The following is a 64,889-nucleotide window of genomic DNA, read 5'->3' on the forward strand; positions in this document are numbered from 1 at the left end:
CCTTCTGGGTCTGCGGCAGCATCTGAGCTAAGGTAATGCTCTTCCCAGGCAACTGCCCAAAGCCTGGCCATTCCTGCCCGACACAGGACTCCTCTCCAGTCTCTGCACTGCAGCTGATCTGGCCACAACTTCTGTCTCAAAGCTCTGCTGCCGGCTGAAGTCCCTCCTGCCAATCCATCCACCTTCCTTCCCCCTCTGCCCACCGGTGTCAGACCTGCATCTCGGTCCGAAGGCTTTCCAGGCCGAACCCTGCTCTTCCTTCCCTCTTTATCTTGTATCTTTTGTACTTCTAACCACATTATGGCCTGGGTCTCCTGAAAGACCTGAACTGGTATAAGGGTCTTGGCTATTTTTTGATGCCTTGCTCTATTAAATTTAAGAATCAGATTGCCAAGTTCCAAAATGAAAACAAAAATACTTTGTTGGGATTGACAGGAATAACATTGGATGGGTTTATCCATGGTAGAACTGACATCTTGAAAACACAGTCTTTGTATGAACGTGATTTCTCTTGCCACTTATTTAGGTTTTCTTTAAACCTTCTTTCAGGGGTGCTTGGGTGGCTCAGACATTAGGTGTCTGCCTTTGGCTCAGCGGATAACCCCAGGGTCCTGGGATCGAGCCCCACATCAGGCTCCCTATTCCGCGGGAAACCGGCTTCTCCCTCTTACTCCCCCTGCTTGTGTTCCCTCTCTCACTATGTCTCTGTCAAATAAATAAATAAAATCTTAAAAAAATAAGGCTTCTTTCAATACATGGGACGCCTGGGTGGTTCAGTTGTTAAGTGACCGCCTTCGGCTCAGGTCGTGATCGCAGGGTTCTGGGATCGAGTCCCACATTGGACTCCTTGCTCAGCTTTGAAGCCTGCTCTCCCTCTGCCTGCTGTTCGCCCTGCTTGTGCCTGCTCTCTTGTTCTGACAAATAAATAAAATCTTTAAAAAAAGAAAAAAAGCTTTCAGTACAGTATTGTCATTTTCTCAGTACCTTGTGAATTTCTGTGAGATTTCTAGAGCTCTCATATTTCTAGTTATGACTGAAATTGTATATTTTTAAACTCAAATTTTCTGATTCTGCTGCTGCTATTTAGAAAAAATCTTAAAATTTTTTTTGAGAGAGAGAGAGGATGCTCAATGGGGAAGGTGGTTAGGAAGTGATGGGGAGAGTGAATCCTGAGCAGACTCCTTGCCCAGTGTTGAGACCGACGTTGGGCCCAATCTCACAACCCTGAGATCATGGTCTGAGCTGAAACCAAGAGTTGGATACTCAACCAAATGAGCTATGTAGGTGCCCAGAAAAATTTAATGTTTTAAGTAGCAAATTTGCTAAACTATTAATTCTAATGGGTTTATAGGCGATTTTAGGTTTCCATGTTCTGTAACTGTACAACCTTAGAAGTTTCCTCTTCCTTGCCTTGCTGTGCTGACACCTTCCGTACAATGTTAAGTATGTATGACAGCAGGCATTCTGGTTTTGTTGAGTTTAAAGAGAATCCTTCTATTTCACTATTTAATAATGTTTACTATGGGATTTTTGCAGAAAGCTTTTATCCACTCAAGGAAATGATCTTCTATTCTATGGTAAGAGTATCATGAGAACATGTTTTTTTTGTTTTTTTTTTAAAGATTTTATTTGTTTTTTTTTTTTATTTGACAGAGATCACAAGTAGACAGAGAGGCAGGCAGAGAGAGGGAAGCAGGCTCCCTGCTGAGCAGAGAGCCCCATGCAGGACTCGATCCCAGGACCCTGAGATCATGACCTGAGCCGAAGGCAGCGGCTTAACCCACTGAGCCACCCAGGCGCCCGAGAACATGTTTTTTATTAAAACCTTTTCTGTGTCTAAAATAATGTTTTTTACTTTTAATCTGTGAAACTTACATTGATATATTACCGTGAAGATACTGAACCCTATCAAACACTTTTTCTACATCATTTGAGATCTTGTTTTTCCTTTAATCCGGTTTATGTGGTAAATTATACTGATTGATTTTCAAATGCTAAACCAATCTGTGTTCTGGAGATAAATCCAACTTGGTCATGACGTATTTGATTTGTTTCAGTGACTGGTTTGTTGTGCTTGGTATTTCTGCATACATGTCTTCAGTAAGGCTTTAATTTCCCCCTCATATGTCTCCGTCCAGTTTTGGCACCAAAGTGCTGGTACCCTGGTTAAATGAATTGGCATCTGACCCTAACCCTCTTTTTCTATTCTATAAAAGAGTTCATGTAAAAGTGATACCATTCTCCCTTCAAATGCTTGATAAAACTCATTGGAGAAACCATCAAAGCCCAGAGTTTCCTAAGGTCTTAGATCTCTGATCCAGTTTCTTTAGTAGTTATAGACTATTCAGGCTTTTATAATGTCTCCTGTGCAGCCTTTAATAAAATGTACTTTTCTATTAATTTGCCCACTTTACCACTTAACAAAAATCATGAACACAAAATAATTACTAATAACTTTTTTTTAAAGATTTTATTTATTTGTCAGAAGAGGGAGAGAGAGCGAGCACAGGCAGACAGAATGGCAGGGAGAGGCAGAGGAGAAGCAGGCTCCCTGCCAAGCAAGGAGCCCAATGTGGGACTCGATCCCAGGATGCTGGGATCATGACCTGAGCCGAAGGCAGCTGCTTAACCAACTGAGCCACCCAGGCGTCCCAATAACTTCTCTTTTGAAGGTCAGTAGGATCTGCAGGCGTGTCCTCCCCCTTTTCCGTTTCTGATATTGGTTATTTGTGCCTGGCCAGAAAGTCATCAATTTTATTAGCCATTTCAAAGAAACAACCATTGCCTTTTTGATGCTTATTGCATTTCCCATTTTATTAATTCCTGCTTTTATTATTACATTTCTTCTACACGGCAAAGGGGATTTTAATTTGGTATTCATTTTCTTCAAGTAAATGCTTACTTAGCTCATTTTTTAAGACTTTCTTCTGATCTAATATAAGAATTTAAGGCTGTAAAAATTTCCCCTTAAGTATTGTCTGTGGAGAACTTACTCTGTCAATTCAATCCTGTGAGCTCTGTTGACAGATTTATGGCCCAGTACAAGGTCACTAAAAAATGTTATGTTTTCTGCACTTGGTGGGTGGTTACGTTTGTCGACTGCTCAGTCTTCCATATGCTTACTGCTTTTGTTTGCTCCTTGTACCAAACACTCGGGGGTTAAAATCTCTACCCAGGATTCTGAATGGATTCCTTTACTCTTCCGTAAACTTCGTACTATCCAGGTGAACTGAAAGATTTATCAGTTTTGTTTCACATGTTTGCTAGTACTGGAAGTACCATTGACTGGGAGAGTTCAAATTACTAATTCAAATCTTGTAATGATTATGGTATTTTTCAGTTTTTCTTCTTTTTTTTTTAGAGCCTTGTTAAGAGGTGTCCATTGTTTTCAAATTTATTGATATAAAATTGTTAATATGCTAAAGAGTCTCCTCTAGTCATAGTTCTGTTCTCTTATTCCTTCCTAAAAACTGAGCTCTTGCTCATTTGATTATTGTTCCTGTTTTGTTTTCTATTTCATTCATTTCTACTGTTTTCTCCTGTGTCCTGTGAGTTTATCCAGTTTTTCTAATTTAAGCTGTACGTTAGTAGTTTCTAATTATGATATGACCCTCTTTGATCTACCGATTAAGAAATTTAAACATTTTTTTCTATTTGGAGACGTCTAGTCATCCTATTGTTGTTAACTTCTGACAATTCCATTATAATCAAGAAAAATACTCTTCATGATATGGATTCTTTGAAATTTGATGTCTTCTCACAGCACAAGATCACTTTTTAATAGATATCTTTTTTACGTTTAAAATGTGCATTATTTTGCATCAGAGTTCTATATATGTTCACTACATCAAGTCTGATTTTGTGTTCATATTCTGTCTTCAACGGACTTTAAAAAAATTTTTTTTATTTAGGGACACCTGGGTGGCTCAGTCGGTTAAACATCTGCCTTCAGCTTAGGTCATGCTCCTGGGGTCCTGGGATTGAGTCCCACATTGGGCTCCCTGCTCAGCAGGGAGTCTGCTTCTCCCTCTGCCTCTCTCTCCCAACTGAAGATCTGTATGTATGTGACAGAGAGAGAGTACAAGCAGGGGGAGCAGTAGACACCTTAACCAACTGAGCCACCCAGGTGCCCCTTCATCTGTGTTTTTTTTTTTTAATTTAAAGATTTAATTTATTTGACAGAGATCACAAGTAGGCAGAGGGGCAGGCAGAGGGTGGGGGGGGGGAGCAGGCTCCCTGCTGAGCAGAGAGCAGGATTCGGGGCTTGATCCCAGGACCCTGAGATCATGACCTGAGCTGAAGGCAGAGGCTCAACCCACTGAGCCACCCAGGCGCCCTTCAACCGGTTTTAATTGCTTGATCTCCCAGGTGTAGTAAAACCTCCACCGTGATGGGGCTTTGCCAATTTCTCCTTGTAGTTCTATACATTTTGCTGTATAGTTTTAGAAGTTATCTTACTGAAGACATATAAACTTTAAGGATAAATCAAACCTTCGATCTTCATTAAAACAAAATGTTACTGTAGAGTCCACTTGTGCAGCTACAGAGCTTCCTTTGATCTAAGGTCTTTATCATTTGGCTCAGCATTTCAGTATCTTTTAGATGCATTTCTTTAAAAAGCATATTGCAGATTGTTAAAAATCTGATCTAATGACCAAGATTTTTTGTAGAAACACTCAATCCATTTACAATTGGATTTATCTCTACCAACTATTTGGTGCTGATTTGTACTATCCATTTTCCTTCTGTGTGTACTGATTTGTGTCTTGTTTTCCCTTTGCCTCCTCAACAGATACTACCGCAGTGCATACTGCTTTGTTTCTTCTAGGGGCAGCTCTTCATCTTGTCAAGTTCATTCGGGTCTAAAATGGGTCCCTATTGTTACTCTCCTTCACAGTAACACCAGATATTAGATTGATATTTCAATTACCAACTTCACACGCATTAGGCTTACAAGCAACAAGATTAAACTTGGACTTTTCCCTCCCACAAATTTGACATTCCTTACATTATCAATAGTTCTTTAGATTTACTAAAGTGCTTACTATTTTCTTTGCTATTACTTCTTAAATCTCAGACCTGTGAAATTCCTCCTCCTTGAAGTTTATCTTTTAGAAGTTCCTTTAGTGAAGCATTTTGGCAGAAAATTCTGTTTTTGTTCTTCTGAAAATGTCTTGTCTTTCACCTTCATTCTCAGATAATCCATAAAGCATAGTGTCTGCATCAAAATTTCCTGGATGGTATTAATAATAAACATTTGATAGCTGAAGGCTGAAAACTGTATACAGAGGAAGCAATAAGGTAAGCATGATCTTAATTTTGTATTGCATTTATCAGATGAATGTCTGGAATACCTTTCTTATGCAATTTTCTTTCTTTCTTTTTATTTTTTAACTTATGCAATTTTCTTTCACTAGATTCTCACAATGATTCCAAGAAGTTCGCTCCCTTTTCCACAGGTAAATGGAACACTCTAAGATTTGTAAATCCTCACTCCATTATTCTGGTTCTAACCAGCACCCCCATATTGGCTATCTGCATAACAGAATGTGCCATTTCTTTCCCTATAATTCTCATTCTTCTTATAAGTATTAAATTTTCTGTAGTGTTCAAGAAATCCCATTGGTATAACTTTTAGTTTAAAAGAATTTTTTATTAACCAGGATTCTTAATTCCTTCCAACATGTCAGATAACAAATCTTTTTAAGATAACTAATTCTTTGGTCTGACACATTAATATATAATTGATAATTTAAGTTAATATAAAAGTTCATTATTTTTTAATCATGTTCCCGAAGAATAAGTTATAAATCTGTGAATAACAGTCCATTAAGTTAATACTTCATTTATATAGAGGAGAAATGGAAACAAGGATAGAATTCTGCTAAGAACTGCTTAGTTTTTCATACATGCGTGTAATGCATATACCCAGAGCTAGAACAGGGAAGGTATTGGAATTTTCGAATAGCTAAAGAGAGACAGAACTTAGAGTAGGGATTTTCAAGTCTTCAAATAAAGAGATTTTTTAATCTAATTTTTTTAAAGATTTTATTATTTAAGAGAGAGAGTGCGCGCATGTGCACATGCCCATGGCGGGTGGAAGTGGAATGGGGAGCAGGGTCCCCACTCAGCAGGGAACCCAACGCAGCGGCGGGTGGGAGTAGAGGTGGAGGAGACCCCTGGAACTCCGCGATCACGACCTGAGCTCAAGACAGACGCTCAACCTACTGAGCCACCCAGGGGCTCCAAGAAATTCTTAGTTTTACTGATCACACAATTATCCAGGGGAAATGAACATGTTCCTCCACCATACAAATATTTGTAAGTTACTTACATGTAACTTGTAATAAAAACCACAAAACTACAAAGTGAAAAAGGATGAACTAGGGATAAAACAGGGCATATTCTTAAATATTTTCAAGTTTATTAGTGGCAAAATCAGATCTGTTGAGGGCATACGGGTGTGAGATGTGAATGACAGAAATGGGACCCAGTGAAACTTGACTGGGTCGCCGCTGGGACCACTACCAGTTTAAATTTTACAGTGTGGCTGAAGGGCAAATACTGGGCCTAGGAGGACTGACTGTCTGACAGCTTTTTATGGTCTCCTGAGAGTTCTCCCTCGACCCACAACAGAAGTAGCTCCTACACCACGACTTGACCTTCATTAGGAGCAGTCCCGGAGGCCCCCTGCGGTGCAGCGAGCGGGAAGGACAGAAGGCAGGATGCAGTGTGCGGCCGCACGGACTGCTGCTGTAAGCAGTGGGAGCCAATCCTACCAGGGCCACTCTGAGAGAAGAACTTCAGTGTCCTCTCACCGGAGGGGTAAGGAAGCTGGCGTGTTCACACACCAAACCCTGCCCTTCACTGGCGAAGGCCTGCCGGCCTGGACCACATGCAGCCCAGAAGCTCGGGCAGCCAGCAGGCACCTCCAGAAGGCCGAGGGTTTTGGAAACTGCAGATGAGCTAGAGGCGGCGCAGGGTCCACGGGGATGACACAGACAGCAGAGGCCACCTCTGTTGTCCCTGCATCGAGAAGAATATTAACTTCAACCTTAATTTCTTTGCAGGATCCTTTCTAAGCCCTTAAAAAGAATCTTTGTCAGGTTAATCTACAGTCGGTTTTTAACTAAATTGGTCACATATAAATGAACACACCCACAAAAACATCACAGTCAATTCTTTCCACTTTCCAACAGGATACTTCAGAGAGGAATGTGACAGATGACCACCTGATACACAGATCGATGAGTGCTCCAGCGTCAATCTGAATATCACATATCGATACAATTTCACCTTTTCTTTGATTAAAATACAAGTTGAGATTTTCTTCCTCTCCATAATACATCACCTTGTGTACCCCTCGAGGTGCATGCTCCCCATTCTGGCCATTCCTTGGCCAGAGTACACAGAGCCCTGTCCAGCTCTCAGCTGGAAATAATGACTCATTGCATGGTATGGCTGGGCTATTGTAAATGGCTAAGAACATACTAGTTACAGTTCTACTACAGTTTTAGCCTTTATCACTTAATGAGGAGATGAAAATGTCAAAAACAATCTTCACAGAATTCTTTGAATGGGTATATTATTTCCCTGTGTTAAAAAAAATTGTACAGAGACCCAACCAGAATGCAACTTCATCTTGGACTCATTCTAACTCCGATCAAAATGCTCTGGCTTTCCATAGTCTTTGGTGTAAAAGGCAGAAGGGCAGGCTCCTTGTTTTCATCCCCTTTGCAGAAATAACAGCTCTACAGAAACATTTTCCAAAGTCACAGCTTCCGAAAGGAGTTACATAGAAGTCAGAAATGCATTTAAACTTTCCTAAACAATTAAGTACTTAACTAAATTCCAGAAATGCGACACAAAGTTAGAAAAAAGTTCATTTTATTCAGGCCGCAATGTGTAGATTATTTAGTCTTAAAACAAACTAAATATACAGTTTAATTATTATCAGCACTTTGATTTATCTTCAACATCCCAAGAACAGAATAAAGTTTTCCTGTACTAGTTTAAGAAATCCATTCTGGGGGGGGCGGAATCCATTCTGTGTAGAAACATTTATATTAATTCTCACAGAGTTTAAAACTTTATTACTGAGTCATTTTAGCCCATTAAAGACTTTTTAGATTTTGCATGATATCCTGAAAAACACTACTGTATGACACGTATCAACAAAACTCAACGCCACTTTCTCCAATAATAAAAATGTGCTTTTTTGAACTGTTACTTTTTAAATGACGTGAAACTAAAGAAAACCGGTTGCTGGTTTTAAAATCCTCTTGTTTGGAGAAAAATATCCTATGCTTCACTACTCGTTGCCATGCCTTACAGAGATAGGGTCTGTAGTCCACATCTGCTTCACCTGGACGGTTAAAGGCAGGCGGAGGCCCTTCTGTCCAGTGTGAGGTTTTCTGCATTAGACTTTGTGTTGTTGCAAAAAGAACTAAGCGATACTCACTCACGAGTTTCTCTAAGAACTGAGCGCATTTCTTCAGGGTGCACTCCTGCAAGTTAACGCTGTCTCCTCCATTGGCGCGGTCTATCCAGTAAAAGGCGGACAGGCTATCCAAGATCAAAAGGCAGAGGGAAGGGTGGCTACAAATCGTGGTTTCTAGGGAGTACAGCGTGAGGAGCAGCTGGGTGCTGTTAACGCAGCTCACCAAAAACAACCTTCCCAGGCACTGTTTGACCATTTCTTCACAACTCTGGGACAGTCTATGCTCGAGAATTGTAACCAGCCGGAGCATATCAAAGCGGTAATCTGTGTCAATAAATAAGACTTCTACTTCCAGTCCCCCTTCGGATTTTGGAAGTATACATCGTGCTGTTAAATGATAAAGCATTTCGGTTTTTCCTGTTCCCTCTGGACCATGAAATTCAAGAATATCACCTGTGTAAAATGTAAAAATGTCAGTCAAAATGCAGCAGCACAGTAACGGTAGGCTACAAAATGAAAAGTCTGCAACAGTGTGTAAAAAGACGTTTACTGGAATGTGAAAGAAAAATTCTAAATCCACTTGTGAAAATGGATCATATAAGCAAATACAAGGAAGGAAGGAAATTAAATCATTAAATTTCACCTCTGAGAAAGGAGCTGGCTATTAATTAGCATCAAGAAAACGTGAAAAACAGAATGACAAGGTGGAAAGGCACCCAAGGAAGTCTCCTGGGGAGGGGTCCACATGCACTCACACTGAAACTGAGAAGCAAGAATAAAGTGCTAAAAGAAGCTACTGACCACTACGGTACACAGCACTCTGCTACTTGATTATCCAACATACATCCTTCCCCTTTCCTTAAGTATAAAACCTCTATTTGGGCGGGGTGCCGGGAGTGGGAGGGGGGCGGGGAGAAGGCAGTGCACTGAGCTAAAAAAAACTATTTTTTTCAGGGACACCTGGGTGGCTCAGTTGGTTAAGCCGCTGCCTTCGGCTCAGGTCATGATTCCAAGGTTCTGGGATCAAGTCCCACATCGGGCTCCTTGCTCAGCAGGAAGCCTGCTTCTCCCGCTGCCTCGGCCTGCCTCTCTGCCTGCTTGTGTGTACTCTCTCTATCTCTGGCAAATAAATAAAATCTTAAAAAAAAAAAAACAACTATTTTTCTCAGTATCCCTTGCAAGGAGGAGTCAGCAGGGATCACCAGAGCCAGGGAGAGACATGAGTCTGACTCTGTTGGGGATTTCTAAGTTTTGCTTTCCTGATTCGGGTGCCACTTCTGCTGTGCCACACCCCGCTCCGCAGGGGAAGCAACCTTCCTGAGGCAGTGAGTGAAAAGGGACACCCGAAGTAGGGTGGGCCCTAAGAATCGTGGAGCAGGAAGACAAGAGGTGCCCAGGACTTTGATGACATGGTGGAACCCCACACCAGCTAGGCAGGGCCTGTGTCTATACCACTTGTGAGGTGAGGAAAATAAGCCTCTATCAGGTAAGCCACTGAGTTGGACTTCTGTCACACGCAGCTGAAATGATCCCTAACTAGGGTTTTTTGGTGCAACTGGCATTATGGGCGGAACAATTCTCGACACTGCAGTTTCATATGTTCAGCTCTTGGGCCTAAATGCCAGTAACAGCCCTCCAAATTTCCAAAATGCTATCGGTTATTCTCCACTATATAAATTTCTTGAAGCTGTGCCCTGCTGGAATGACATCCAGCAGTAAATTATTTTCCCAGCATTATAGGCTGAAGTAAACTACTCTGAACTTCAAAGACTCCAAATATTTTTCTATATAGGTTTCTATACAGGAGAACGCAAATTAAATACCTGGGGAAACTGTCCTACCTCCAGAGCTCTTCAAAACCCACTCCTAACACTGGCCTTCCAGTCCTTGCTAGTTTGTTCCCATTTAATTTATGGCTGAACCACATGACTGGAAACAGAATGGAGATTCTCAGGCCCCAAACAAATTACTAGTGTGGGAGTCCAGTTCCTTTACTTCCTGTTATTACTAACAAACCACTGTAAATTGGAACATTCACAAAGAATGTAAAAAAACGAGCATGTTACCACTATAACATATTTAAGGTACTATGAAACTTCAACCAGTTTCTACCATAATCTTACATGCAATTAAAATTTTAAATAAAAATGATTCCCCGTACCCCTCCCCCCAAAGATTCTAGTCTCAAGAAGTGAAACTATTTTCACAATAACAATTGTTCACTGATACTCTTGCTGGAAGTTAACACAGTAACTAAGTAACTATTCAGGCCAGATGTTCAGTTTACTCTCTCCTACTACTGACTAAGAAGCTAAGCTGAAATCCTCCCCTTACCCACAAGTCAGTCTTTTACTTCCCTGTATTACAGAGAGTGAACTACATGCATTCGATGAAACATCAATGTAGAACAGATATTAATGGTAGAGAAGGAAAGCTGAAAACACAGTTTAGTAAGACTAATCTCAAAACAGTGTGTAGGATGCACAGAGAACACAGTGGGGAAACCAACCAGCAGCCGGCACCAGACCCTCCCTCCCTTCCCCAGAAAAGGCGGCCATGAGGCTCATCCACAGCAACCAGCTTTTCTACGGTGCTTTATGGGTGAATGGGGACAGCCTGATGATAGCTCATTTGACCCTAATAACGACACTCTGAGCGAAGAACGCAAACTTGATCATCATGGCAGTTATCATGCTACGTAATTTTTAAACCATTTTTTAGTTTTACTTAATCTCTACACCCAAGATGGGGCTCAAACTACAACCCTAAGATGAAGAGCCGCACACCCCACAGACCAAGCCAGCCAGGCGCCCCTCAAGCTATACGATTTCCAGCTATTTCGTCGTATTTCCTACGTGCTACTTTAAGGTTGGGACTCTACTATTCTATTTCCAGCACAGAGTACCTTTTGAATGTACTTCATTAGGTTACCTTCTTTTTGAGAACTTCTTGAGAGACATCTGAAAAATGAAAATGTAAGTCCCTATCTGCTGAGGGCTTAAGGCTCCAGAGTGAGCTCTGGAACATGGCATTTTGAAAGGAAGCAAAAGTCGGCAGGGAACCCCAGGAGGAGTGTGGCACTGGTCACCAGAGTCCTGCAGATGTAAAGGCCCAGGACCAAGGCTGGAAACGAGAGACCAACACAGGAGACAAGCAGGAACAGGAGTTCTGTTCCAGAGTGCCCTATGCAAGCCCAGCCCCCTGGCCCAGTGAGTGTGGACACTTCGTCTCTGTCAGGTCTTCGTGCCTGCCCATGTTCAGGAGTAAGGTAGTGACGTATGTAAAGGTTCTTCTCAGAGACAGGGCTGGAAGTACCCACACATCAAACACATAAGGAAAGCAGGAATTTTTAATTCACATAATCACATAAATATCCTAACAAGAATTTAGCTTTCAAAATGCTATGTTAGGTAGGTGTCACAAAATAAAAATGTCCTACAACCCTTAGGGATTTGAGATTCAAGACAGTCATAAGAGCATAGACATAATGATCTGAGAATAAGCTACCAAGCAACAGAGAACAGAAAGCTCAACCTGGTGGGTGAGAGTGAACAAAAAATGAGGAATAGAGGCCAAAACCACAACTCTCGGGATACATCCAGGTTAGAGGAGTCGGCATGAAGACATAAATCATGAATATAAAAATTAGAGGAGGAAAATGACACAGAGCACAAAAGATTTCAAGAAAATGAAAGAGTACTAAATAACATTAAATGAAGCACAAAATCTCTAAAAGTAAAAAAGCGGCAGAGGAAAGTTTGGGAACAGATCCCTGAACTAGTCCTGGATAGCTACCTTGCACCAGTAAATGTGTAGTTTGCAAAAGCACATTTAATATATGTATTATTTTATGAAGCAAACTTCAGAATCAGATGCTCAGGAAAGAGATGGGAGGGCTCTCCAGGGAGCACTGAGCATTCTTCCAAGGATTAGGCTGCAGGGAAGGCAGGGGGCACACAAAGAATTAGAGGGAAAATATGATGGTTTACATTCATTTAAAAAGTAATATTCAACAGCAGTTTCATGAGGCTGAAGTCAAATGAAGACAACCAAAGGTAGGAGAAAGGCAACATATTCTGAAGTAAAAGGGAAGCAACTCCACTGGCCAGAGGGTAAGTGGGAGCCGTCTGTGGGTATTTCTGGAATCCTCAGAATAGGAAAAAAATGAAAATCTAGCCAAGTATTTTCTTGGAGAGAAGGTGGTGCTCATAAACATCTTTCAGCGTAACTCAACAGAGTAAGTCTTTGAAAGCACTTGTTACACGGTTTAACAAGGTTGGCTAAATGCATACATTACTAAGAAACAGATGACGTTAAGTATATGGATTCCTTAGATTCTTGGTTTGACAAGATTGAGATGAGGAAAAGCTTAAGGTGAAATCCTTGGTTAGGAGATTATTAAGGGGTATATAAAAACACTCTTCCTTTTACAGATTAATAGCAAAGCAGTAAAAAGGTCATTTGTAACAACTGGGGAAATAAAATGTGCAAACTTACAAATTACACATAAATATTATCATCACGGTCGCAGATTCCCTATAAATATGTTTAATGATGAAGTCAGTTTTGTTGATTTTATAAACATTTACTGTCTAATCATCACATCAAAAATCATATTCAAGCATGATGTTCTATAGAGGGGCATAGTCCTTTTAGCTGTTTTTGAAGTCCCTATCTCAAATGTTTCTGAGACCTGTTGGAAAAGAAATCATACCCTTGTCCATTCAAAGTATTGCGTATGACAACTTGGGAGTTAAAAAAAAAAAACCCACAAAAAAAACAAAAACAAAAACAAAAAAACCCAAACCTCTCACCGCTACACACACACACACACACACACACACACACACACACACACACGAGAACACCTCTACAGTTTGGCACTTGACAAATTAAGCTAAATCAGAAAATCTGGATGGTTTGGCCTTGATAGTTGCTCTCACAAATAGAATGCTGTAAGGGATCTGGGTAACAGATTGTCAGACTGAGTTTATGAATCTGAAGATCCTTCAAAATAAGGATAAAAAAGAAAAGCCAAAAAAGACACCATCTTGGTACCAACCTACTAACTGTATAACAATATGTTGAATTTGCAGATTACAATCATACGGAAGAGGTAATCGGTATGCACTACTGTATATGGTATAGTACATAGTACTGAGTAACTACTATGAAAAAGCATTTAGAAATGTTTACAATGGAGTAGAGCTTTCTATAATCCCTAACTGTGAACTTCCCCATACAGTTTCTGATAAACTGTTGTTGACAAACAATCCGTGTAATGCCAGTCTTAAGTCTGCTACTGCTCCAGCGGGCACTCATCTAACTAGTTTTACAGCTAAAATACCTACAGTATTTATAAAATATTGAAATTAAGATGGTGTTAATCCAAACTAAGTAAACTTTTTTGTTAGTGACTGAGCACTATGGTGTTTTTCAAGTTTCTACAAATACAACATCTAAGTGGATAAGCGGTGCTCTGACCCATGTTTTCCTGTCAGTTTTATAAGGTCCAACTTTACAATATCCTTTCTGATAGAGTAGAAAGTTCAATCTTTTGTCTAACACGTTTGGTCAAAAGTTGTCTTTATTATTGATAGTTTAGAAAATTGTTTGCTAACAGATCTGCTCTATAAAAAAATAGTAAAGGGAATATTCTAGGCTGAATGAAAGGATAGCAGATAGTTACTTGAACCCAAGAGTTAATAAAAACCACAAGTAAATGCAACTACATAAATATGAAAGACAGTATATGTTTTATATTTGTAATTTTTTTCACTTATCTGACTTAAATGAACTGAATAATATTTTTTTACTTATTTCTTTGTTATAATACATATTAATTTCTTTTTTTTTTAATATTTTATTTATTTGACAGAGAGAAATCGATCACAAATAGGCAGAGAGGTAGGCAGAGAGAAAGGAGGAAGCAGGCTCCCCACTGAGCAGAGAGCCTGATGCCAGGCAGATCCCAGAACCCTGAGATCATGACCTGAGCCAAAGGCAGAGGCTTAACCTACTAAGCCACCCAGGCACCCCAATACATTTTTTTGATTTATTTATTTATTTATTTGAGAGAGAGAGAGAGAGAGAGAGAGATCACAAGTAGGCAGAGAGGCAGGCAGAGAGAGAGGGAGGAGGAAGCAGGCTCCCCGCTGAGCAGAGAGCCCGACGTGGGACTCGATCCCAGGACCCTGAGATCATGACCTGAGCCGAAGGCAGCGGCTTAAACCACTGAGCCACTCATGCGCCCGCCCCAATACATTTTAATTTCTTTGCTGTAATGGCTTTTTAATTTCTTGCATTAAGTCACAATTTTAGAAGTGTTTATAGATCTACGATGCATAGATATATCTTATAACAGCACAAAGGAAGACGGAAGAAATGGAGCTATCCAGTAGCAAAGTATTTATAAAATATGGAAATTAAGATGGTATTAATCCAAATCAGATTATTTTAAATTAAGATATTAATTGTGATCCTCAGAGCAACCATCAGGAAAATAACTCAAGGTTGCCTGGGTGGCTCAGTCAGTTAAGTGCCTGCCTTCAGCTCAGGTCATGATCCCAGGATCCTAGGATCAAGTCCCAAGTCCCACATCAGGCTCCCTGCTCCTATGTGGAACCTGCTGAACCTGCTTTTCCCATTCCCTCTGCTACTCCCCCTTGGCGGGGCGGGGGGGGGGGTGGGGGGACAGGGACACACAACTTTAAAAAGTGAAAGTAATGACCAGGAATAAAAATGGTACACTAGGAGCACCTGGGTGGCTCAATTGGTTAACTCTTGCCTCTTGATTTCTGTTGCGGTCATGATCTCAGTGTTGTGAGATCAAGCCCATGTCTGGTGGGACTCTGTGCTGGGTGTGCAGTCTGCTTAAGATTCTCTTTCCCTCTCCTTCTGCACACCCCCCAAAATGGTACATTAGAAAATATTTAATACAAAAGAAGAGAGTAAAGAAGGAATAGAGAAAGAAAAAAGATATGTCTATATAAAAAGCAAAATGACAGTCATAAACCCTATCTTATCAGTAATTCATTAACTGTAAGTGGACTAAACAGTCCAAACAAAAGGCAGAGATTGGCAGAATGGAATAAAACACAGGATTCAACTATGGCTATCTACGACAGGCACACTTTACCAAGTCACAGACAGACTGATAACAAAACAATAGAAAAAGATATGCCATGCAAATAGTAACCAAAAGAGAGCTGATGTGGCTGTACTTTTACCAGAAAAATATACTTTGAGACAACTGTTACTAGAAACGAGGGGCATTTTTGTTTTCCATTGTGCTAAAAGATGGCATAAAAGTTACCATTTCTAAGTGTACAGTTCAGTAGTGTTAAGTTCAGTCACACTGTTGTACAACATCTCCAGAACTTCCATCATGCAAAACTGAAACTCTATCCCCATTAAACAACTCCCCTTCTCCTCTTTTTCCTCAGTGCCAGGTAACTATCATTCCTGTTTCTATGAATTTGACTGCTTTAGATACCTCATGCAGGTGAAATCACAATATTCTCTTTTTGTGACTAGTTCATTTTACTTAGCATGTCCCCATGTTTATCCATGTAGTAGCATGACAGGATTTCCTTCCTTTTCAAGACTAAATAATATTTCCTCGTTTGCATATACCACATTTTGCTTATGCATTCATCTGTCAATGCACATCTGGGTTGGTCCCATCTCTTAGCTATTATGAGTAATGCCATTATGAACATAGGACTGCAAATATCTCTTCAATACTCTGCTTTCACTTCTTCTGGAGATCTACCCAGAAGTGGAATTGTTGGATCATATATATGGCAGTTCCTCTTTTTTTTTTTTTTTTTTTTTAAAGATTTATTGTGAGAGAGAGAAGAGTGAGCACAGTGGGGGTAGGGCCAGAAGGAGAAGGAGAGAAAGAAACTTAAGCAGACTCTGCACCAAACCAAGAGTCCAACCTGGAGCATGGCCTGTGCTAAAATCAGGAGTTGTTTGCTTAACTAACTGTACCATTCAGGTGCCCCAATCATATAGCAGCTCTATTTTTGATTTTTTGAGGAACCTTCACACTGTTTTTCATACTACCACCATTTTACAATCACATTAACAGTGCAGAATTTTTCTACAACCTCAACAACACTTGTTATTGTGTTTTTTACCGTTACCGTCCTAATGGGTGTGAGGTGACAAAGAAGGACACTTTATAAAGATAAATGAATCAATCCATCAATAAGGTAAAATTATAAACCTGAAAGTGCCCAACAGTGCACAAAGCCCCAGAATATATGAAGCAAAACAGAGAAATAAAGGGAGAAATACACAATTCAATAGTAATCATTGAAAAGTTCAATACCCATTTTCAATACTGGATAGAACAATTAGGCAGAAGACCAAGAACAGGAGACTTAACGCTAATAATCAACCAGAATTATTACAAAACATCACGAAAACACTCAATTCAACTATAGCAGAAAATACATTCTTCTCAAGGGCACATGGAACACATTCTTCAAGATAGATCATATGGTCAGCAATAAAACAAACCTCAATCACTTAAAAAGACTGAATCAGAGAAGTATGTTCTCTGATCGGAAAAGAATGAAAACAGAAATCAGTAATGACAACAAAGTGATAAATCTTCTTGACCTTGACTGGATTAGCCGATGGCCTAGCTATGATACCAAAAGCATGAGCAATAAAAGACAAAACAGATAAATTGTACTTCATCAAAATTAGTAACTCTGTGCCTCAAGGCACCATCAAGACAAGAAGACAACACACAGTGGGAGAAAGTATTTCCAAACCGTATTGGATAAGGGACTTGTATCTAGATTATATAAAGGACTCTTACTACTCAACAACAAAAAATCCATTTTTTAAAAACAGCAAAAGATATGACAATTCTCCAAATTACACATAGAAATTGCCATTAAGCACAAGCAAAGATGCTTAATATCATTAGCCACCAGGGAATGGAAGTCAAAACCACAAGGAGATATCATTTCATGGAAAGCTAGAATCAAAGACAGACGATGACAGTTGTTTGCAGGATGTGGGAAAACTGGTACTATTCTAGGCCTCGCTCCTGGTGGCAAGTGAAATGGGCTTTCACTGAGGCCCAACAGTCCCACAGCGCCACCAAAGGTTAAACCCAGTCACAGCATGAAGCGAACAGTCCCTCTCGTAGGTATTACCCATGAGAACCGAACACATGAATCACAGAAAAGCTCGTACATAAATCATCCCAGCAGCATAATCCATAACAACAAAAAGCAGAAATCCAAATGTCCATCGACTGATGAACGGGGAAAGCGTGGTATATCCATTCAACAACAACCAGAACTACTGAGCCGTGCCACAGTATAAAAGCTGGAAATGTTATGCAAAGGAGCAGAAGCCAGTCACAGAAGACCACATATTGTATGATTACATGAAATATGCAGACAAGACTGGTCTAGAGAGTCATCAAGTACAACAGTCACCACCCAGGGCTGAGGGATGTAGGAGCAAATGGAAGTGACTGCTAAGAGGCACGGCTTTCCTTCTGGGGCGATGAAAATGTTCTAAAATCTATTGTGATGACAGCTGCATACATGTAAATGCAAGTCATGAAGCTGCACGCTTAAATGGGCGAATTACACCTCCACAGAGCTCTTCCACTAACGAGGGGAAACAATGCAGCACAGTATACTCGTCTGTAAGTCTTCCCTAGTATAAAAGTGCTGGGGGAACAAGCGGCCAGGTCTTTTCCCTTCCATAGAAGTAGTAACAGACAACGGCGTACTTAAGGACTTACCTGTGACTCTCAAACTTCTAAAGAATTAAAAAATAAATAAATTTATAGTGACAAAACTCCAACTACTGTGTTGAGATAAGAGAGGTCAATATTTATTCTGAAGATTTTACCAAAGAAGAACCAAATTTTAACTCCTCTGACACAGATAATGAAGACTTAAAAGTGTTCTAGCATGATCTATTTCTCACTTTTTAATTTTGCAGGTTAATCCATATAGCTGTTTGCTACAAGTATGTACATATAAATAAATATATGTTAGAAAAAAACCCTGTTTTATAAGACTTAATGTGTAACATTGTGTTTTGGTTTGAGATTTTTACCAAGTACAGATGAATCTTCATCAGCAAACAGACATGGTTCTATTTCTTTCAAGGAACTTCTACCTTCAAGTCGGGCAAGAAGCTAGCAAAAGAAAAAAAAAGAAAAACTCATTACTTAAAAATATAAAATCTTAGACATCTACATTTACACCATTTTCCAAAGGTCTATAAAAAAGACCCATTTAATTTTGAGGATTTAGAGGAAATTATGAAATAGGAAATACAAGTTAGGAGGAAAATTGTGTTCATTCATTCAGAAAACACTTCCTCATTTGTTTACATATCAAATACTGATGGTATAAAATGAGCCCCAGGAAGACTCTGGACACCAAGTTCAGGGGAGCTTCTGCAGTTAGCAGACTGTCACACATTGTTGCTGGGAGAACTGAGCACCTCCACAATTCCACCAAGAGACGACTGGAAGGTCTGCATTTGGAATTCTCCCTAGACTTTGACACCTCCTCCTGTGGCTGTCTTTAAGACTGCATCCTTTCCCTGCAGTAAACTGTAACCATGAACACACAACCACTTTCAGTGAGTTCTGTGAGTCCTTCTAGGGGATTGCTATACCTCAAGGTGTCCCCCGGGGTCCCCACGCCCCCCAACTTGCAAACAGTGTCAGAGCTGAGTGTAGTCTTAGGGATCCAGAACTTGGGAAAGTCTGCTCCTGGGGATGTCCCCAATTTCACACACAGATGAAGGACTAATGCTCCAAAATTAAATACAATCTTTTTTTTTTCCCTCTAGGAAAAGCACTTGTGCTGATTATTTGAGTTGGATGCTTTTTTCATAGCCTACCCTTTATTTTGAAAGAACAACTAAAAGAAACTTTGATTATACAGACTTTGGTATTTGGCAGACATTTTATTAAAACGAAGAAAGTAAGCTTGTCACTTCAAGAAAACTGCGGGTTAAAGCCTCTGCTTTCGGCTCAGGTCATGATCCCAGGGTCCTGGGATCGAGGCCCGCATCGGGCTCTCTGCTCTGCAGGGAGCCTGCTTCCTCCTCTCTCTCTGCCTGCCTCTCTGCTACTTGTGATCTCTGTCTGTCAAATAAATAAATAAAAATCTTTAAAAAAAAAAAAAAAGAAAAAGAAAAAAAAAAAAAAGAAAAAAAGAAAACTGACAATATTTGTTGCCAATGGTAACATTTGAATTTTAGAAAACTCACCCTCCACTGTGACCCTGACAGCTTCCAGAAACTTAAGATCCTTTATGGGGAAGACATCAATGTTTTAATCAATGTGATTTTAAAAAATAATTATTTAACAAACACGCCAATTCTTAAAAGATCTGTGTAATTCAGCGAACCATTATTTCCAAATGACCAATGCATGTTAAACCAGTCCTGGGTAAAAGATTCACTCCAAGTGTAAGACCAATAAATCAATGGTTTTAACGTATTTAAAAAAAAAAAAAAAAATCACGGGACACCTGGGTGGCTCAGTGGGTTAAGCCACTGCCTTCTGCTCAGGTCATGATCTCAGGGTCCTGGAATCGAGCCCCACATCCAGCTCTCTGCTCAGCAGGGAGCCTGCTTCCCCGCCCCCTGCCTGCCTCTATGCCTACTTGTGATCTCTCTCTGTCAAATAAATAAATAAAATCTTAACAAAAAAAATCACTAACATAATTTTATATTCTACATTGCAATTAACTTTTAGGAAACTAGTATCTTGTCACGTTTTGGTACAGAATCAAAGAAGTAAACCCACAATTATCTAAAAAGACCTTCAAATACTCCTTTTTCCAACTATACATCGGCAGTACTTTATGTTGTTCTGGTTGAAGTACAACAACATTATAAGAGTCTTAACATACTTCAACCAGAACAACATAAAGTCATAGACTGGACACAGAAGAGAGGAGACCCCAGTCAAATTCTATTCAACCGGACACTAAAACGAGACCTGCAAATATGTGAAAGAGTGTCACTCCTCATATTTTTTGCTTAGGAAAATATAGCTATTTTTCATTAAAATACTTATAATACTCAAAGAGTTTATAACTGTCACTTGTATATGAATGCAAATATTTAAAATTCTAAATTTCTCCCCGCAGCTCTCTCTCCAGAGCCCACCTGCTCCAGAGATCTCTCGAGAGTATATTTCGCTTTACTTTTTTTTTTTTTTTTTTTTTAAGATTTACTAAAAGAAGATAAAGGGGTGCCTGGGTGGCTCAGTAAGAACACAAGCAATGTACTAGAATAACATCTGTGAAGTCACAAGTAGGCAGAGAGGCAGGCAGAGAGAGAGGAGGAAGCAGGCTCCCTGCTGAGCTGAGAGCCCAATGCGGGACTCGATCCCAGGACCCTGAGATCATGACCTGAGCCAAAGGCAGAGGCTTAACCCACTGAGCCACCCAGGCACCTTGTATTTTCGCTTTAATAAACTTTCTCGCTTCTGCTATTCAATAAATAGATAAATTTCTCAGTTTGACTGACAGATAAAACCACATAAACAAAAGCTCTTTTGGTGACAGATATTAACTGCACTTATTGTGATCATTTTGCAACACAAACAAGTATCAAACTATTATGATGTATACTTCAATCTAATATAAGGTGGTAACTACTATTCTACCCAAAAAAAAAAAAAAAAACAAAAAAACCCACAAAAAAAATGCGCAAAAGCTCTTTGAAATCCTCAATAATTTTTACATGTGTAATGCATTCCTAAAGCCAAAAATTGAGAACCACTGAGTTAGATGGTGAGTCCAGCTTGAAAGACAAGACAGAAACTTTCATGAACAAGATGAAACACATAAAATGACTTTAAAATGTTTTAAAAAGGGCGCCTGATGGTTCGGTTGTTAGGCGGCTGCCTTCGGCTCAGGTTGTGATCCAGGGTCCTGGGATCAAGGCCCACATCAGGCTCCCTGCTCCACGAGGAAAGAGCCTGCTTCTCCCTCTCCTGCTCTCCCGCTCCCCCTGCTTGTGTTCCCTCTCTCTCCCTGTGTCTCTGTCAAATAAATAAAATCTTTAAAAAAAATGTTTTAAGTAGCATGTACTAACTATTCTCATCAGAATGGCTAACTTGGGAAATAACTCCAATTGTTTACTCATCGTCACTCCTCAAAATATTTCAGAATTCTCCACTGTGAGAATTCCTGGTAAGAAAGGATTCAAGAAAGCTTTATATTGGCAGGACACTTGGACAGAGATGGTATAACTCCTCTTATCCAATTGGCTAAGTTAGCCAGTTTACATCAAATTTTCCACTATTATTAAAAAATCAAATTCATTTTCAAGGATGAAAACTTCCCACTAATATTCAAAATGTTTACAATGCCAAAGCAGAGTTTCTTTCAAATAAATAAACTTAAAAAAAAAAAAAAAAAGGAAAATACCCTAAAAACCTGACATAAACTATTACAGAAATTAAAATTAATCATGTCCAGATTTAAGGAATGAATTAAAAGAAGCCAGGCATAAACAATCTGGAGTTTCTGAAGGACAAAAAAGAGTCGAAAGTGTCCAGGGAAAAAGGAACCCCAGTAAGTTCTGTTAGAGAAGACAGTTCAATCCTTTTAGGGAAGATTAATACACTGGGCAATTACAGCTTGGTGACGGATTTCTCTTGATTCTCTCTGCAATCTTTCTGAGGCCAAATTTCCTATTTAGAAAAGAAGGCAAAGTGGACACAACAATTTTAGTCTATTTGGCAGTTTCACTAATATTGTTAATTAACAGATTTGACATTTGGTTTGTAAATCAGTATCTTCTAGGTTTTATTAATTTAACAAAGTCATCAACTAATAGCTACTATTTGTGCTTACTATGGTATCTGCAGTACCTAATTTATATACATTATCTCTTTTAATTGTTATAGTAACTATTTGTTGTCTTTCTATTTTTCAGATGAGAAAACTAGTAGATGCCAGAGCCAAGACTTAAGAGATCTCTTCTGGCTCCCAAAGGCTGGAGTTCCGCTGGGCTCCAGTGCCTCAGAGTCAGTATCACGGAGTCTAATAAAATCTGAGTACAGAGATAAAATAGTTTCTGGATCTACTAAGCTGATCCAAGATCCTGTCTAGGCAATTACCAGACCTCTTTCAACCATCTCTGTTAATACTCCCCTCAACGGCAACAAGGAGCCCTCCAAGTTTTCAACGGCAGCTTTATTACCATAACAATATAACCTACAAAGGGGGCACAGCCAGCCACCGGTAACCATCTCGGCCAAGTCAACGTGGGGATACACAGATGTAGCAGACACAGTTTCTATCTTCAAAGAATTTAACAGGAGAGAGTGAAAAGTTTACAAAAATGCAATACAGTACAGTGGCCCCTGCAGAAGAAATACAGGCAGGGTGCTTGGAAGGTGCAGGAACCTAACGCCATCTGGGGCAAATCTTCCCCCAGGCCCCATCAGTGACCTGGGATCTCCTGGAGCACAGCACCCCTCCCAACATTCTTTCCTTTTGTTTAACCACACCCTTAAGTACACCTTTAGGGCATAACGCCCTGACCTGCCCCAGAGCCCAGACTGACACACGGCCATCAGACATTCTCCTCTTGGGTGGTCCCACGGCAGCACTCCCAACCTCCAGGGCTAGAAAAGCCAGTCTCAAGGGTGGTGGGGTTGAGAAGATTCATTCATCTTGAGGCTACCCCGAGACAGGATCAATCAGGAAGTCTTCTCACATCAGGCTGCGCTTGCCAGCCTTTCTCTTCAGTCTTACGGTCAGTTCTAATTTGTGGGAGGCACCCTTAATTTTGAACAAGAGATTAGGCATTTAGTTCTTTTATATACGTACAAAATGCACACTGATAGAGAAATGTTTTTCTTCCTACATGGAATGTCCTTTGCCTATTCTCTTTTAAATTTCTAAGGCCAAGACCATTCAACAAATGATAATAACATACATTCTTCAAGGCCGCCTCCTTCCCTGAAACTACTACTCCTTTACTTAGCACATTACCAGCCCATCTCCTCATCTGGATGTAAAAGCTCAAAAGGAAAAGCACCTATTTTGGCTCACAACAGGCTCCAAAATGCTTTTGTCTGGCAGAAACTCAGTGGCTGCCTACTAAAAGGTAAACAGGACATAGGTAGGCAGGCTTGGGAAGGATGGAGAGTGTAAATGACCTCAAACTATTTCCATTTTCATGTTTAGACAGTATGCAAACTTACACCAAACAAAAGTCCATGAGTATTCATGTCCTCGAAGTTCTTTATACTAACAAAAGTCCATTTCCAATACCATCATATACCTTCAATAAATACCTAGTAAGCAGTACCTATCTAGTAAGCAGAATACCTACCATACAGATGTTTTTAAAGACCATACAGATGTTTTTAAAGACCATTCAGTTGTGGAAAAGCTTATACAAGAGCAGAAAGAAGAATATAGAGAGCAAACTAATTAGAAATTAATGGCATTAAGGTAAATACACACACACAGCTCATTTAGATAAAGGTTCGTTTTCCCTGACCTTCTGTAAATAAATTTGTCTGCAGATAGACCCCAGTAGTAGGGTTGCAAACCGGTTCAGTATAAAAGGCTACCTAAGGTGCATCGGGTGGCTCAGTAGGTTAAGCCTCTGCCTTCAGCTCAGGTCATGATCTCAGGGTCCTGGGATCGGGCCCACATCGGGCTCTCTCTGCTCAGCAGGGAGCCTGCTTCCTCCTCTCTCTCTGCCTGCCTCTCTGCCTACTTGTGATCTATCTCAAATAAATAAATAAATAAAATCTTAAAAAAAAAAAAAGGCTACATAAAAGGGCTCCTGGGTGCTTCAGTCAGTCAGCCATCTGCCTTTGGCTCAGACCACGATCCCAGGGTCCTGGGATGAAAAGCTCAGCTTCTCCCTCAGTCTCTCCTCTCAGTTTATGCTTTCTCTCTCAAATACATAAACAAAAAAAATTTTTTTAAAAAGATTTTATTTATTTGACAGACAGATCTCTAGTAGGCAGAGAGGCAGGCAGAGAGAGAGGAGGAAGCAGGCTCCCTGCCGAGCAGAGGGCCCAATGTGGGACTCGATCCGAGGACCCTGGGATCATGACCTGAGCTAAAGGCAGAGGCTTTAACCCACTGAGCCACCCAGGCGCCCCACATAAACAAAATCTTAAAAAAAAAAATAAAAACAAAAACAAAAACCTACCTAAAGAAGCAAACATTCTGAACCAAATATTCCCACCTCTGCCCATAATAGACCTGGATTTCCCAGCTATAAAATAAATACAATTCTTAGTTTTACTACTCATAGTAGTAGAGGACATTCAGGCAAAAATGTGTAACTATAACACAAGAAATGAAAGGAGTTGGAATAAGGAAGCAAGGGAAAGCAGCAGCTAGATGAGTATGTATGTGACTGATACAAAATTTGGATCTTATGGTAGTTCCATAAATTCCTCTTCACATGGGAAATTAGGCTCCTCTGCCACTTTGAAAATTCAACTGTCCTTCAGGGCAGAGTACTAGGCCTGGCCCTTCAATCAAGCTGGAAGAAAAGCTAATGCTTTTATAAAAGCAATCATCCTGTAAGAGGAAAAGGAAAAATAGATACATATAAACTAGAGCAAAAACTACCACATATACGGAGCAACTGGGTGGCTCAGTTGCTAAGCATCTGCCTTTGGCTCAGGTCGGGATCCCAGAGTCCTGGGATCAAGCCTCACATCAGGCTCTCCACTCAGCGGGAAGCCTGCTTCCCCCTCTCCCATGCACACCCCCAAAAGCTACTACATATATATCTGACAATTTAAGCAGCATGAATTTCTCTTTTTTAAGTTTTTAATTCTAGTTAGTTAATACTAACTGGTTTAATTCCAGTTAGTGTTGCATTAGGTTCTGGTATACAATACAGAAATTAACACTTCCATACACCACCCCGTGCTCATGGAATGCTGGAATGCGCACTCCTTAATCCCCACCACCCCTTAATCCCCACCACCGGGTTCACCCATCTCCCCCACCCCCACCCCGCTCTCCTCCCCTCTCTAAGCCAGTTTGTTCCCTGAAGTTAAGAGTCTGTGTCTTGGGGCACCTGGGTGGCTCAGTGGGTTAAAGCCTCTGCCTTTAGCTCAGGTCATGATCCCAGGATCCTCGGATCAAGTCCCACATCGGGCCCTCTGCTCGGCAGGGAGCCTGCTTCCTCCTCTCTCTCTCTCTGCCTACTTGTAATCTCTGTCAAATGAATAAATAAAATCTTTAAAAAAAAAGAGGGGCGCCTGGGTGGCTCAGTGGGTTCAAGCCTCTGCCTTCAGCTCAGGTCATGATCCCAGGGTCCTGGAATCGAGCCCCACATCCTGCTCTCTGCTCAGCAGGGAGCCTGTTTCCTCCTCCTCTCTCTCTTCTCTCTGCCTGCCTCTCTGCCTACTTGTGATCTCTATCTGTCAAATAAATAAATAAATAAAATCTTTAAAAAAAAAAAAAAAAAGTCTGTGTCTTGGTTTGTCTCTCTCATTTTTTCCCTTTGTCTTTTAAGATTTTATTTATTTGACACAAAGAGAGCATGAGCCAGGGGTGGGGAGGGAGAGAGGACAAGCTGACTCCCAGCGGAGCAGGGAACCCAATACAGGACTAGATCCCATGACTCTGGGATCACCATCTGTGCCCACGTCAGATGCTTAACTGACTGAGCCACCCCGATGCCTGTTTGTTTTATTTCTTAAATTCTTTATTTTTTAAATTTAAGATTTTATTTATTGGACGGAGAGATAGCACAAGCAGGCAGAGCAGCAGGCAGAAAGAGGGAGCAGCAGGCTCTCTGCTGAGCAGGGAGCCTGATGGGGGCTCCATCCCCGGACTCCAGGATCATGACCTGAGCCAAAGGCAGCCACTTAATGGACTGAGCCACCCGGGTGCCCCTATTTTTTAAATGAATGAAATTACATGGTATTTGTCTTTCTCAGACTGACTTACTTCGCTTATCACAGTACTCTCTAGCTCCAACCATGTCACTGCAACTGGCAAGATTTCACTCTTTTTTTATGGTTGAGTAGCAATCTGTTGGATGTATACACCACCTCTTCTTTCTCCATTCATCAATCTATGGATATCTGGGTTGCTTCAGTATCTTGACTATAAATAATGCTGCTATAAACATGGGGCGCAGGAATCCCTCTGACTTAGTGCTCTTGTGCTCTGTAGGTAAATACTCAGGAATGCAATGGCTAGATCGTATGGCAGCTCTACACTGAATTTTTTTTTTTTTTTTTTCTGAGGACCCTCTAGGCTGTTTTCCCTAGTGGCTGCACCAGTTTGCATTCCCACAACATACACAAGGGTTCCTTTCTCCGCCACATCCTGGCCAACACCAGTTGTTCAACGCCAGTTGTATTTTGTGCTGCTGATTTTAGCCATTCTCAAGATGCGTAAGAAGTATTAACTTCTAGCAGAATCTGTAAGGACTAAATTTTAAATTTATGATATCCCACAAATGAGTAATTCCATTAAATGCATTCTTCAGATTTCATTAGGAAGTTATACCAAACTGCTTCAAATTTTCACTTAGATAAAACAAATATAGGGACCCCTAGGTGGCTCAGTTGTTTAAGTGTCCAATTCTTGACTTCGGCTGAGATCATGATCTCGGGGTCGTGGATCGAGCCCCATGCTGGGCTCCAAACTCAATGCAGGGCCTGCTTGAGATTCTCTCCCTCTCCCTCTGTCCCCACTCGCGCGCTCTCAAATAAATGAATAAAATCTTTAAAAAAAATCAAATAAACACAGTCCCGAAAAGAAACAGTAGAGCATAAAATCAATATTATAGGAGTTTAATGTTGGCAGAACACTTTTCTCACCTTGCATATGAGAACTCTGCCGGAGAAACACTTCTGGCATATTCTCCTATCCTCTCATTCCCCCTCCCCCAGGGAAGATCTTCTAATGGGTTAAGAGCAGGTACCCAAGGATCATCCCCTTCCTCCCCCACAATGGCTTTCCTACAGTAAGTACACATTCTGCCGTGTTCCTATACTTTAGTCTAAAAGGAGCACTCAGAAATGAGCATTTGGCAACACAGGTTGGCTAATAACCTTACGAGAACTTTTAGTGGTCTAGTGGGAGACCGAAGCCTGATCACCACAGGCTAGAGAGAATGGGAGGGAGATTAGGAAGTGCAGACCCGAGCACAGACTTTGCTGTGCTGAGTAGTAAAGGAACGGGGCTGGCTGAGAGAGAGACATCTACAGAGGTTTTCTGCTTCCTGTTTATTGCTTTATGTTAGGATACCAATGGAAATTATCAGTGAAAATGAAGATTAAAGCTGCAAAAAACTGGGACTCCTGGGTGTCCCAGTTGGTTAAGGGTACTGGGATCAAGGCCTGCATTAGGCTCCTTGCTCTGACAAAATTTAAAAAAAAAAAAAAGAAAGAAAGAAAGAAAAAGAAAAAACAGAAGACAGAAAAATGACCACAGGAGTGGGGATATCTGTAGCAGTGAGCTCCTTGAGGAGGAATGGGATGGAAGAAATCCGTATCCTAAGTGGAGAAATTGTACTTTTTTTTTTTTTTAGATTTTAGGTACGTATGTATGTTTGTATTTAGGCTGAGCCCATGCTCGAGTGCCCACGCTGGGGGAGGAGCAGTGAGGGAGGGAGAAAGGACCTCAAGCTGACTCCCAGCTGCACGTGGAGTGCAGGGTGGGGGTAGGCCCTCTTCAGCACGGCCCATCTCAGGATCCTGAGATCGTGACCTGAGCCAAAACCAAGAGTCAGATGTTTCATTGACTGAGCCACCCAGTCACCTCAAAATTGCAGTTTCTGTTCTTTTATTTTATTAAAGATTTTTATTTATTTGAGAGATAGTGAGAGAGAGACAGCATGAGGTGGGGGAGGGTCAGAGGGAGAGGCAGACTCCAGTGAGCAGGGAGCCAAATGTGGGACCCTTCCTGGGACTCCAGGATCATGACCTGAGCTAAAGGCAGTTGTTCAACCAACTCAGACACCCAGGTGCCCTCGAAATTGCAGCTTCTTAGAAACAAAAATATTTACTCTATTTTAAGGAGGAAATTCAGAGAAAACCTGTGCATATATTATCAAGACAGACTTCATGAAAACAGAGGAATCGCAGTATTAATATGTGATAAAGCAGACTTCAGAGGGAAGAAAGTTGCTAGAGACAAAGGGGGACATTACAGAATGAATAATAAAAGTATCATTCCACCCAAAAGACATACCATCCTCAATGTGTAACATATGAAGCAAAACTAATATAGGTGAAACGAGAAATAGACAAGCCCACAATTATATCTGGGACCTTAACAGTCACCTGTCAGCAAAGGAAAGCGTTACAAACAAAATTAAAGATACAGAAAATCAGAACAAAGGAGATCTGACTCATGTATGTAAAACACTGCACCCAACAGCAGCAGCATGCATGTTTTTTTCAAGTGCCCATGGGACATCCATCAAGATAGATCACATCCTGACCCATAAAACAAACCTCAAATTTAAAAGAACTGAAATCATACAGAGTATGTGCTCCGACAATGAAGGGAACAAACGAGAAATCGGTAACAGAAAGACAACAGGAAAAATTAAGGGAGTTCCTGGGAAGTTTTTTGTTTTTGTTTTGATGACCCACGAAGCAAGGCAGAACGAAGGGAGAGGGAAGAGGAGAAAGATATCAAATTTATCTACTAAAGTAACAATTACTGAGTGCTAACTGTGGGCTAAATCTTGTTCTAAACACTGGGACTAAAGGAGTAAACTCAACAGACAACAAAGTCTGCTCTCATGACCTTTAAATCGATATCAAATGTCAGGTGTGATAAGAAGAATAAACAGGGTAAAAGAATAAAGATTAACAGTAGGTTAAAAAACAGGTTATTATACTGTAAACTGTAGTCAAATGCTGGTCTTTAATTGCAGGGTTCATTAGTAAGTTTTACACATGCTACTTGTCCTACCATAGTTCTATCTCTAGAATACATTAAAAGAAAGTATTTTTTGCAACTTTATTTTCTTGGAAGACCCTGTATGAAATGTCTTTTCCCTACTACTCACAAAATGTGGGAATGGTTAGCTGTTTTTTGAAGCTGTAATTCTAGCGAGTTAAAAATTTAAAGTAGTTGTTTGTTGGGCTCACTTGCGACTTCCGTTCTCAACACGAAGCCTCCCAGTAGAATCTGTAAGGTTCTGTAGCATAATACACAAGGGAAGAAAACTGTGTCCAAACAAATTAAGCACTAGCCAGAGTCCTGCAGAACACTCCGAGTTTCACTTAGCTGGTTTTGTTAACAAAAAGGAAAAAGAATAAAGTGGTACCTATTGCCCAGCTCCCTGCTCTCCCCTCAGACCCTCTGTACTCCAAAGTAGTGGGAGCCAAGCAATCTGGCTAAGGGTCTCTGTGCAGACATGGAAGGCCAAGGATATGTTGCTAAATTTGATTTGGCTGTGCTGGGCTCCCATTTTTTACTTTTTTTGAAGGATTTTATTTATTTATTTAAAAGAGAGGGAGAGAGACCGAGCACAAGCAGGGGAAGTGGCAGAGGGAGAAGGATTAACAGGCTCCCCACAGAGCACAGAGCCTGACGTGGGGCTTGATCCCAGGACCTGAGCCCAAGGCAGACTGATGCGAGCAAAACCCCTGCGTCCCGCCAGGGGGTCGCAACGTAAATGAAAGAAAGGGAGCGAGAGAGAGACAGATATGATGTAACTCACTTTATCTTTATTGGGACGAGGTCCGCACCACAATCGTTGCGGTTTGGCAGCTCGTCAAGTTGTCACGATAAGGAGACGACGCCTCACAATCTAGACAGAGAGGTCACCGCAGAAGTTGAGACTGGGAACCAGCGAGTGGTTGGCAATGAGACTGTCGGGGCGCCGGCAGCACCGGCGATGATGTTCTCCCGACAGGGAACTCGCTTCGCTCAGTCCAACCCGATGCCTCTTTTTATGTACTGTGCTAAGTCTCCTTCATAAACATATTACATCACTTGTTTTTCTCATGCTTATACATCAAAACACACATAAACGCGAAAACATGTTTTTGCAACATTTTTGCAATATCATTTCACTGGTCAAAATATTTGCAGCTTATTGCTCTACCTTCATCTTTATCACCACACACACATTAGTCTTATCACTATACACACATTGGTCTAGGCTTACTTGCTATGCTTGTTTATCTGCTATAAATGTTTTTTACTTGTTTATGTTTAGTTGGAGTAGGGCAGGCTTACTCCGTTTTCATTTATTTATTTATTGCATTTATTAATTAAGGGTTCACACTCACTACACAGACCCTCAACTGACCGAGCCACCCAGGCGTCCCAGGGCTCCCAGTTGTTAGATCCTAGGCTGGATCTGACTGCAAAAGTCAAACCTGGGGACGCCTGGGTGGCGCAGTTGGTTGGACGACTGCCTTCAGCTCAGGGCGTGATCCTGGAGTCCCGGGATCGAGTCCCGCATCAGGCTCCCAGCTCCATGGAGAGTCTGCTTCGCTCTCTGACCTTCTCCTCGCTCGTGCTCTCTCTCACTGTCTCTCTCTCTCAAATAAATAAAATAAAAAAAATCTTTAAAAAAAAAAAAAAAGTCAAACCTGTGTTTAATCCTGGTTTCAAACGATCATGTACATAAGTAAGGTTTTAACTGTAGTGGTTCTAGCAAGGGTTGGTAAACTGGCCAGCAGGTTAAATCCAGAAAGTTTAAAAATAAGTTTTATTGAGCACAGTCATGCTGATTTGTGCCCCCCTCTGCGGATGCCTTCACATGAGAACTGCAAGGGTAAGGGGTTCTGACGGAGCGCGCCCTGACCTGCAAAGCCCCAATACTATCTGGCCCTTCACAGGAAACATGTGTGGACTCCTCCTAAGATTAGCGCTGCTTCTCGGGGGCCCGGGAGGCTCAGTCGGTTGGCGTCTGCCTTCCGCCCAGGTCATGATCCCGGTCCCTGGGATGGAGCCCCATGTCAGCGGCCTGCTTAATCGGGAGCCTGCTTCTCCCCTCCACTTGTTCTCTCAAATACATACATAAAACCTTATTATTATTTATTTTTTAAAGAGTCTTGTTTCTGTCCCTCATCTTTCTTCTAACCCACCTCGCCCATGTCTCGGGGCTCAGGGCCCAACTCCCGTCTCCCTCACTCGCTTCGTTCCACTCGTCAGAACCACCCGCAGTTCCCTCAACACCCACGTTACCGGCTACTCCCCGCGACCGCCGCCCCCTCCTCGCCAAACCCAGCTCACGCGGCCCCTAAAACCTCAGTCCCTGCTCCCCTGACCAGGGCCCCGCGCTGCCCCCCGAAGGCCGCGGTTCCTCCGCGTCGGCCTCCGCCACTGGTTCTTCGGGCAGACGTCGTTCCTTCAGCTCCTCGTACCCGTCCCGTGACCGGTGACCGACACGCAGGCCGCACGGGATACCTGCCGGGCCGTTTCTGAGCAAAGCCTCGCAGCACCTGCCCAAGCCGGCGCGTCCGCGGGCGCCCCGCGCCGGAAACGCACGCGGGAGAGCGAGCGGCCGGGGCCCCGCGCGGGGGCAGGCGGGAGGCCCCCTGCTCCCACACCGCCCGTCCCGCCCCTGTCTGCAGACCGTCCGCCCGCAGGCCCCGCCGTGTCCCCGCTTCCGCCGCCCGGCTGGCCGCCCCCGACCGCGGGTAGCCCGGGACAGCCCCGGCCCCGCGCGGCCAGCCGACCGCAGGAGGCGCACAGCGGCCGGCAACACGGGCGCCTCCCTCCGCCTCCGCTCGCCCGCGCCAGGCAGCCCACGCACGTCCGGCGACTCCCAGGGCCGCGGGCCGGCGCCGGGGGCTCAGGCGGGAGGGGCGGGCGGGGGCCGCAGTCCGGCGCGGCCGCCTTCCCTCCGCCGAGCGCCCCGCGCGCCCCCGGCCCGGGCCCCCGCCCCGCCTCCCCCGCCCTCCCGGCTCCGTCGCGCGCCCCTCCCCTGCCCGCGTCTCCGCCGCTCCCGTCCCAGACCCAGCGGCTCTCACCTGCGTCCCAGACTCGGCCCTGCGGAAGTCACTACACATCGCCCCGAAGGCTGGGCGAACCGGGAACTCAACTTTCCCGCCACCGGCGCCATTTACCGCGAGCGGCCGAGGCCTCGCAGCCAGTCAAACGCGCTAACCCGCTGACCCGGGCGCGAGCATGCGCACTGCGCCCGCCCAGCGCCAGGGAGGCGAAGGGCATGCGCAGTACTGTGGCCGGGCGTCCCTCGCCCGAGTGACTTCAGAGTCCGTCTCCTAGGAGACCGGAGACAGCTGGTGATTTTTTTCTTGTCTCAGAAACTTCAATTCGTTTTCATTAGGTAAAACTAGCAGCATGTACTTTTTTTTCTTTTTTACTATAAACAATACAGTTACTGAGTACGAAGGGCTTTTTGTCCGTTTGTGGGTTAAAAGCCCCCGGCTGGCGATACATGTGATTCAGAGTTAATTCTGAAAACAAAGAATTAAGACTGAGTTTGAAAGAATCTGTGTAATTAAGAAATAATTATTATTATAATAATAATTACAGCTAACACGTATAGTGCTTAGTGCGTTATATATAATAATTCATTTAATCCACACAGTCCTGTGAAGTAGCTACTCTTATCCCCATTTTATAGATGAGGAAACTGAGGCACAATCTTGGCACACGTTACTCTGATGACCACAGGGTAGTGAGTCAGCACGTTAATGGGAAGTGGGAAAGGAAGAGCATGGACGAAAACTGTTCTTCAAAGAAACTTGGGTGTGAAGGAAGGAGATAACAGTAACAAGAAAAGTCAAGGAAGAGTCTTTTAAGAAGCAAAGCCTGGGACGTGTTTAAATGCAGACAGGGAAGAGCCGTGGGAACTTACTGGTTAAAGAAAGAGAAAGAACACTTGATGGAATCAGGACCTACAGACAATGGAGGGTGCAGGTGTAAGAGCTTTAGCTATGGTGGGGGGCATCTTTCCCCCGTGAGTAGAGACAAGGGTTGAGAATGGGTACAGATGAAGATAAATTTGGGGATGGGATGCTCAAAGAGCTTGCGGAAGGTCAAGTCTGACGTAGAAAGCAAGGTAGTAGAAATCCAAGACTCCTCTTGTGAAAGTCAGTTCCTTTTGTGAAAGTTGAATTCCTCTTGTGAAAGTCAAGTGTGCGCCTAAGCTGATGCCTGCATTAATGTTCCCGTCAACAGGCTCTGCCAGAAACCTTCCTCAGAAATCCATTCTTGTTTCATTCTGTGCACAGAGCAGTGGTGACTGACCTCAGTACTCTATGGCGATAATTGTTTTAACCAGGATAATTTTCCTTAACACTTACTGTCTATAACCACATTTAATGCACAACATATATTAGTACTATTCTTTCATTGCACAGAGATTTTCTCCCTGAGTTACAATTTTCTTGAATCTCAGAATAAATTTTCTGAAGTCATTCTGGATTTTGGTATCAGACATACCTGGAATTTTAGATGTGGTTCCATCCCTTATTCCCGTGATATGCAACACTCACCACCCTGGACCTTAGTTATCGTTGTGCTGTGGTGATGAAACTATGTACTTAAAAAAGCTAGCACAGCATCTAGTACAAAATATTGATTCTCTTCCTACCTCCCTATCTTTCTTAGATCATATCTTAGCATAGTGCCAAAGCTACAATAAATACACAGTCCCCATCTCCTGTTAACCATGATGGCAGTGATTAGGGCCAGATTAAGAGATGAGCCTGTCTGGCAGTTGTCCAGGGTGGTACATCATAAAAGCTGCTAAAACTTCTCTATGTGCTAAAACATCACAGGAATATTCGATGGAAAAAAATGATTTTTAATTGCAACTCTTTTCAAGCAGGATATTGTATGTGGTTGGGAAGAAAAGACACTTGGAAAGATGGTGAAACAGTCATCATCAAAGACACCTTTGAGTAACAGAGGGTTACTATGTGTAGGTTTAACTGATTGGGATAGAAGGTAAGCTGAGCAAGCTGGTGCATTACCACCACCAATATCCTCCCACTCTGCCTTCTCCCCACCCACTCCCACACAAGGAAGCAGGATTGTGAATCTCTAAAAATAGGTCGGCAAATATTGAAAATGCATCTTTTAGAAGATGTGCCAACTTATTTGCTCCCTGAGGCAAGTCTACAAATCTTAATGTAATTCTGATGATATTGATGATAGTGATGGCTTGCACTATAACCCCTTTTGAACTGGGGTCCTGGATTTCCTATCTTAGAAATGTGAAGTCTAGGTCTTCTAATTCTATAAGTTATCCAAGGCATTTGTGTAATGAACAACTATGGAAGATGGATACAGTATCTCCCTCAGGAGCAAAGTCCTGCTTATTGTCCATTAGAAAATATTTGGGTTCCCTGAGCTGAAATGTCCTCCCTTAAAATGCAACCCACTCCATGTGAGGCGTTATCTTACCTTCTTCACATTCCCTGTGCTTACCCGGGCTCTTAGAACCAGCATAACGAGTTGTTGATACTCTGGCTGCTGGTTTGGACTCGTGTGTGTGTGTGTGTGTGTGTGTGTGTGTTTTAAGATTATTTATTTTGGAGAGAGACTGTGTATGTGTGGGAGCATGGGAGGGGCAAAGGGAGAGGGAGAAGGAGAGAGGGAATCTCACACAGACCCTGCTGAGCATGAAGCCCGACACAGGGCTTGATTCCTGTGTTGGGATCCCTGAACCCTTAGATCATGATGCTGAAACCAAGAGTCAGATGCTTGGGGCACCGGGTTGGCTCAGCCGTTAAGCATCTGCCTTCAGCTCAGGTCATGATTCCAGGGTCCTGGGGTTAAGCCTCCCCTTCTCAGGAAGGGGCCCGCTTCTCCCTCTGCCCCTCACCCTACCCGTGCTCCCACTCTCTCATTCTCTCTCTCGAATAAATAAAATCTTTAAAAAAAAAAAAAAAGTCAGATGCTTAACAAACTGAGCCACCCGGGTGCCCGGTGACTCTTATCTGTCTTTTGTCAGCATCCATGAAATTGTGGTAGACTAACTCATTAGCTGACTAGAAGAGTAAACCCACACTAAGAAGTCTGATAAAGTAAAGATTTTGAGTGAGTAAAGGAGAAGTTCAGAGAAGCAGGAATGTCATTGTAATTGAGAAAAGCAGAATTTAGCCAAAATAGGTAAGCATGTCTTTCATTCTGACCAAAAGATTTTTTATGCCTTGTTAAGCTTTCTTGATGAAGTTTTGGGCCTAATCTCTAGGATCTGACAAACTAGAAATTTAGTCCTGGTAATAGTAATGCCCACTTTTGGGTTCTAAGAGGCAATAATCTGGAACTGATACTAATGGCCATTAACATCAATAGGAAAAACTGGAATGACAAAGTTTCATGAAAAGATATATTTTCACTCATCTATCTTTAAAAAGTTGACGTAATATCATATACCTATGAAATATTTCTCATAGATAATAATAAAGTCCCATGTTGAGTGTAGAGATTACTTAAAAATAAAATTAAAAATATAATAAATATGTACATTAATAAAGAGATTTATTGGGTCATGCAGATAAAAGTCCAGAGGTAAGATAGGTTTCAAGGTTAGTTTTTTGAGAGGCTGAATTAGGCAAACAATACCTAGTTTCTTTTTTCTCTTGTCACATGCATATTCTCTACCTTGGCCCTTATAGGGCTATGTGTCTGTATCATACAATAGAGCAATAGTTTCTTACCTATTAATAAACATTAATAAATTAATAAACTCAGGAAATAAGGTTGGGCTGTTTAGCTGGGGCCTGAGTTACATTCTCTACCCCAAGACCCAGAGTTGGAGGTGTATTGTTTCAACGTGTATGGGCTCTGTGTAAGGTGTGGGTAACTGTAAATAATAAAGCAACAACATTCCAGTAGTTAGGAGAATTGGGAGTGGGTGCTGGGGAGGCACCCTCTATCTCATTATATCCTCCATAATGAGGACACATATATAGAAAGTCCCGTATCTAGGTCATCCCTTCTCCCATCCCATTCACGTCTCTGCAAAGCAAATCTTTCCTTACATGTAAGAAAATCAATATTTGAGAAAGAAGCCTTTACAATTGAACAGCTACCCTGGCCGGGCTGAGCTTCTTGGCCCTCACATTGTCCCTAATGAAAATTACGTGTCTGCTGAACTGGCTTAGTTCGTTAAGTGCACACCTGTTTGCATGGGCCATCTTGCACAACATGGTTTTGAAATTACTTCAATTTTAATATTCTAGAGAAATCCCTTCTTTATAAAAAAATGTCCAAGGGGCAAACGGGGCACTCAGTGGGTTAAGCATCTGCCTTCGTCTCAGGTCATGATCCCAGGGTCCTGGGATCCAGCTCCATGTCAGGGGACTGGTGGGAGGCGGGGGACCCTGCTCAGTGGGGTGTCCATTTCTCCCTCTCCCTTGCTGCTCCCCCTGCTTATGTGTTTGCTTGCTCTCTCTCTCTCCCCCTGCTACCCCAGCAAAGAGAGAAATAAATAAATTTTGTCTTTTTTTAAAGAATGTTCAAGGTGCGCTCATCACTTGCTGGTGGAAATGCACACATGTGCCTTCTTTATGGAAGGGAATTTGCCAATACCTAACAAAAACTATACATTCATTGGGCACCTGGGTGGCTCAGTGGGTTAAAGCCTCTGCCTTCGGCTCAGGTCATGATCTCAGGGTCCTGGGATGGAGCCCCGCATCAGACTCTCTGCTCCCCCTGCCTGCCTCTCTGCCTGCTTGTGATCTGCTGTCAAATAAATAAATAAATAAAATCTAAAAAAAAAATACAAACCCAAAACAAACTATACATTCACGTACTTTTTGACTCAGCAATCCTACTTCTAGGAATTTATCCTAAAGTCATACCTCCAATTCCATATAGAGATTTAAAATCCATCCTCAACTCTGTGTGCTGGGTTTGCCTCTAACTTCCATGACGTGGTGGCCTCTACTTCTTGCCAGAAAGTGAGGGATTCGGACTAGGTGATCGCATCCATTGATCAGAAGTCAACTCTGTTGCAGACACTCTGCCTTTTGCTCTGTGTATGATGCCCAGCCCTTTCCGCAAGGTATTTATTTATTACACCCCCGTTTCATAGATGAGGACTTTGAGACTCAGACAGGTTTAACCATCATACAGTCCCCCAGCTGGTAAACCCAGGTTTACCTGACCATAAAGCCTGAGGTCTTCCAAACATATTAAGTTGCTTCCAGAAGATGCAAAGGGTCTCAGGCCTTGTATAACTCTAGGATTCTCTGTGATTAAGGAAAGAATCAACAGGGACACCTGGGTAGCTCCGCCAGCTAACTTGTCTGCCTTCAGCTCAGGTTACCATCGCAGACTTCTGGGATCAAGTCCTGCGTCAGGCTCCTGGCTCAGTGGGGAGCCTGCTTCTTCCTCTGCCTGCGGCTCCTCCCTGCCTATACTCTCTCTCTTTGACAAATAAATAAGATCTTAAGAAAGAAAGAAAGAAAGAAAGAAAGAAAGAAAGAAAGAAAGAAAGAGAAAGAAAGAAAGGGAAAGAAATTAACATGTCTGCCAAGGTACTAATAATTCATAACCTAAACGTTCAATCCCTTTCCCTGTGGGAATTAACCAGCAGCCAAGGATCAGGTTCACATACCCTAAAGTCATTGTCACCTCAACCCCTTTCTTTCTTATATACCTCGGGATAGTTCATTGTACTTTTTTGGCTTGCGACCAGCTCTCTTCTCCTGCAAAACCCTGCACTGGTTTCATTTATTTGTTTATTCTCTTTTAGGCCCATTTCTTACTCTTTATCTCACCCCTGCCTAGGCCATTACTCCAAGTGTTCTCTGTGTGTACTTGAGTTTGTGAGTTCCTTACAATAAGTAGTTTGGCTTGCGTGTGTACAAATTTGTGATTCATGGAGAGCAGTATGCTTTGTCCTGGTGGGGATCTAAGACTCTCCAATCCGTTTCTTGTTCTTTCCCCCACGGTGCTTTAAATATCACAGGACCGTGCAGGGTGCAATGGGGCAGGAAGTGGGCTGAGTTCGGCAAGCTGCATTGCCAGGTTCCCTTACCAGAGTGTAGCCAGGGGGAGGCACCAGAGGCAAATAGGAGAATAAAGGAAGGGAGAAGCTGGTGTGTGCTCCTTCTCCGTCTTTTAAGGTGTCCTGCAGCAACTCTCTTCTCCAGAGATCCAGTTCCCATGGAACACCCTGCCATTGTTCCAGCTTTTATAGTGACCTCAGCCCCTGGACTTAGGTCACCTCACTTCCTGCCCTTGTCCTCCCATCTCCGGCGGTAGGGTTGACTCCCTGCTGTTACAAAAGCCTAGGCTTCACCTGTCCCCTGTTTGGTTTCTTAAGTGTTTCATCATCTGGGTAACCAATTTCTCATATTACAACCTGTTTTATTTTATTTTTTTTTATTTTTATTTTTTTTAAAGATTTTATTTATTTATTTGACAGAGAGAAATCACAAGTAGATGGAGAGGCAGGCAGAGAGAGAGAGAGAGAGGGAAGCAGACTCCCTGCTGAGCAGAGAGCCCGATGCGGGACTCGATCCCAGGACCCTGAGATCATGACCTGAGCCGAAGGCAGCGGCTTAACCCACTGAGCCACCCAGGCGCCCTACAACCTGTTTTAAAATACTTAAGGTGTTATCTCTTTTCCTAGTGAATACCTGGTGGATACACTCAGTTTTTCCCTTGTTTTAAGGTTCAGCTCTGTTCCTATTCGTCTGGGTCACTCTCTAACTGCGGCATGATGGTCTACACTGCATACCCAAACCCTGTGCTTATCTTAGTCATCTGTGTCCTCCGTAACTAGAGTGTCTCCAAATCCTGCTCCCACAGACAGCACTCTAACTATGTATGTCTTCTTACAGATCTTTTGGAGAATTTTTCTGCAATATATCCTTGGGATGGGGTGTCTGGGTCATGAACTCATTAACTCAACTGAGTTCTGCTGGGTCGGTGGACAAAATTTCCTCTTTCCCCATATACTTAACTCTTGGGATACAATTCTTTGCCTTAGTTATTAAATTTCATGAATACTATTGGATAGTGGGATTGACTAACAATTTTTGAGTGCTATACCGAATGCCATCCACTTTACATGGTTTCTCCTTTAGCTCTGTGGGTTAAGTGCCCGGTGAAGGAACAAAGCCGGGGATCAAAGGGGTTAAGCAACCTGCCCAAGGCCATGTAGCTAAGAAGCTGCGGAGCTGGATTACAATCCAGGCCGATCAGTTCTAGGGCTCCAGTGCTTTTACCTCATTGGTGATGCCCCTGTTTTAGACACGAGGAACCGAGGCTGGAGAGATGACATCAGCTCCATGATGACTTTCGAGTAGCTGGTAAGAGTTGGGGATTATTTTGAACTTGGGTCTGACCCAAAGCTGGTGCTCTTGACTTCACACAATACCACCCAACAGGCACCGTGTCTAGGACAAGAGAACCCAGGGCCATGAACCTGCAATGGCCAGCGAGACTTCTGAATTCTCTAGGTCATGCCGACAGAACACCAGCACAAAATTGGGTTCACAAAAAGACCTGTAGAAGTAAAATTGCTCTAAATTTAATTTAATTGGGGCTTTAGGAGGAGAAAAGATTGAGGTCAGCATCCGTATTAGAATAAAGGGTTATGCAGAGTCTAGGCATCAAAGCCTGAGGTACTACTAGAGTTCACAGGTTGATAACATAAAAGGGTTTTGACCAATCAAAGCCATAATGAGATGCCACTTCACACCCACCAGGATGGCTAGAATAATACAAGAAAATAAATTAATAACAAATATTGGCAAAGATCTGGAGAAACTGGAATCTTTGTATATTGCTGGGGAGAATGTAAAATGGCTCAGCCTCTGTGGAAAACAGTCCGGCCATCCCTTGAAATTAGAGTTCTTGTATGATTAGCACGTCCTCTCCTGGGTCTGTATCCCAGAGAACTGAAAACGGTTGTGCACACAAGGACTTGTACATAAATGTTCATAGCAACATTTCTCATAACAGCCACAAAGTGGAAATGACCCAAATATCCATCAGCTGATGGGTGAATAAATAAAATGTGGTCTATTCATACAATAGAATATTATTTGTCAACAAAAAGAAATGAAATACTAATTTGTGTTATGATCCATACAAACCTTGAAAACATTATGCTAAGTATTGGAAGCCAGTCACAAAGGACATGAACTATATGATTCCATGTATATAAAATGTCCAGAATAGGAGAATATAAAGACAGAATATAGATTATTGGTTGCCAGTGCTGGAGGGTATGGGAGAGTGTTGGTGGGTAACGGCTAATGGGTACAGGGTTTGTTTTTAGAATAATGAAAATGTTCTAAAATTGATGGTGTGATTGATGCACAACTCTTGAATAAGCTAAAAGCCATTGAACTGTACATTTTCGTAGGCAAACTACATGCATGTGAGTTTTTCAGGAAACCTGTTGAAAAAGTCTGTGAGATTAAGACTTAGAGAAATGGATGTTGGGAATTGACTAGGACAACATTATCTTCTTTATTTACAAAACTGGCATTTTGTTACTCATACACACAACTAATTATACAGACCTCAGCTCATTCCAACAGAAATTTTTACTTCTTGTTTAACTAAAAGACTGCTCATTTATCCATCTGTATGTCTCTTTTGGGTCATATAGGATAGGGTTTCCAATTCCCTCTCTCTTTTTCATTTATATTTATAGACACATATAAAAAGAGTTGTTATAATAAAAACCTTTTATATAGGGGAATATGGAAATAATAGACTTCTCTCACTTTTTTAAGTAAAAAACAATTTCAAAGGAAGGTCCAAGAAAACTATCCAGACGGCATTTGAAATATCACTTTAGGTCCGCAGCTCTCAGAATGTTGGGGCTCAGGAGCACTTTACCCTCTTAAAAATTATTAAGGTCCTCAAAGAACTTTTGTTTATGTGAGTCATATCTAATGAAATTTACTGTATCACAAATTAGTTTGAGAAATTGAAAAATGTATGTATTCATTCAACCTGTTACCCATCAACATTTTTTTTAAAGATTTTATTTATTTATTTGACAGAGAGAGATCACAAGCAGGCAGAGAGGCAGGCAGAGAGAGGAGGAAGCAGGCTCCCCGCTGAGCAGAGAGCCTGATGGGGGGCTCGATCCCAGGACCCCAGGATCATGACCTGAGCTGAAGGTAGAGGCTTTAACCCATTGAGCCACCCAGGTGCCTCCAACATATTTTATTTTAAAAAGTGCTTTTTAAAATAAAAAATTGGTGAGGGGTGCCCAGCTGGCTCAGTCAGTAAAATATGCAACTCTTGGTCTTGGGGTTGTGAGTTCAAGCCGCATGTTGGGTACAGAGACCACTCAACGAAAATGAAATATTTCCTTTTTTAAAAGATTTTATTTATTTGAGAGAGAGTAGAGCTGGGAGGGGGAGGAGCATGAGCTGGGTGAGGCGCAGAGGGAGAGGGAGAAGCAGACTCCCTGCTGAGCAGGGAGCCAGACATGGGGCTTGATCCCAGAACCCTGGGACCATGATCAGAGCCAAAGGAAGCTGCTTAGCAGAATAAGGCACCCAGGTGCCCCAATAAAAATAAAATCTTAAAAAATTTTAAATAAGGGGCTCCTGGGTGGCTCAGTGGGTTAAAGCCTCTGCCTTCGGCTCAGGTCATGATCCCAGGGTCCTGGGATGGAGCCCCACATTGGGCTCTCTGCTCAGTGGGGAGCCTGCTTCCTCCTCTCTCTCTCTCTGCCTGCCTCTCTGCCTACTTGTGATCTCTGTCTGTCAAATAAATAAATAAAATCTTAAAAAAAACTATTTAAAAATTTTTTTAAATAAAAAATTGGTGAAAAGAATAGCATTCTTTTACACTTTTTTTTTTTTTTTTGCAAATCTCTTTAATGGTTGGCTTCATTAGACAACAGCTAGAATCTTCTATCTGCTTCTGAGTTCTCTGTTGTAATGTCAGCACAGTGTAAATGCCAACATAACGAGAAAGGAAAATAACATCTTAGTATTTTTATGAACACAGTTTTGATTTCATGAACCCCCGTGAAAGGTCTTGGCAATCCCAGGAGCCTTAGATCACAGGGCGCCAACCACAGGTTTAGTGCTTGCTATAATTCCTGATAGTTTTCGTATTTCATTTTAAGAGAATTATTATTTAATAATCACATGTCAAAATATGTGCACAGATGCCTAGGTAAATGTACAGAAATTATTTAATTAAGAATGTGCCTCACCACTGAACATTTACCTTTGCTCTATGAAAATATAGAAATGAGGGGCGCCTGGGGGCCTCAAGCAGTTAATTGTCCAACTCTTGACTTCAGCTCAGGTCATGATCTCAGGGCCGTGGGTTTGTGACCCATGTCAGGCTCTGCACTGAGCTTGGAGTCTGTCCCCCTTCCTCTGCTCTTCACCCTGCTCTCTCTCTGTGTCTCTAAAATAAATAAATAAAATCTTTAAAAAAAGCATTTTATTTATTTATTCATTTTTAAAGATTTTATTTATTTATTTGACAGACAGAGATCCCAAGCAGGCAGAGAAGCAGGCAGAGAGAGAGGAGGAAGCAGGCTCCCCGCTGAGCAGAGAGCCCGATGAGGGGCTTGATCCTAAGACCCTGAGATCATGACCTGAGCTGAAGGCAGAGGCTTAACCCACTGAGCCCCCCAGGCACCCCTGAAGTGTTGAAACTCAAACATTAACTGAGAGGAACTGCTGTGCAGAACGCAGCTGGGACCACGCGGAAAGGCAGCTGCGGTAGGCGACCGTATTTTCGTATTTTAGAGGAAACGTGGGTCTCGTCAGATATGTCCCAGATCTAAGAAGAGTCCAATTTCAGAGGAGGAGGGGGAAAAAAAGCTATAACCCTGGAGGTAGAGAATTTAAAAGTGAGTAGGGCCAAAGGAAGTTGTCTCTAAAAATAAGTAAGTGTCTTGTAGAGTGGAATTATTATTTTTTAAATATTTTATTTATTTATTTATTTGAGAGAGAGAGAGAGAGAGAGAGAAAGCATGAGAAGGGAGAGGGGCAGAGGGGGAAGCAGACTCCGTGCCTGACGTGGGGCTCTGTCCTGGGACTCTGGGATCATGACCTGAGCCCAAGGCAGACACTTAACCGATGGAGCCCCCCAAGCGCCCTTAGAATGGAATTGTCTTAAATATGATATATTTTGATTAAACCAAGCATTTAATAGTTTATGAATAACTTGGAAAAACAAGAGTGGACAGATAAAATGTTCACTACTGTGAAATCTTTTTTAAAAATTTATTTTTACTTTTTTAAAAAGATTTTATTTAGTCATCTATTTATTTGACACACAGTATAAGCAGGGGGAGCACCTGCCAGAGGAGGAGGGGGAGGGGGAAGCAGGCTCCCGCTGAGCAAGGAGGCCCATGTCGGGCTCGATCCCAGGACCCTGGGATCATGACCTGAGCCGAAGGCAGTCACTTAACCCACTGAGCCACCCAGGGGCCCCTCTTTTTTTTTTTTCTTTTTAAGATTTTATTTATTTATTTGACAGAGACAGTGACAGAGAGTGAGCATGAGTAGGAGGAGCTGCAGAGAAAGCGGAGAAGCAGACTCCCCCCTGAGCAGGGAGCCCAACGTGGGGCTCGAACCCAGGACCCTGAGATCGTGACCCGAGCCAAAGACAGACGCCGGACCAAAGGTGACTGGTTTAATGATACGGTGTCCCATGTCACGGGACATTTCATAGCACTCACCAGAGCAGGAGCTGTATATCGGGACATGGAAACGAGAGGAGCACAGTACCTTTGGGGTGGAAAGCAAGAGGCAGAGCCTGGTGTGGTCCGAGGCTGTGAGCGTGTAAGGGCCGCAGTGTGAGCGCGAGGGGCAGCCCGGCGGGGTTACGGGGCGAGCGGGCCCCGGAGTGGAGCCGAGACCGAGCCCAGCACGGCTGAAGGGGAGCAAAAGACAAAACAGGAGGCAAGTGTTAACATTGGTTTATCACATGGAACGAATATACCAGAACACCGTACGATGGCAACCGTGGCGGAACCTGGGTGTCAGGCACGGGGGAACGGGGGTACATTTTGTTCAGTCTTACCGGTTTTCCTGTAAATGTAACAGTATTAAAAAATAATAAATAAAGCCGAGTTAAAAGCGTGTGTGTACAAGGGCGAGGAAGTTTGTAGATAAAAAAGATGCTCCCGGGGCGCCTGGGGGGCTCAAGTGGGTTAAGCAGCTGCCTTCGGCTCAGGTCATGATCCCAGCGTCCTGGGATCGAGTCCCACATCGGGCTCCTTGCTGGGCAGGGAGCCTGCTTCTCCCTCTCCCTTTGCCTGCCTCTCTGTCTGCCTGTGCTCGCTCTCTCTCCCTCTCTCTCTGACAAATAAATAAAATCTTAAAAAAAAAAAAAAAGATGCTCTCTGAAGTGGCAGTTTGGTATACTTCATCGCCTTCGTACTAAAACAGAAATGAGGGGAAAAGTGTGACAAATATCACAACGCGTTTACCAGCTACATTAGAAAATCCCAGGAACTCATGGCTAAAGGACTGCAACATTTCATACAAATTACACGTTCCTCATAACTTATGAATTAATATTGAACTACTGGTGGCAAAGGAGTACTCTTTGCCTTGTTTTAGATAAAGTACAACAGAAGGGGGAAGCTCATTTTTACCCACAGTGGGCTCAAGAGTGTTTTGTTCCTGCTGGTCTCCCAAAACCTCCTGTCAAGCTCGAATACATAACTTCTCTTCATTCTTGATCTCAGCATTTGTAAGGGATAAATAATTGATTAGCACGGGAATTCTGGGAATATATTCAGCTTATGCTCAGCACTAAACTATTTCTAAATGTCCTTAGGCCTCGACCCAAAATGTGCATCACAGAGATGTCAGCTAAAGCTGGAAAGTCAGTGACAGCATGGATTAGAGTCACGGAACGGCGAGTGCAACCAGAGAGCCGTAGACATCAGTTCACTGATATTTGCACGCTCAGCGGACTTGGCTGCGGAAAAAATTCCCCTAAATATCTCTCTGCTAAGAGTATAATGTCTTTTTTTTAAATTAAGATTTTATTTATTTATTCGACAGGGAGAGACACAGTGAGAGAGGGAACACACGCAGGGACAGTGGGAGAGGGAGAGGCAGGCCTCCTGCTGAGCAGGGAGCCCGATGTGAGGCTTGATCCCAGGATGCTGGGATCATGACCTGAGCTGAAGGCAGACACTTAACCGACTGAGCCATTAAGGCATCCTGAGCATGACCTCTTTGAGGGTAGAATCTTTGTTTCTAAATTTAACAATCTGGTTGAAAGCAGGAACTTCAAAATGCATTGATGAAAAAGTATAATTTAAACATTTTTTTTATGGTAACTCAACATGAGATCTACTCTCTTAATATATGTTTAAGTGTACAATTCCTTACAGCAGACTCTAGAATTGATGCATCTTGCATAATTGACACTTTATGCTATTGATGAATAGCTGCCCATTTCCCCCTCCTTGGAGCCTCTGGAACCACCATTCTGCTCTCTGACTCGATGAGTCTGACCATTTTATTTTCAGAGAGGGAGTGGGGGGAGGGGCAGAGGAAGGAGAGAGAATCTCAAGCAGACTCCCCACTGAGTGCAGAGCCTGAAGTGGGGCTCGATCTCTCGACCCTGAGATCATGACCTAAGATGAAACCAAGAGTCGGATGCTTAACTGACCACCCAGGCGCCCCTAAAAGTAAAATCTTGGAAAAAAAAAAAAAAACCCATGGTATGTACATGCCACATTTTCTTTATCTACTCATCTACCAATGGGTATTGACTTTGTTTCTACATCTTGGCTATTGTGGATAATACTGCTGTGAACACTGGAGGGCTGATACCTCTTTGAAACCCTAATTTCAATTCTTTCCTATAAATACCTGGGAGTGGGATTGCTGGATCCGATGGTGGTTCCATTTTTAATTTTTGAGGCATCTCCATACTGTTCTCCAGAGTGGCTGCACTGTTTTGCATTCCTGCCAACAGAGTATAAGAGTTCCCTTTCTCCACCTCCCTGCCAACAGTTACTATCTTTTGGGTTTGGGTTTTTTTTTTTTTTTTTTAAGATTTTATTTATTTATTTGTTGGAGAGAGAGAGAGAGAGAGAGCTCGTGAGAGTGCACAAGGAGGGTGAAGGGCAAAGAGAGGGAGAAGCAGACTTCCCATTGAGCAGGGAGCCCAATGCTGGGCTCAATCCCAGGACCCTGGGATCATGACCTGAGCCAAAAGCAGACAGTTAACCGACTGAGCCACCCATGTGTTCCTCTTTTGGGTTTTTTTTGATAACAGCCATTCTGACAGGTGTGAGGTGGTATCTCATTGTGATTTTGATCTTGATTTCCCTGATGATGAAGGATGTTGAGCATCTTTCCATGTATCTCTTGGTCTTTTGTATGTCTTCTTTGAAAAAATGTCTATTCGGGGAGCCTGGGTGGCTCAGTGGGTTAAGCCGCTGCCTTCAGCTCAGGTCATGATCTCAGGGTTCTGGGATCGAGTCCCGCATCGGGCTCTCTGCTCAGAAGGGAGCCTGCTTCTCTCTCTCTCTTTCTCTCTCTCTGCCTGCCTCTCTGTCTACTTGTGATTTCTCTCTGTCAAATAAATAAATAAAATCTTAAAAAAAAAAAAAGAAAAAATGTCTATTCAAGTCTTTAGCCCATTTTCTAAAGCTTCATGATACTGGTCTTGGCAGTGATTTCTTGGATATGACACCAAAAGCACAGGCAACAAAACCAGAAGTAGACAAGCAGGATAACATCAAACTAACAATGTTCTACTCCACAAAGAAAACAACTAATGGAATGAAAAGTTGACCTAAAGAACTCAAGAAAATATCTGCAGACCTTCAAGTAACAGGTGTATTTCCAAAATATATTTTAAAAACTCATGAAACTCAAGAGCAAAAATGTTAATAACCCAATTTAAAACGGATGATTTTTAAAACTTGATTTTCTGTGCATGTATAAAAGGGTAACCTCTGTCTGAAAATTTGCATTCATAGCATTGTTCCTTTTGCTTTAGTGCCAAAGGTGCCAGGCCCTGCTCAGGTTAGAACAGAGGAACACTGTGAATGCCATAAATGGGATAAGCCTCAGTTTTCACAGGCTCAGAGAGTAACTTGGCCTCTTTTATCCCTCCCTCTACTCCCCAAGGCATTTCTGGGATCCACTAGGCTTGTGTCATATCCTCAGAAATAGGTCCAGTTGGGTTCTCCTGCCCAGCTTTCTTGCTGAGGATCTTACCTGACCTGCTCCTGGTGCCATAGTTGAATGACGACATGACCGGCTCCAGCTGGCCTCTGCCAATGGTTACAGCGAACCCTCACGGGGCAAATGTGCAGACCACAGTGGATGGACTTCCCACCAATTTTGTGTTCTAGTTTCTCAATGGGCCCTCAGAGAAACACAGCTTTCAGCCAGACTCTTACCAGACACAGCCTCTTGGGAATACATCTCTTCCACTTTGAGACCTTACCCCTCAGTCAGTACAGCTGGGGCATAGACTGGCCATCCTCCCTCTTTACCTCATTTCACGCATTCTGCCCAGGCATCTAGGCACACCCTACCATATCCCCTCCCAGCCCCAAACACCAAGACCTCTGCTCATACCAGCTCATGCCCAGATGGCTTCTGGAGCTATTCTGCCCATGACCATCCCCTATAATCTAAATTCTAGGTTAAGCTTATCAAAGATCTGTAATGTACTCCCAAAGCAAAATCTTACTTTCTTGATATACTGGGGGAAGGGAAGCATGACTACCTCATATCACTGACCTGCATTCATCAATTATTAAGAATATTCTTAGCCTGTCATATGCACCACTTAATTGAAGGCACAGAAAAGAATATGAAAAGGATTATATTATTATTTTTGTCTAGTCATGTTTTTATTACTGGCCTCATCTCTTGCCCCAAAGTAATCATATCATACTTGAGCAACTGTCCAAATCAGGGGTTTTAGAATTGGCATCTGTAAGACCATCACTCAGTCCCTGTGTATGGTTGGACCACAAACCATAAATTCAGGAGCTAGCGGGTGGCCACAGTTGGCCTTGGTACTGGAAAAGAGAAATCCAGGCTTCACAAGGAGAACTGAATATATGCAGAATGTAGAGAGAAAAGGGGAGAGACAGTACTTCACAGGTTTCTAATAATTTTCTTCATTCTATTTGAATCCTTTCCGGTGGCCCTATTGTCCTTAAGTATCTTGTTATATGCCTGCGTCTTTAGAAAAAATCCCACCTGTTTTTCCTTAATCGACATAAAGTTGGGTTTTGGCACTTGTAATCAAATACACAATATTTACTAAGCAGTTACTTAATATTGCAAGCATATATGGTGCCAAATATTTTGCATATACTCACTTAATCTTACAACAACAACAACACAGGCTATACAGTCTGATTTCACAGATCATGCTCGTACTATTCAGCTTCCCAAAGAATATGAAGTCATAAACTCTGTGCTGTAATTAGTGATTTCTCTTGGCTGTCTCTCCCACAGACTATAAACATCTCGAGGTCAGGAAATAAGACTTATTTATCTTTATACTCATAGCACAGTGTTCAAAATGATTGGGTAAATTAATTGGTTATGGCTTTACTATATTACAGTGCAAATGTTTGTACCTTCTCTCCCAGTGCATCTCAAGTCCTTCAGGGGATTAGGGGAGAGGATGCTTTTAAAATGACACATACCTTCGAGTTCTGATCACCCTTGAACCCAAGGTTCTTCAAGCAGTTCCGTAAGGAACCCACCATTAGTGATGGAAGTATGTCATACAGCTCGGGTGTGGAAAGCTGTTGAGTGAAGTGTTGAGGACCATTACTGAGCTTCTTGAGGTAAGGAATGTGCGTTTTCATTGCTATAAGCCCATTGTCCAACAGAGTGCCTGGCATACCATGGATTAACAATATGTACTGGTTGAATGAATTGATAAGGTTGCTTTTTATCAGGTAGTTTCTAATTCTTTTTTTTAAACCACTTTAAAGATATTTCATATCTTTTGGATCCCATTGTTTCTTTTGAGAATTTTGCTGCCAGTCTCAGAGTTGTTCTTTGGAAAGCTTTTTTCCCTCGGGCTGCACTTAATTATTTTTTCCTTTGTTTTTGGTTTCCAAGAAGTTCTACTGTGATGTATCTAAGTGGGAGTTTTTCTTTGTATTTATCTTGCCTGGGGCTCAGCAATGATTGTATCTGTAGCTTCATATCTTTCATCAGTTTTGGAAAATTCTCTACCATTATCTCTTCAAATATTGCTTCATCCCCATTCTCTCTACTCTCTCCTTGGTACTTCACTTACGTGTCTTTTAGTTCTTTCTATCTCTACCTCTTTCTTTCTCTTCTATGGTTTCTGTCCTTTTGTCTCTCAATGCTTCATGCTAGGTATTTTTTTTTCTTACATATCTTCTGATTTATTCTCTTGTTAGCTGTGTTTAATATGAGGTTAAACCTGTATACTGAGTATTTAAATTTGGTTATTATTTTTCTAATCCTATAACTTTCATTTAGTTCTATCTTATGGTTTCCAATTCTCTTTTGAGTTTTCTTTATTCTCCTAGAACATATTCAGCAGAGTTATTTTAACACCTTTGAGTAGGAAGAACTCCATTATTTTGATCCCTTATGGGTATGTTTTTGTTGTTCATTGTTTCTCTAGGTTTCAGTGGATTTGACTCCTCACAAACCTATTTATTTTTTGTTGTGTACAAGACCTTGCATATTCATTATTACAGAAATAATTTGAATCTGATATAATGTTAGCTTTTGCTAGAGAAGATTTGTATTTGCTTTTGGCAGGTGGCTAGGGACACTAACAATTCCAGATCAGATTAATTCAATAGAGGCCTTAAGATAATTGGGAGCTGAGCTTCAGTTCATCCTGATTCCTAGGATTTGGCCCTTGAATTTCCCAACCCAGTGTGTGTGTGTGTGTGTGTGTGTGTGTGTGTTTCTCTAGAGCTCCCCTTCACTGAGGTCTCCCTCACAAGGCTATTAAAATATCTGCTCAGCTTTTCAATCTTTCAGTTACTTTTTTAGGAATTGGCAGAAGCCCCAGGAGAACAGTAGACCTAACACTGGATGCCACTCCTTAATTCTTCTCTAGATCCCAGCTCTGTAATTATTTACTGTGTTTTAGTTCCCCTAATGTCTTCAAACAAATTATTTTTATATTTTGGGCAGCTTTTCTAATTGTTCTCAGTGAAAGAGTAGTTCTCCATTATCTAATCTGCCATTTGCAGAAGGTATCTGATTCAATCCTTTAAAACTTTATCCTTACCAGATAAGCTAATAGTAAAAACAAAACAAACAAAAAAAGCTTTTATTTTTTTAAATGCCATTTACTGTTTCTTTACTCATTGGTGAAGATGCCATTAAGGTACTTTCTAAATAACTGAAAAGCAAGGCAGGCAGCCAAACGAGATAAAGGGAAAGATCTGGTTGATGCCGGAACAATGGAGATAAGAGAAACATTCCCCACATTCGGTTGAGCAGGCATTCTTTTTAAAAGGCAGTTCCATTCTCAGCTTTTATGTGTTATGTGTTACCTGAAGCAAACTTCTCTTTATGCAAAGCATAAAGTAATCAGGTATCTCATCAAGTAGGACAGAACTTGTTCTTTCTTCTGTGATGACCTGGGGTTGTATGTACCATATGTCACACTGGGTTAAAGGCTCAAGCAAGGAGGTGACCTCTTAAGAAAGGTTATAGCTACGTTAGGGATCGATGCTAAGTATTCAGCCGAAGCCTGGGCCAGGCTGGGCCAGAGTGAACAGTAGCAAAGGAGACAAGATGGCGCTGGCAGTCAGCGGACCACAGTGCCCGGGGGAGGTCAACAGACCTGGACAGGGGAGTGGCAGCTGGAAGGATCCAGTGAGACGTAGTAACTGGGGCAAATCTGCTTTCATTTCCTTCTGTCCTGAGCCAGCCTCAGCCTCATTCTCTACGGGACCGGCCCAGAGGAATGCAAGGGAAGAGAATTTCAGTCTGGTTTCTGTGGCAGAGGGAAGTGGAATTTTATACCTCTCCTGACAGAGGCAATTACAGGCTCTAGGAGCAAAGCCCAGGTGGCATTTCCCCAGAGTTGATCCTGTTTCTCTCCCGGGTTGACAACTACCTCGGGACAGGGATAATGGTTGTTGATACTATCCGCCACTGTGCTGATTTGAAACTAAAAGAGAGATTAAATATACAAGCAGAAAAGCATAAGGAAAGAGAAAAAATCAAGACTGGGTTGCAAGCTTGCCTCTGTGTCTGATAACCACAGTGGATTCTGCATTGGTGTGCACCTGGGAAGCTGACATCCCTTCTCTCCTGGAACTTGGAAGGGAGGGTAGTGGATGAGGACCTCTCCCCTTCCCCAGGCTCTCCTGCCTCATTTGTGCCCCCCCAACCCCCACCACACTAACCTGCTCATAGATCTCTAAATCAGAAGGGAACTTGGGATTCTGTCATGAACTTGTCCCTCACTCAAAGCAGGAATTCTTCTGAAAGCCGTCTTAGGAACTGATAGACAAGACTGTGCTCAAGCGCCATCAATATCGGGAAAATCGCCGAGGAATTCATTTTATTTTCATCTTATTATATATGAAAACACATGCAGCACAAAAGAGTATGATGAATGGGAGGATTCTCTGTCTGTTCAGTGCCCCTTCCTGTGGCAACTACTGTGACGTTTTTATATATGATATGGGAAGGGTTTGGTTCACATGTTCATATGACCGTAGTTCCCTTCCTTCAACCAGGGCCATGCACAAACTTTTTATTTAAGATGAATGACAACATAATTTCACATTAAGTTCCATTTTGAGCACTCTAACTGACAGGAAGTTGTGCCTAAAATTGAGCTGGATTTGTCTTTTCGAACAGTTTTGTCCTTGTCTTGGCTTCTAGAACTTCACAGAATGAGCAGAACTCTTCCATGCAGTGACAGTTCTGCAAGGGTTTCAAGACAGTGGCCTTCTATCTCCCACCACCCTTCAAAATATTTTGAGTTTCAAAATTATAGAATTGAAATAATCATGCATATTTCTTGCCAAAGAAAATCACTCAAAGCAGGAAGCTTGCTTTGAGTTAAATAAAACCAGTTACTCACTTCTGGTGAAAGGTTGGTTGGTTTGTTCTTGTTCTTATAGCATTATCCGGCCGTTACATGGCATGGATTATGGCTATTATAGCATTTGTTTACATGTGGTTACATCCTGAAGACTTTGTGTATCTCAGTTATCTGGATTTTACTTGTGTAAATAAGATATTTATGTGATTTGGGCTTTTTCTTGCAGCTACAAAAGTGAACTTTAAAAATTAAGATAACAAAAAAATAAAATAAAAATTAAGATAACTTTTACAAAATGTACAAACAAGGGGTGTCTGGGTAATTCAGTCAGTAAAACAACCGACTCTTGGTTTCAGCTCAGGTCATGATCTCAGGGTCCTGGGTTGGAGCCCCACATTGGGCTCCCTGCTCATGGGGAAGTCTCCTTGAGATTCTCTCCATCTGCCTCTCCCTTTCCCTCTAAAATAAATAAATCAAACTTGTAAAAAATAATAAAAATGTATAGATTAGGGGCGTCTGGTTGGCTCAGTGGGTTAAAGCCTCTGCCTTTGGCTCAGGTCATGATCCCAGGGTCCTGGGATCGAGCCCCGCATCGGACTCTCTGCTTGGCGGGGAGCCTGCTTCCTCCTCTCTCTCTCTCTCTCTCTCTCTCTCTCTGCCTGCCTCCTGCCTACTTGTGATCTCTGTCTGCCAAATAAATAAATAAAGAAATAAATATGTATAGATTATGTCTCCAAAGTGGAAAAAAATTTAAATACATTTTATTGTATAGCATGTTTGAAGATACTATCAAATTTACTTATTGTAATGAAAACAATGTATTCAGCTGAAAGGCATTGACATTCCCAGCTAAACAAAATCTTTATTGATTAGGAATCAGTTAACGGTGATCATAGATTTAGGCTTTCTTCCTTGGAGTCCTGAAAGTGGAGCTACTACTGAGGCTACCTTATTTATTTATTTATTTATGATTTTATTTATTTATTTGACAGACAGAGATCACAAGTAGGCAGAGAGGCAGGCAGAGAGAGAGGAGGAAGCAGGCTCCCTGCTGAGCAGAGAGCCCGAAGCGGGGCTCGATCCCAGGACCCTGAGATCATGACCTGAGCTTTAACCTACTAAGCCACCCAGGCACCCCTGAGGCTACTGTATTTATGAAAGAATTTGTGCCTTTTCTTTTTAAGATTTATTTATTTATTTATTTGAGAGAGAGTAAGAGAGGTTGAGAGCACAAGCAGGGGGAGTGGCAGAGGGAGAGGGAGAAGCAGGCTCCCCGCTAAGTCGGCAGCCCGATGGGGTACTCAATCCCAGGTCTCCGGGATCATGACCTGAGCTGAAGGCAGCTGCTTAACCCACTGAGCCACCCGGGGGCCCCAGAAGAATTTGTGCTTTAACACAAAGGTCAAAATATAAGATTGCAGGAGGTATTTCAGGATGGAAGGACTTTGGATTTTTAAGGTGTATGTGTAAGATAGAAGAGTTCTGGACCGGATTCAGACGACTCCGGTTTGTTCGGATTTGCCTCTGGTTAGTTTTGGACCTGGTTGAGCTCGGATTTCCTCCATCACTGACTCGTGTGCAGCGCTACGCCTGTACAGCGCCTTCTATACGTGATCTGTGTCATCTATATGTGGACCCTATGAGGTTCCTGCTTGCACTAGCCTGGTGTTACACACGACCAACAGGCTCAGGAGGGCTAAGCAGCTTGCCCAAGCTCACACAGCTCCAAGTGAGGGAGCGGAAATTCTCAGGCAAACAACCTGGGTATCTTGTCCCTGGACTCAGCTGTATTTTGGGGATACTTTTTTTTTTTTTTTTAAGTGCTGCTTTGCTCCTAGTTCATTCATTCTCTTCCATGGATCCTCCCACAAGACGCTTTTCAGCTCTTTTCTAAAAATCTTGGTGGGTTCTGTAACAGGCACCTGCCAAACTCCCCGTTTGCTAACCAGTCCGTCTCTCTAGACTGTCCTGGAGAGACTGATGACCCGCCGCACCTTGAACCCAGGTTGTGCTTCTCGCCCTCTGCTCCATTTCCTCTGAGAAAGGCCTCTTTCAAGTGCCGCCCTTGGGAAGCCAGACTATCCCTGACCGAAGGGATCTCTCCCTGTTCCACCTGGAAATCCTTTGCCGGGAACCGTACTGTTGACACCACTTCCTTTAATACACCATCACATAGTTATTTGTGCTTATGGACGACTTCCTTTAAGATAGAAAATAACATAGCTAAGCCCATCCTAGGAACTCAATGACCATTTCCAGAGGGCTTGGGTTGGGGGCTTTTTCTGGAGGTAGGAGCAGAGGGGTCTGTGGCCCTGGGGAGAGTGGAGTCGTCCACAAGTTCTGCTGTAAACTCCCGTGAAGAGCCTTGAAAGCCAAGACAATTGCTAGCTTCTGTCCCTCTCGCTTCTCCTTCATTTTGCTAACAAAGGAAAGCTGGTAAGCCTCAGGCCATCGGGATCCAATAGAAAATTCCCTCTGGTCCAGGGCAGTGCTGTGGGCATCATTGCACTGCAAGTTTACCCCCCGCCCCCACCGAAACCATCTAAGCTTTTCTTCAGTTCTTACTTCGGAGAGTCTCTTTTGGATTCTGACCCTGCGGTTGTAGGCTGAGTGGTTTATGTAATCCCGTTAACACCGGCACCCTGCACTCAAAAGGACCTCTGCATTTTTCTTTTGTGTCTCCCCCCATAAATCTGATATAGTTCAACTGCTGTGAAGTAGACAATTAAGAGTGTCCCTTCAGTTAAGGTACAGCTTCCAAGTCCCTTAGCATGTGGAACTAAGAGCAGCGCGGCCTTACAAACAGACACCTAGACAACAGCGCCTCCTAGTGTCGACTTCAGACACTGCGTGACGCGTGGACTCGTGGCCATGGTCAGGAGAGGGAGGTTTCCCAGCGGGAGTGAGCCTGCATCAACTGCCCAACGCGAACATGATGACATAAAAGCTTAATCTGAAAATGGATCCCCAGCAAGGGATGCCAACCAGGCTCTCGCTCACCAGTGTGCCCCGAAAGGGTTCTAACTGGGAGAGAAGAGAATTTTTTCCTTTCCATTCTAAGACGTTGCCTGAGCTGTGAGCTGAGCTGCAGAGTTTCCAAGTTCAGGCTGGCCACGCTGGCGCCCGACATGGCCCACGGGGCTCCACCCTGAGGATGGACCCACGCTTGGTGCCACGCTGCTGACCCTTGCTTGACATTCTTAATACTTTTTGAACCGGGGCCCTGTGTTTTCGTGTTGCACTGGGGCCTGCAAATTAGGTAACTGGTTTTGCCCTTAATAGAATTGGCAGCCTTGGTCTGGTTCCCAGTTCGGTGCTCTTGGCGCCATGCGGTGCCCCAGCACCGGAGACCAGGAGGATGTATCTTCTTTAGAGGACAGTCTGCTGTGGTTACCACTGGACAACCCACCCCCCCGGGGGGCAGGGCTCAGGTGTAAACATGCTTTGTTTTATCCACTTACTGTATCCTGTCTAGTGACCATGTTCATTCTTGCTCCCCAGTTGTATTTTTAAAAAATATTTTATTGATTGATTTATTTGAGAGACAGAGAACGTGTATGAGAGTGGGGTGGGGGGAAGGAAGGAGGGAGGGAGAGAGAAAGACTCTCACATAGATGCCCCGCTGAGCACGGAGCCCGCCTGGGCTTGATCCCGAGACCCCAAGATCATGACCTGAGCGGAATCCAGGAGTGGGACCCTTCACTGAGCCCCCCAGGTGTCCCTCCCCAACTGTATCTTCAAACAATTACCCCAGCAGCAAAGCCAGGTACCAGGTACCAAAGCACCCGGGACTGACTGCTCTCCGGGCTAAGGAGCTACCTGCCTTGTCTTCTGTCGATCACAGGTTTCCTCGTGCTCCTTGTCATTTCTTCTCTCCCTTTCCACGTCTGGCAGGTTTCTGTTTGCCTCCGTGACTGCCTACCTGCTTGTGGTCCTCCCCACCTACCGTAGGCCCCCACACTGAACACCGGCTGCATACCGGGCTCCCTTAGGAGGCTCTGTACCCTCGCACCCCTCGTCCTGGAGGTACGGAGTTTATTTCTTCACTTTCCACTTGAGAAAATCGGAGCTTTCAGAGAAGCTAGGTGATGCGCTCACGCTCACGTAGGAGACCTGCTGTTCCACACCAAGCCGCACCCCATCCCAGCCTGCTTTCCCCCCTCTCTCCATCCTGGAACCGGCCACCCGATCCGGGGCCGTCGCAGTGTCCCTTGCTGGATCATGACCTCTTTACTCCTGTTGCCTGGGGACATGTCCACTGTAGAGGGCGGATTGCCCCAGCCCCAGGTCCCTTCTGGTCTTCTTTCCCCACAGGAATTCACAAGGCTTCAGGGTAACACATTCCAAACCCAAGTCATCTCCCCCACCCCCCAAAGGCCCTTCCCCTCATTCCATCTTTCGGGCACAGGTCTCCCTTCTTTCCCGCATACTCAGCCAACGTTCTCTTGCAGTCCCTTTGTGGTGCGGGTCTCCTTCGCCCTTCCCTGCTCGGCGGGCTCGAACACACGACCTCTCAGATTCCCACCACCTCCAGCCTCCACTCCCGCCCCTTCTCGGCTCTTCTGTCCGCCCCATGAATGGCTGAAGAGTCATCTTTCTACAGAGGAGCTCCAGAGCCCACCAGTTGGATAGAAAAGATGTCATTACTTTGGTCTTCCCCTCCCCCCACCCCTGGGCCTTAAGGCTCCTTTTAGGGCCCCTTCTTTGGAATTGTAATAATTTGTATGTTCGTCTGACATGATGGCACAGTAAGAACATGAGACTGGTCTCCAGAAGCCATCCAATATAATCAGCTTTAGTTTAGGGGTTTTTTTTAGCCCCATCAACGGGCTGATTAGACATCTGCCAGTGGAAGAGAACTTGATGGGCATTACCAACATCTTTGCCGACCAATAACGAACATTCCCGGTGACCCAGAACAAACTCTCAGTAACCCAGAAACCACTTTTCAGTGACTTTCAATGAGAAAAGCTCTATGAGTTGAAAGCAGAAAGCTTTTTTAATGACCATAGAATCACCTTTGGAAAAGTTGCCTTAGGGCCAATAGAAGAAGTAGACAGATTCTCAGCATTAAGGCCTTAATGACACAATTACCACCACCCTCCTTGTTTTGTCTGATTCATTAGGCCCTTGGTTTCCATTAACTAAATCCAGGCCTTTGTTTCTGGTTGAGGTAATAAATGGTGAATGGCACCTCTCTCCAGCCACCCATTTGATTAGCTTAAAATGACCTCATACTAGTTTTACATACTAGCATGACTCAGACTGATGTCATGTAATCCCGCTAAATGATGTTGATTCCCCACGGCAATCAGCACCTTCCCAAAAGCTTCAGCCGAGAACATTCTTGCAGGCCTGCTGTTCCAACCCTTTTTATTTGGATGTTGTACAATAGGCTTTCGCTTTGAGTTCATTGTTTCTGTTGACATATTAAGTCTTTAATTTACAGTGTCTTACATGGAAACAACTTGTTGAGAATGAGCCACCCCTACACTTTGAGTTTTGGTCAAAACTATGGTCTCCTCAGAGTAAATGGAATAATAATTAAAAAAAAAATCCAAGAACTAATTTACTGGTTGGGGAGTATAAGTCAGTGTTTCAGTTCATGAATTATTAATAATAACACCTGACATGTGTATCACTCTTCTCCATTCATCAGAGCACCTGCACGTTTATGATCTCACCTGACCTTCCAACGGTCCTTTCAGGCAGCTTCGGAAGCCATTATTAGGCCCCCTTGTCACCACAGGGATGAGGGTGTTCATCGGGGTCAGTTCGCTAGTAAGTGGCGAAAGAATTTCAGTCTCGTGGTCTGCTTAAGAAAGAAGTGGGTATTAAGAAGTCTTTCCAGTTATCAGTAGGTAGCATCTTAACGCTTTTATCGGGGGACGGGTGACCTCAGAAATAGAAGAGATAAGAGGACAGATGAGGGGGCGCATGGGTGGCTCAGTTGGTTGGGCAACGGTCTTCGGCTCAGGTCATGATCCCGGGGTACCAGGATCGAGTCCCGCATCGGGCTCCCAGCTCCACGGGGAGCCTGCTTCTCCTCTCTCACTGTCTCTCTCTCAAATAAACAAATAAAATCTTAAAAAAAAAAAAAAGAAAAAGAAGACAGATGAGGGAAGAAAAGGAAAGGGAGAGAAAAATGTCTATTCATGGACATCAAGTCTCAAGAGATACAGTAGTTTAGTTTTATAAAATTAATGGGAATCAGTCGTTCCAAATTCACACCCTCTTATTACTGCCAACTTCTAGTATCCTCTAGCTTTTTTTTCTTTCTTTCTTTTTTTTTTTAGATTTTTAACTGATCTCTACACCCAATGTGGGGTTTGAACTCAAGACCCCCAAGATCCGGCGTTGCACGCTGTACCGAATGAGCCCGCCCACTATCCCTCAACTCGGACTTTTAAAAAATACTACCATAGAGAACAGCTAGAATTTAAACAGTGGGGATGTTTTAAAGGTTAAGAACTGTGAACTCATGCATGCAGCTGGGGAAAGACTATCTGGGCAGCAGCCAGAGTCCAGCTGCCTTTAAGGGAAAAGACAGCCTCTGCTCTCTTAGACCCCATCAGAGCACTCTGTGGTACCCCCAGCGGCGTCCAGCTCTTTCTCCAGGCTATGGAGCTGCTGTCAGGCGGTGAGAATGGCCTTCCACCCACGCACAGCTGCTGGGTCATTTCTCTGACTTCACCCTGCCCATCCTGGCCTGTTACCCAGTTGAATAGATCAATCGGGTGTTTGACCCTCCTGTAAATCCACTTTCTAAGGTTGATTTGGAAACCCAGGGAGATCAACAATTTGGTATTGGTGTGGACCACAAAGTGTTTTAAAATAATTCGTACAGGGAGCGCCTGGCTGGCTCAGTTGGTAGAGCACGCCTCTCTTGATCTCGGGGTTGTGAGTTTGAGCCCCACATGGGGCATGGAAACTACTTAAAAAAAAAAAAAAGAATTGTTCTGAGTTTTTCCCACAGGGAGAAGATTGAGTTTGTTGGAGAACATCATAATTTATCTCTTTTTATGTGCTGAAACGGGAGGTGCCCTTGGGATCCCCAAACAGGAGAGAGGAGAAGTTGGGGAGTGAGACTGTGGCAATTTGGGAAACTCAGAGTCTCGAAACGAGTGACTGACGCGGAGGCAGGAAGGACAGAACTATCACGCTTTGGAAACTTCTCCCGCCCGGAATCGTGTGCTCCTTAAGCTTCGTACAACCGAGATGCAGACAATCTTCCAAGTAATTTTAAAGTCAACTTATACAGCAGAGTAATTACTTTCCACCTCAGATCTTTGGGGAGTTGCCCCTGCCAACTTAATATCACCCTCCGCTGTAACTGTAACCATCAGACTGCAATAAGGAGACCAGCCTTTGCTTGTCATCAAGATAAATAATAGACAAAATAACCTGCAGTATTATTTGTTAGCGGGGAGGGGACTTTTTAAGAGATTATCTGGGGTACCTGGGGGGCTCAGTCGATTGTCTGACTCTTGGTTTCGGGTCAGGTCGTGATTTCAGGGTCCTGAGATCAGCTCTGTGTAGGGCCCGGTGTGGAGCGCAGAGGCTGCGAGATCCTCTCTCTCCCTCGGCCCCTCCCCGCCACATGCACAAGCTTGCAGACCCTCTCTCTCTCTCTCAAACAAACAAATCTTTAAAAAAATAAAAAATGATCCAAAACTTGAAAATAGCATCCAAAGGTGAGTGGCATGTCCTCTCAAAGGCACACAGGGGTGAAAGTTCACCCGGGGCTTATCCAGGGCGATGCTCTCTGGGGTTCTGGCTTCACTACTGTGTGCACTCAAGGACACGGCTCTAGAATAAATGCCCGGCACTTTGCAGGAATAGATGCTCGATAAATTTTTCTTCCGTCCTAAGGTTTTTCTTTTTTTCCCCACTCATTAACTTTTCTAAACTATTTAAAGCATTTTTCCCCCCACAAAAAGCTGTTGTAAATAGAGGGTGTGCCTTGTGATTAAGAAAATATTGTACTATTTAGGTTGAATTTTACTTATATCCTTGTAAGTAATCATATTAACGAATTCAATGTTCTAATTTTCCATTTATCCATCTAAGACATTGACCGACAGTAGAATGATATCAGTGGCTGACAGCGATCAATCAATCAATTATAAAGCACTATTATGAGAACAAGGCTTGTCAGTGGATTTTAATTTTCTTCTCCAATGGAGTGACTGTTTTGATTGCTAGATATCATGAAGCAAAAGATATGCAATATTTGATTTTGATGGAGCATTGAAGTTTCATATTTTGAATAGCACAGGAGTAGCTATAAATTTTAAAAATATATATTAAATACCTTTGGGGACGAGCTATTGTTCCAAATATAGTATCATAAAGTAAGAAGAGTAAATGGTCCCTTGCCAGTTACGTGTCTTGATTTTGAGGCTAATTCAGGCTTCTTGCTTCTCTTCCTCTCAAGAGACAGTGGGATGAGGTTTAAAACCGTGAGGGAGGGGCTGGGTGTTTCAGTCAGTTAAGCATCCGCTTTGGCTTAGGTCATGATGCCATGGTCCTGGGATGGAGCCGCATGGGGCTCCTTGGTCAGAGGGGAGCCCGTTTCTCCCTCTGCCTGCTGCCCGTCGGCCGCTTCCTCCTGCTTGTGGTCACTCTCCTTCTCTCTGACAAATAGGTAAATCTTAAAAACAAACAAATAAACCATTAGAACTTCCACTTGAAGGTGAGCTGAGAATAGACAATAAAAGTACCTGAAAATTGACCTTGCTGATTTCTAACATTTCTGAAAATAGGCGAATATAATAAACGGTCAGTTAAAATACACGTTTCTCCCCCGTTTCACATTGATAATGGAAAGCAAACCATAAGCTTATACACATGAACATATTGAGTAGAAGGGAATGTTTGAGCAAAGACCCACGATTCCTCGTTTACTATTTATAGGTAGTAACAAAACCAGAGACCATGGGAAGGTTTCCTTCGAGAAAAGAGGCTAGGACACTTCTTGCGTATCTTTGTCCACGTTTTCTCCAGGTTATTTTTCATTCCATCGGAGATGCCCACGCTTGCTGTTGAGTGTCTGGTGACAGCTCTGGATTAACGCGTGCCAGAGTAGGATGTGAGACCCTGAAGGACATCGGTTATCAGGAATGCAAAGTGGCAAGAGTTGGTGCCGACAGACAAATGCAGCACCAAAGTTTAGGAAACGAGGAGAAAAAGACAATTACAGGTTTCATCTAGTCCCTTGAATTCCAACTCCAAAAATGTTCAGAGAGCCACTTGCAAAAATCTCAAATGTCGAGAAACAGCAAGTGTTGGCCAGGAAGCGGAGAAAGGGGAACCTTCATGCACTGTTGCTGGGAATGCCAACTGATGTGGCCACTCTGGTAACAAACTATAGAAATGATCCCTGAAAGTATAGTCTTTGGTGTGGCCACTCTGGAGAACAGTATGGAGGTTCCTCAAAAAGTGAAAAATAGAACTACCCTATGACCCAGCAATTGCGCTACTGGTTATTTATCCAAAGGATACAAAATGCTAATCAGAAGTGGCACGTGCCCCTGAATGTTTACAGCAGCATTAGCAACAATAGCCCAATCATGGAGAGAGCCCAAAGCCCACTGGCGGATGAATGGATTAAGAAGATGTGGTGTATATATACAATGGAATACTATGCGGCCATCAAAAGGCATGAGATCTTGCCATTTCCAACAACCTGGATGGAACTAGAGGGTGTTATGCCAAGTGAAATGAGTCAGTTGGAGAAAGAATGCCACACGATTTCACTCATAGGTGGAATTGAAGAAACAAAATAGATGAACATAGGGGAAGGAAGGAAAAAGTTAGATAAAAACAGAGAGAGAGGGGCGCCTGGGTGGCTCAGTGGGTTAAGCCGCTGCCTTCAGCTCGGGTCATGATCTCAGGGTCCTGGGATTGAGCCCTGCGTCAGGCTCTCTGCTCGGCGGGGAGCCTGCTTCCTCCTCTCTCTCTCTCTGCCTGCCTCTCTGCCTACTTGTGATCTCTTTCTGTCAAGTAAATAAATAAAATCTTTAAAAAAAACAAAAAACAAAACAAAACAAAACAAAAACAGAGAGAGAGGCAAACCGCAAGAGACTCTTGACTACAGAGAACAAACTGAGGGTTGGTAGAGGGAGGTGGGGGGGCTGTGTTAAATGGTGATGGGCATTAAGGATGGTGCTTGTTGGGATGCGCACTGGGTTTTGTATGTATGTAGTGATGAATCATTAAATTCTACTCCTGAAATTAATACCACACTATATGTTAACTAACTTGAATTTAAATTAAAAAAAATTTTTTTGAACTTGCATCACATATTTGTGTGTGTGTATGCCCTATATTTATATGCATATATTGTTGCATATGTATGCTACTGTGTTAATGCTATTGTACAACACACACAAAAAAACAAAAATATGAAAGAATGAAATAATATTTTTAAATAATTCTCATTTAATTTCATCTATTAATGGAACAAAACGCATTTTACTTTGTGATCGATTATGTCTCACTATTGCACAAGATCTTTATTTAACACTATGATAATTATTCAAAGTCTGGTATCAAATTTGGTTTCCTTCTGTGCTTGTTTTCATTACTGAAACTTGCCTGCTTTGCTGAAAAAGATATTTTTCACAGAAATGGAGAAATGAATGGCTTGTCTTTCAACTCAAAGATTCTTTGAAGTTCTGTGCAAAGAAAATAACCCCTGGACTTATGTGCCATAGAACATATTTTCAGGGTCAATCTGCATCTCATTAAAAAACTTCTGTGATGATCACCCACTTTAAGATAGTGTTATCCATGACCCATGCGTGTAAGCGGGGGCTTCACGGGGGCCGTGGTCGGCCCCTGGAGTGCCTACCCTTCTTTGCTTTCCATTAGGGACAGCAGCCAAGGCACTGACCCGTGTCCACAAGCTCTTAGATATGAGCAAAATTGTATTTTGTCTCTGTTTAAATAAAAAAAATAGGTTCGATAGGAATTTTCCCTGTAACCTCATGGTTTGACTGATATATACTCCAGTTGGGAGATCGATGCTTCAGGAAACTGAGGTGTCAAACACTCTATGGGTTGTAAAGGGTCCATCACCAAGCCTCAGGCTTGTAACCCAGCATGACAGCGGTAAGGGTCACCCTGAGAGGCTGCTAAGCCCCAAATCGTAATGCGGTATGCCGGGTCCCACAAGTGAGGGCGAGTGGACAAATTCCTCATCCCCCACCGGGGATGGATGGAACGTCCTTTAACAGCTTCAAAATATGGGGCCTTAAGCAAGGCACATAGCCTCCCTAGGTCTCGGCTTCCTTGTGTGTAAAGTGAAGGGGCTGGAAGAGGTGATCCTTCTCAAAAACAAAAAAAAAACCCACAACCCTTAATTTTACAAAATAAAAAGATAGCCCATGTTCACTGCCTCGGAAAATTCAGTGCCATTGATAAATGGAACTGTCTTCTTAATCCTTTATTTCAGACAAAGCAAAGAGAAAAGATCTAATACTTTTGTACCATCCTTTATCCAGACCTGGTGGTTGTAGCCGTGTTTCAGAATTCTGCACTGTTTGGACATGGAAATGGTGCACGTGTCAAGTCTTACCAGAAACAGCAGTGGGGTAATCACTCATGCTGGTGTTTCTGCAGTGAAACGTGCGTGTTTTCACACTAAGTAGGAAAAAGATGAGAAAACAGTCTCACCTCCATTCAGGTCGAGTTTTACAGCCAAAAAGTTTGCCAGGGGCAGAGCAGAGCCTGGAAACCCAGCTTCGTCACGCTGGTGTGGGTGACTGCGGAAAGCTCCCTTCTTTGTAAGACCCAACACCGGTTTCTAGAAATTTCATTCTCTTGTAGTTTTGCCCAGTACGTTCTAGCCCGTGACAAAATAGCAAAGCCACGTAAACGAAGTGGCTGTTTTTCCACCTAGCAACGGATCCCTCCACCCACCCAGTTTGGCCTGGGAACTTGCACCGTGTTTGCCTTTCGCCAACTGTGGGTAACCCCAGGAGAGGCTGTAAATACAGCGACTTACTGTGAAGAAGGCTACGGCTGTCGGCTGGGTCTCCAGGCCTCCGGGGGTCTGCCTGCGGGGATCTGCCTGGGCCGAAGCACAGGTAACGTCTCATGACCAACCTGCTGAGAACTGGGAGAACAAGGAGGCATTATCTGCCCCTACAGTTCTGGCGGAGTCCTTGGTCTGCATCTCTGAGTTTAGCCTTCCGTCTCGGGAGGTGTGGGAGACAGAGGGGTTATTGCCACTTACTGAACACTCACAAAGTGCGGGCATGCCTGTCTCCTCCTTATCTTCCCGCCGTTTTTGTACAGTCGGCATTATTTCCCCGTGCGCTGGGGGAAGGTGTTAGGTTTCAGAGACGATGAGAAGCTTGCCCAGGCGGACTGGGAGTAGGAGCGGCAGAGCCAGAACTGGAACCCGGGCCCCTCCCCTTATTCCCGGCTCGCAGGGCCCGGAATCGCTCTGTGGGTTGGCAGTATCTTCTCCTTCCCGGGGAGCGCGCTGTTTGGACGTGGGAACCCGG

General features: G+C 43.0%; 1 protein-coding gene and 1 pseudogene across 1 annotated transcript; both read right to left on the reverse strand.

The window, feature by feature from the left end:
- Window positions 1-6,031: 6,031 nt before the first annotated feature.
- On the reverse strand, window positions 6,032-32,582 carry XRCC2 (X-ray repair cross complementing 2). Its single transcript, XM_044246894.1, has 3 exons — window positions 32,412-32,582; window positions 18,542-18,623; window positions 6,032-8,893 (listed from the first exon to the last, which is right to left on the reverse strand). Exons 1-3 carry the CDS (start codon window positions 32,448-32,450, stop codon window positions 8,172-8,174), a joined length of 843 nt encoding a protein of 280 aa, XP_044102829.1. The 5' UTR covers window positions 32,451-32,582; the 3' UTR covers window positions 6,032-8,171.
- Window positions 32,583-61,651: 29,069 nt separating this feature from the next.
- Window positions 61,652-61,772, reverse strand: LOC122905615 (annotated as a pseudogene).
- Between the last annotated feature and the right edge of the window lie 3,117 nt (window positions 61,773-64,889).

This window comes from Neovison vison, chromosome 4, assembly GCF_020171115.1.
Source record: "Neovison vison isolate M4711 chromosome 4, ASM_NN_V1, whole genome shotgun sequence".
NCBI classification, from domain to species: Eukaryota; Metazoa; Chordata; class Mammalia; order Carnivora; family Mustelidae; genus Neogale; species Neogale vison.

Excerpts from the sequence above, each read along its gene's own strand:
- XRCC2 (XM_044246894.1), bottom strand. The coding sequence starts at position 32,450 with ATGTGTAGTGACTTCCGCAGGGCCGAGTCTGGGACGCAG. Across the intron at positions 18,624-32,411 it reads GGGCCGAGTCTGGGACGCAG|CTTCTTGCCCGACTTGAAGG; the intron begins GTGAGAGCCGCT and ends TTCTTTTGCTAG. Across the intron at positions 8,894-18,541 it reads TGAAGATTCATCTGTACTTG|GTGATATTCTTGAATTTCAT; the intron begins GTAAAAATCTCA and ends CATTTTACACAG.